At 33.9% G+C, this 71,715-nt stretch overlaps 2 protein-coding genes and 2 pseudogenes across 2 annotated transcripts; 3 read left to right on the top strand and 1 right to left on the bottom strand.

Annotated features, from left to right (window-relative positions):
* The first annotated feature begins 10,984 nt into the window (after positions 1 to 10,984).
* LOC143618079 (replication protein A 70 kDa DNA-binding subunit B-like) lies at positions 10,985 to 16,764 on the top strand (annotated as a pseudogene).
* Positions 16,765 to 19,234: 2,470 nt separating this feature from the next.
* Positions 19,235 to 21,565, top strand: LOC143618078 (uncharacterized). Its single transcript, XM_077090410.1, has 3 exons — positions 19,235 to 19,394; positions 19,940 to 20,629; positions 20,793 to 21,565. The coding sequence occupies exons 1-3, from the start codon at positions 19,235 to 19,237 to the stop codon at positions 21,563 to 21,565; spliced, it is 1,623 nt and encodes a 540-aa protein (XP_076946525.1).
* Positions 21,566 to 29,790: 8,225 nt separating this feature from the next.
* Positions 29,791 to 30,507, top strand: LOC143618076 (large ribosomal subunit protein eL36y-like). Its single transcript, XM_077090409.1, has 3 exons — positions 29,791 to 29,965; positions 30,048 to 30,247; positions 30,329 to 30,507. Exons 1-3 carry the CDS (start codon positions 29,864 to 29,866, stop codon positions 30,357 to 30,359), a joined length of 333 nt encoding a protein of 110 aa, XP_076946524.1. The 5' UTR covers positions 29,791 to 29,863; the 3' UTR covers positions 30,360 to 30,507.
* A 1,914-nt stretch (positions 30,508 to 32,421) lies between these two features.
* LOC143618077 (protein transport protein SEC13 homolog A pseudogene) lies at positions 32,422 to 35,361 on the bottom strand (annotated as a pseudogene).
* Positions 35,362 to 71,715: the final 36,354 nt, after the last annotated feature.

The raw sequence follows: 71,715 nt of genomic DNA, 5'->3' as shown, positions 1-71,715 counted from the left end.
CTTCTTTAATCGGATTTTTGGGTTGTAAAATCATAAACAACCCGATAGAAGGGTACTGGTTTTGCTATTAGGATTAAAGGTACACACGAACTGAACACACACGTGAAATCAATAAACGAACACGAGGATTTAACGTGGTTCGGTCTAAACTGACCTACGTCCACAGGCTGCAACCAGGATACTTTTATTATTGCTCTTTGCCTCACTCGTGATGAGAAATTACAAGTACAAGACTATATATATATATATATATAGGATGAGTATCATTACAGAACTGTTAAATTATTTAAGAACTTGAAGGAACCATTGAAACCTAACGTTTTTTATAAAATTTTTTATATGTTAATGTTATTTGAGTGTAGTTTCATCATTTTGTATATCTATATTGACAATTAAAAAATTTGAAAATTAGTTTTTATACATATCTATGTTTTGTTTTACACCTATGTAAATCTGGTAGTACATAAATTTTACACATATGTAAACTTGTAATTAATATATGTAATCAAAATTTTTTATATAAAATATGATAAAACTACTCTTAAATAATGTTAGTATATAAAAAAGTTAAAAAATGTTTGATTTTTTAGAGTTCCTAAGAGTTCTTAACTTTTTTAGAGTTCTTAAATGATGCTAACCCTATATATATATATATATATATATATATATATATATATATATATATATATATATATATATAACCATACTAGGGTTTATAACTTACTACCCAAGAATACTAATAATGGACTTTAATTAAATAAACGGGTCAGGCTGCCATCGATCTTCAATTTAAAAAATTAGCCACTAAAGATGTCTTCTAACCCAGGCCCAATTAAGCCTCCATAAACCTAACAATCTCCCACTTGGAGGCTTGATAATCTTCAAACTACTTACCGACGATCGCTTGTACCTCTTGTAATCTTCCTCGTCTTCCTGGTTGCATTTGCCTTCTCATCAGTTAACCTGAACGCCCGTGAAGCTCTCCCAAGCTCCAACACATCAGTCATGACTACAACTGCCACCAGACTCGTTCTCTGTCCCTACCGACTCCCACTTACACAAACTGCCGAGTCCTGGAATACCATGAGAACAAATAACACTCTCCATATTAAGCAGGTGATCTTTTGGAGAGACTTTAACCGCAAAAATACTGGTTCTCTTAACCCACTGTCTGGTAACTCTGGCTAAAGCTTTGACTGACTGACTGACTGCAGTGCTCCCACTGCCACGAAAACCTCTGACTGGTTTTTCTAAACCTCTTCTAGCATGTTCAACCTGAATTTGACCTGTGGCTCTTGATTTATCTCCTGCAAAACAAACCTTCTTCTGCCCACTAGACTCTATGAACCGGACTTTGGTCTTCTTCGAACTGGGGCCGGTCACTCCCTCAGACGATAAACTAACCATATACAATGAGCCCCTCTTTCTTCCTCGAGCGATGACAAGATTTCCATTCACAACTTTCCACTGCTCATTCCCAAATCTAACCTCATGTCCCTGTTCATCCAACCACTCGACAAAAATCAACTTTTTCGTTAAGCTTGGAATCACTCTGACATCCTTTAAGGTCCATGAATCGGCTGAAGTAACTAAATTCATGTCACCCATGCCCGTAACATCAAGAACATCACTGTTCGCCAGTCTAACCCTACCAAAATCACATTCCTTCAAATTCTGCAATGTTTCACTGTTGTGGGTAGCATAAAATGAAGCACCATAATCCATGACCCAGGAATCAACATTATCCTCAACACTAAGAACTAAAAACTCATCCTCTGAGTGTTCTTCTGCTGTGTTGACTTCTTTGTTTTCATTCTTATCATTCGGACACTGATTTCTAAAGTGTTCCGCTTCATTGCAGTTCTGACATACCACATCCTTCCGAGTCCTATACTGACTCCTTTTCCTAGTCCCGCTTCCACTGCCTCTGTTATTTTTCCTTCCTCTGTCAAAATACATTAAATCACTTGATGATTCACCGGAATTTCTTCGTCTAACGTCTTCACCTAAATATAAGATCCTAAATCCCATCAAAAGTGAACTCACTGGTAGTACTAGTAATCGTTGTAACAGTCCCTGGCCAGCTATCAGGCAAGGATGATAACAGTAGTAGAGCCTGAACCTCATCCTTGAATTTGATACTAACTGACCCAAGTCTTGACAAAATCGAGTTTAATTTGTTGATGTGCACTGCAACTGAACTTCCTTCTTTCATCTTCGTGTTCACCAGTTCACGAATTAGGAAAACCTTATTAGCTGCTGAAGGCTTTTCATACATATTAGACAAAGGATTCATTATCCCACGTGCTGTGGTTTTCTTCAAGATGCTGTACGCAACATCCTTTGATAACTACAATCTAATAACTGCCTTGGCTTTCTTATCCAAAGTCTCCCACTCATCCGGTTTTATCTTCTCTGGTCTTTCACCCAATACCATGTCCAAATCCTTTTGAACTAGCAAACCCTCCATTTGCATTTTCCATCAACCAAAGTCTTTACCATCAAACTTCTCAATCTGAAATTTCCCGTTCTCAGCTATTAACTCAAACTAAGAATTACAAACTTTGGATCTCGGTAACGCAATCGGAAAAATAATCCCGGACAAACAAAATGACCCCGATAACCACAACAAACCACTTGGCTGAACTGCCCAATAAACGCCAAAACCCAATAATCAAAACTGGAACTTTAAAGTAGAGACGATAAAACCTGACAACACGGTTGGCACTGGTTCTCGGTCTCTGAAATTGGTCTCTATGATTCAACTGTTCTTGGCTTGTACTTTACAAATTAGGATCTCAACCATTTATTATTATTATTATTATTATTATTATTATTATTATTATTTCTTGTCTAATCTGCCAAAAAATAGTATTCCAGCCCCACAAAACAAAAAAAAGTGATCTTGACTTGCCACTCTTTGTTAACGGCCCAACAAATAAAAAAAAGAAATCCACTAACAATTTATTCTTGGTCAAAGTTCCTAGTCACAAAAAAGTTGAAAGCTAACCTAAAAAAAAAGCTTCTTCTAGCACGATGTGAACAACCTGCAACTGCGGTGGTCGGACCTAGCGGCGGACTAGCGCGTTGCGACAACAAGCTAGTGTGCGGCGAGAATCGGACCGCGACGGCGGAACCCTAGCGTCTGCTAGTTGTGACGCAGCGGCGTAAGAAGCGGTTCAACGTGTTCTCCGTGCGATCCTGAACCTAAGCTCTTGATACCACTTGTTAGGATTAAACGCACACACAAACCGAACACACACGCGAAAGCAATAAACGAACACGAGGATTTAATGTGGTTCGGTCTAAACTGACCTACGTCCACAGGCTGCAACCAGGATACTTTTATTATTGCTCTCTGCCTCACTCGTGATGTGGAATTACAAATACAAGGCTAAATATATATAGAAAACCATACCAGGGTTTACAACTTACTACCCAAGAAAACTAATAATGGACTTTAATTAAATAAACGGGTCAGGGTACTATCAATCTTCAATTTAATTAATCTGCCACTAAAGATGTCTTCTAACCCAGGTCCAATTAAGCCTCCATAAACCCAACATTTGTAGCCATAAGACTCTCTAAACAATCAAGTCACGCAAATATATGTACACTAATGCATACAAGTAGCATAAGCATAAGGTTGTATCATGTATGCATAATAGTAAAAAAAAAAGATCTAAACAAATAATGTAAGTAAGAGGCACCAAAATGACCTCTAGAATGAAAGTTAAGCTTTCTTTTATCAAGAGTACTAGGTTAGTCTTAAGGCTATGAGACATGATTTTACTTTCCACCCACGTGAAAACTGTTGCATAAATGTCCATACAAAAACACATAGGGGTGTGGTTCCATTTTCCACTCAAGTGAAAACAATCACGTCATTTTTATTTTTTTGAAATAGAAATAATGCTACAGGGTTTAAACAAATCTCTATATATAATAAATGAAAACAGGTTCTGACACGTGTCACCACCACATGCATTTGGGACACGTGTCAGCCCCATGTTTAATATGATATTGTGTTCATCATATGTGCTTCCACGTCGCCCAAACCATTGAACCGGTTTTTTTTTCCAACTTTTCATCCGCCCAAAACAAAAACCCTATCCTCATATCTCTCTTCTCCTTCATTCATTTCATCCGCCGTTTCTCTCTTTCTCTCTTCTCCACACCAGATCCAGAAACATCACTATATTTCAGATCTTTAGATCTTCACTATATTTCAGATATTGTGACAAATCACGTACTTCAGTTGTTGTTGTGTTCATTAATTCCCGTTTTTTTCTCTCCGCCGCCGTGAAGCCTCACTGTTCAAGGTGACTTTTAATGTGTTTATATATTGCTTATTTTCTCTAAATATTTTATTCTTATGTTCTAATCCTGAAATTAATTTCTAATCCGTTTATACCTTTTCAAATATTTAGGGAAAATTTAAGGTCAGTTTATCTAAAGCCTTCGTAAATCGGCTTTGTTGAAGGTGAGTGCAATTAATTTTTTTATGTTAGGTTGTATTAAATTTTTATATTTTTTAAATTTTTCATTAATAAATAATTCTATGTTGTCTATTCAGATTCATATTCTCAACATTGAAGATAAAGAGGTACTGTTATCCTGTTCAAATATTATATTTAATTTCATTATTTAATTTTCATTTTTCTATATTTCTCAATTCTATTTTACTTTCCAAAATTGTGTATTATGTTTTGCAAGTACACATCGGCTTTGCTGGAATCAATATTATGTTTTGCAAGGTATGTGTTATTGATTTTTTAATTATTATAGTTCTTTATATTCTGAAAAATATTTTGGATTGATATAGGACTCAACTGTAACATCCTGAATTTTATAATAATAAATAAAAGAAGTCAATGATTTGAAACGAGCGTTAATATTTTATTAATATTAAATATAGAAAGAATTATGGACTTGGGTAATTACATGGATTGAGATGATGGGATGGGCCTTAGGTCCATGGGCTTTAAGGGATATAAATACCCCTTAAACCATCCTAAAACCCTAACTCCTCATTCCATCTTCCATAATCTCTACACACACCCAAAACACACACACTAGCCGAGTATCGGCCGAGAGGAAGAAAGAGAAGAAGGAGCGAGATTCAAGGTTAGATATAGATAAATTCGAGGTTTAAGGTTCATAAGCAAGCTAACCAAGATCAAACAAACACAAAAAGGTATGCTCTTGATCCTAAAGTTTACGTTTTTATAAACGCTTAGCCTTGAAACTTAGAACGAGAATAGATCGGGGATAAACGAAACATAAAGTTGTAAACTTGATGCAAAAACGAACTTAATGGACCTGCGGTTATGTACGGCACGATTAAAATAAACCCTAGATCTAGTATTGAACGTTTTTAGCTTTAAAGATCAAACTTTATGATTCGTTCGAGTCAGGTCTTGTCTGAATATGGCCGTGGGAACATTTACGGGATGGATAACATCATATTAAAGGTCTACATGATGAAACGAAATGGACAGTGGGTTAACATCAGAACTGGTAGCTACAGCACGATAACTTCGCTACCTGCAAGTTCGCGTGATGTTAACTTCGCTATATGTAAGTTCGCATAATGTTAACTTCGCAGCATACAAGTTCGCATGATGTTAACTTCGCTACCTGCAAGTTCGCGTGATGTTAACTTTGCTATATGCAAGTTCGCAGCATACAAGTTCGCCACTGATAAGTTCGCTCCAGTTAAGTTCGTCTGCAGCTAAGTTCGCTTAACTTAAGTTTGCGTAAGTGAAGTTCGCTTAACATGTATGTTCGCTTACATTTATGTCCGCTCATAAATGCAAGGTGACGAATCAGATAGCGAATCAGGCTTAGTTATTTATAAAGGATGAGTTAATGAATTAGAGAAATAACTTAAAATTCTAGTGAAAAATGAATTTCGCTTAACATTTTAGAGAAATAGCTTAACCTCAGCCAGGGGCTCTGCCCCTTGGACCCCTCTAGGGGCTGCCGCCCCTAGAACCCTGCTTCCAGGGGCGCTGCCCCCGGACCCCCGTTCGTTGTGAGTTATATAAAGATAGAAAAGCGATAGGAGTAGTAATAGTTAATTGACACATGTAAATATTATACAGTTAGCAGAGCTCAGTTAAAGAAGGGATTAACTATAAGCAGAGAAAGAGACAGGATCCATGTGAGTTTCTAGTCCCATTCCTTGTTATGTTTTTCGGGACTGTGTGCATACTCAATGTGATTAGTTAATACACTTACCTTAGGTGGTAAGTGTATGCCATATATGATATATGTGATAGATATGAATGACTGATTGTCGGTACGCGAACGATCTTCGGATATTGCTCGTACTGTCAGGTTGTAAATAAAGATATGAATGTTATAAATGGATGATGTATGATCGTTATGAATGAATGCTTGTCGGGGCGTGAACGATCTTCGGATATTGCACGGACCGACAAGGAGTACGATAAATGAATGAGGTGAAGAACGCCTAGAGTGTTCTTATGCTATAATGTAATTATTGTATATGTGAAGTATGTGTATACAGGTACACGAATGGTATGTGAGTTCTACGTTCGACATAGTAAGTTAGGATGGCAAATCCCTCTAGCTTCTGTTGGACATAGACTTGGCAGGTGATGGCGTAGTTAAGGACTGCGGGCCTTATACGTGATATAGGTGATAGATGCAAACGTAGATAGGGACGGTGGGCCTTATACGTGTTACAGATAATAGAGGAGAACGTAGTTAAGGACTGTGGACCTTATACGTACTTCAGATAGGGGCAGCATAGGAAAGGACTGCGGACCTTATACGTGCTGTAATTGTATTATGGTAGCATAGGGGAGGACTGTGGACCTCGTACGTGCTATGAATTAGGTTGCAACATAGGGAAGGACTGTGGACCTTGTACGTGTTGTTAATTTAGGATGGTACAGGGAAGGACTGCGGACCTTGTACGTACCATGAAAGGGTGAGCATAGGTAAGGACTGCGGACCTTTTTCGTGTTCACGACCTTGAGTATAGGTATAGACGGCGGACTATGAAAGTACTCTCGGTAGACTGATTATAGATATGTATGTATGTATGGTAGTAGGGTAACGGATTAAGTATGGATATGTATCTTCGGATATATATGTATGTATGATATACGTATGTATTGTATGTCATCTGATTAACTAGAACTCACTCAATGTAGCTGACTTTTAGTATGCACGCAGGTGATCAGGCTGAAGAGTTAGCATGAGGATGGCACGTGGCATGGTCTGAACGACTGACATCTGAAGATGAAAGAAATGACGTTTTAAAAGTACCGTCTTATTCTATGGTTTTAAAGAAAAGATTAATATTTTGTACCGAATGATTAAAGTTAACGTTTCCGCGAAAGTTTTAATTAACTCTAAATTGTAAGAACTGTGTTTATGAGTAAATCCAACGCTAAAGTAGGGCTGCCGGGTTCGGGGCCTTACATCAACATTGAAGATTAAAGATGACGATGAACAGGTACTGTTTTGCTGTTTAAATATTATATATACTTTAATAATTTAATTTTTAATTTTAGATATTTATTAATTCAAATTACTTTCCAAATTTGTTTTCAATGTTTTGCAAATACACATCAATTTAGCTGAATTCTGGATTGATATAGGACTTCAGTATCATGTTTTTAATTTCAATTTCTTCAAACAGTAAGTGATCTTCTTCATAGTATGTGTTATGAAAGTTTAATTTATTATATTTATTTTGGAAATATTAGTTACATATTTTAAACTGAATAGTTTTGAATATCTTTACAAATTACATTATGTTTCTTCAATCAAGAATCAGATTAATAAATTTCTCATATGATTTATAGTGTGAAGGTATAATCAAATTTACATTTCTCTTTAAAATATGTATTTGTTTAGTTTAATTTATAATAAAAGATTTACATATTACATATTTAAAAAACAAAAACATAAAATTTTAAATTAATTAAATTTATACATTATCATGTGTCGAGACATTCCAAAAAGTTTCATTTGTGTTTAAAAACTAAATATTTAGAGCAACATTTATTGTTTAAAAATGTTATTATTTTTTTGTTTGATCATGTTATGATATATTCTTATTTTTTAAATTCTAAATGTTCCTGAAAAATGTAATTTTTAAAGAATAAAGAATTTGATTAAAATTTTTAAGTATGCAATCTTTCCAATTTCCCAAAACTTTGAACAGTGTTTAAAAAGGTTATTTTTCAAGTTCTAAAAGTTTCTGAAAAGTTATATTCACCTTACATAAAATAAGTTCCAAAAATTGTGTAACAATTCAGAATTTGATTAAATGTTTTTTGTATTCACTCTTTCCAAAAATTTTAGTAGTGTTTAAAAATGTTACAGTATTAATATTTGTTTTATCCTGATGTGATGTATTGTTATTTTTTAAATTCTAAAACTTCCAGAATAATAATATTCAACTTACTTAAATATTTTTACCAAATTTTTTATTCAGTTTTCATAATTTTGTATACATTTAACTAACTAACAAAGATAAAAATTGGTTTTTTTATGACTAATTTATATAGAAACAAAAATATATTTTTAGTTTTCTAATTTCTTTAATATACTCTAAAGTATGTTCTTATTTTTCCATATACATTTTTCATTGTTATTAATTTATAATTAAAGATTTACATATCAAATATTCATAAAATTATACCTTTAATTTTGAGGATTAATAAACTTTGAAATGTTAAAGTGTTCAGTATTTTCAAAAAATTGTCAAAATTCTTTACAAAGCTTAATACATTATGTTTGTTTCCTTTTTTATATATGGTTTTTTTTCAACTTTAAAAAAAAGGTACAAAGCTAAACTGTAACTTTACCTAAATATGTTGATCAACTTTTCATTTCAATCTATAAACAATCCATATTTGTCAACTATAAGGACAAGTAAAAGTTTTCAAAATTGTGAGCATGTGTTGGACTACTTATAGAGATTATAAGTGAAAGAAAACATGGAAATATTTTAATTTTGACAAAAAAAGATGTAAACTTTTACTTTAAAAAGTGTTCACTCTTTTCAAAAAACTGTTAATATTCTTTAGAAATCTTAATACAATCTTTTTGTTTCTTTTTTCATTTATGGTTTTCTTTAAACTTTACAAAAATGTAGAAATGTAATATTGACCTTACCTAAGTAGGTTTATCAACTTTTCATTTCAATCTATAAAACACTATATGAAAAAAGCCGAATTTTGTTAAACATTTTGAGTATTTCAGATTCTAAAAGTATATGTTTGTTGTTATTATAACCTGTAATGAAAGATTTACATATCATATATTTTAAAAATACAAACTTTATTTTTGACAAAAAGTATCTTTTAAACTGTTCACTCTTTTTAAAAAACTGTAAATATTCTTTACAAATTTGAATATAATCTTTTTGTTTCCTTTTTGATGTATTGTTTTCTCTCAACTTTTAAAAAGACAGATCTACTTTTGATCAATTTTTCATTTCAATCTATAAACACTATTACAAGATATATTTTTCAAAAATGTTTCTCAATTTAGTTACCAATTTATGTAACCAAGAAAGAATATTTTTCTGCTATTTTTCATATAGTCTAAAATAGATTTTAGGTGAAAGAATATTAAAACTTTCAAAATTGTGAGCATGTGTTGGACTACTTATAAAGATTATAGGTGAAAGAAAAGAAAAAAAAACTTTTAAACTATATGAAACCAAACTACGATATTGAATAAGATTGACACATTTTCAAATTCCAATTTAGATTGAGACTAATTAAATATGAGTATGCATTTAACATTTTTCATTAAAAGCATACATTTGTTGTTATTAATATACATTTTCCATCTATAAGATCAAATTAACATTTTAAAATTTTTAACAAAATACTAAATATATATTTCAACTACTTATAGAAATTAAATAGGAATGAAAACAAAAATAATATTTTAGGCTCTAAGAAATAAAATAGAAATTTGATCAATATTGACACTGTTTAAAATTTCAATCAAGAATCGGGCTAATTAAATTGTCATATTCATTTTCCATTTTCGTTTAAAAGTATATATTTGTTGTTATTAATTAACAATCAAAGATTTACAAATAATGAAAATTTATAAAATACAAACCATAATTTAGATTTTTAAGTAAACTTTTACTTTTAAAGTGTTCACTAATTCCAAGAAATTGTAAATATTTTTTGGATATTTTTATGCATTATGTTTTTTTTTTTCCTTTTTATGTATTGTTTTATTTCAACTTTAAAATAAGTTAGAAAGTTAATCTTGACCTTACTTAAATATGTTGATAAACTTTTCAAATATAATTAAGATCGAATTAACATTTTTAAAATTGTAACAAAATACAAAATATATATTTCAACTACTTATAGAGATTAAATAGCAATGAAAACAAAAATATATTTTAGGCTATAAGAAATAAAACATAAATTTGATCAACATTGACACTGTTTTAAATTCCAATCAAGAATCGGGCTAATTAAATTGTCATATACATTTTCCATTTTCGTTTAAAAGTATATATTTGTTATTAATTTACAATCACAGATTTACAATAATGAAAATTTAAAAAATACAAACCATAATTTAGATTTTTAAGTTAACTATTACTTTTAAAGTGTTTAGTTTTTTCAAAAAATTGTAAATATTCTTTGGATATTTTAATGCATTCTGTTTTTATCCGTTTTATGTATTGTTTTATTTCAACTTTAAAAAAAGTTAGAAAGTTTATATTGACTCAATCTATTGACTCAATCTATAAACACTATTAGAATATATATTTTTCAAAAATGTTTTTCAATTTAGTTACCAATTTCTTTAACCAAGAAAGAATATTTTTCTTCTATTTTTCATGTAGCCTAAAATAGATTGTTGTTTTCTTCTATAAGTACTCTCCCACATGCTCACAATTTTGCACGCTCACATTCACTTTGTCTTACTTTCTGTATTCAATCTTTCTTGTGAAGTCATGGAGCACGAGTATATTCTAACACTTTATGTTGTAATACATTATTTATTTATAACAGCTTATAATTATTAAATTTTTTGTGACACGTGCATCATATTTTGTTACAGAAACATCACATATTTGAAGGATTTGGATTTGGCTCGTCGTGATTACACTGTCAAAGTTCGTGTAATCCTTTTATGGAAGCAGCCTTTGTATAATAATCCAGATCAATTTTACTCAATTGAAATGATTGTTGTGGATGAACAGGTATATCTTCATCCATGAAATTTATACATTTTGTTTTAAATTATGTTTTATTTTTCATATCTTTTTAACCTATACATTTTACTTACAGGGAACCACAATGCAAGCTAATGTTCTTAGAAGATGGTTTCCCAAATTTGAAAGTCTTCTTAATGAATCAGGTTATTTTTACTATTATCTTATATATATAGTCAACAATATTACTTTTACTTTGCAAAATTGATATCATATGTTGATTTCTTATTTGTTATTATATTAGATTTGAATTTATATTATGAATTTTTAGTAAATATTGATAAGATTTACTATATTTGTCTTGATTGTTTATACTAACTTTTTGAATAGTTGTTTACACTCTATTTGTCTTCATTGTATTTGTATTATATTTGAACATATATTTTTAAAATTAGTATGTATAATTAACCAATTTTAGGAATATTTGTCAAATTGTACTTGAATTATAATTATTTGTATTTCGTAGATTTTCATTTTTACAGTATTGAGTATAACCTATTTTAATATTTACTAAAATTTTAAGTTATGATTAAAATCAATAAATAATTGTTATTTATGATTAATGAATCAGCTTATTTGTAATATTATCTTATTTTTATACTTAATATTACTTTTACTTTGCACAATTGGTATCATATGTTCATTTGTTATTTGTTTTTAGATTATATTTGAAGTTTTATTAAAATCACAAAATAATTGTTTGATTAAATCTTATTTACATTTCTTTAATTTTACTTTTGTAGACTGCTATTTCATTGTGAGGCATACAATTGGTTTGAATGACTCAAAGTACAAATATGTGAACAACCAAAACAAGCTGGGGATTTTTGTTGACAGTGATGTGTTCCCATGTTTTGATTTCTCTGGTCCAGTATATGGATTATGTTTCACAGATTTTAAGGATATCATTGAAAAAACTGTTCCTGATAATCAAGCTTTAGGTAAAGAGATCCTATATTGTACAATTATTATTTTTATATGTACTTTAACTTTGTATGTATTAATTTACAAATTATTTTTTCAGATGTTATTGGTTTTGTTGCTGATGTTAAAGATCTGAAGAAATTTAAGACATCAAAGGGTAAAGACACAAAGAAAGTCAATGTCATTCTTCAAGATCTTGAGTATGTATTCATTCTCAATATTTTATAATTATAAATTTAGTTTGTAACCACTTTTCTTGAAATCTTTTATTTAATTCTGTTTTGAAAGGATAAATTCAATTTACCTGTCTTTGTGGGATTCTCATATATGCTAATTCTGTTTTAGAACACTGGCAAAACAGAAATGAAAATGGTGTTATTGTTGTTGTACTCCAGTTTGGCACATTGAAGTACTTTGGACGTTTCGGTTATGTGAACAACTATTTTAATGTTTCAAAGCTATTTGTGAATTCTTACATTGCTGAAATTACTTCATTTCGAAACAGGTTTTATACTTTCATTATTAAAGATTGATATTACAATATATTTTTTTCAGCAAAGGTTTTATTTTATTCACTATTTTTTTCATTTTTTATCAGCCTTCTTCGATACTCTGCTGGTTCATCATGTTCCACCCAATCATCTAGGTTATCTGGAATGTTTTTATCCCTCTATGATGAATATGTCGCAAGGAGCGAATTTGTCAACATAGATGAGTTAACTCTGAATGGGGTAAACTTTATTTGTGTTTTTTTATTTAATATTTTTCTTATGTTATAATAGAGTTAATATAAATATAGGTGAAGTCTGTGGTTATTGTTGGTACTGTTTGGATGATACAAGAAGAATTGCCATGGTATTATTTTGCTTGTAAAAGTTGTCACGAGAAGGTTACTAAAATGAGTGATAGTGATGAACCTACTGTGGGTGTTTTGGTTGATCAAGAAGATGTTTTTAAATGTAAAACAGAGACTTGTAATAATACTATGATTGAAGTTATTGAAAGGTTTTATTATATTTCAATTTTATTATCATCATTTTTCTTATAAACATAGTAGCTTACATGATTCATTACTTATGCAGGCTGAAAATCCCACTGGTGGTTCAGGATTCCACTGGAAGTGTGTCTTTGACGGTTTTTGACAGAGAAGCTTCAAAAATTCTCAACACTACTGCTAAAGCTTTAGTTGAGAAACATGCTGCTGTAAGATATCATTGTGACTTTGTAAATATTCTGCCTTATTTTTTTAATTTAAATAACTATTTGATGTTAATACGTTTGTAAAATGTTACTTATAACAGGGTGGAGATAAAGTTTTGTATCCTGATGAGTTGGAGGTTCTTGTGGGGAAAACGTTTGCTTTTCGGATTGATATTAGCCAGTTTAATCAGAATAACAACTTATGGGTTTTTGGTGTTTCAAAAGTCATTGATGATGCTGATATTATCTTTGAGCTTCTAAAGAAGTCAAACAATGCTGAGGTAATACATTTACATTTAAATTTTGTGAACATACCTTTTTTCACTAACAAACTTTGATGGTAATTTTTTAAAATTATAGGTTGATGATTCTGCATGTTTGACCAACTGTTTAAATAATAGTCAGTCTCAAGACACAGTGAACCTGAATGTATGACCTTTATATAATTAAAATTATTTCAATTATTTACAGTATTATATATATTTCAACCTTATATAAATTTATTTTTTAATTTGTGAAGTTGATATTTTATTTGTAAATACATATCAGGTTGATAATCTTGGTGGTATTGACTCAAGTAAAGCTCTCAAATCAATGGTAATTTACATCAATTTAACTTTCATTTATATATTTTTGAATAGAATATGTAACATTTACTTACAATTTATAAATTGATAGGCTGTTGTTGAAATTATGGATGATAATGTCATTACTCCAGCTGGAAACAAAAGTAATGACAAACTAATTGAGAAGCCTGATGTTTGTGAGACTGCAACTTTTAAGAGGAAATCAAAAAATCCATGTTTCAAGAAAAATTTGATGAACACTTACGATGTTGTTGAACTTGGGGACATGCTACCACCAAACCTGTTTCTGATGGCAAACCTGCCCTGCTAATCCCCATGCTCGATAAATGAAGTGTTTATGTTTATGTTTTTAATGTTCCTCTATGTTATTTTCAAGTCTTTTTAATTATTGTTGTTATTTAAGAACTATTATCTAATCTTGAAATCATTCCAAGGTTTATGGTTTTATTGTTGTATTTCCTGTTGTGTACTATTTAGGTTAAGATATTTTTAAAATGTATCACTATGTTATGGTTTTTAAATTAATTTATGTTTGTTTTATGTTTAGATTTAAAAGTATTACATGTTTTTATGCTACCAAAAACTTCATTTTGTTATAAATTTTCGCCTTATTTATTCATTTAAAAGGGTTAACTGCTTTTTTGTCATTCAATCTAAATTTCTTAATGAAAACTATAATGTGATATTTTCAAATGTTATATAAAGTCTTTCATAATAGGATAACAATATCATGTTTTGTTCAGTTAATTTTTTAAATACCATGTTATACATTACATTTTCATTTTCATACAACTATTAATTTTAATTATTATAAATCATTTTTTACAGATCAAAACCAAAAATCTGTTGAAGCAAAGGTTATGAGAAAGAAAAGGAAATTCGAAATGGCTGTTAAAAAAAACCCAACAATTTCATGCACAATGCAATTTCCAAGGTTATTTTCGTAACATATTTATTTATTATATGTTATAAATATATAGAAGTTTATTAACAACAGTTATAATTATTTTTGTCATACAGATTCACAGATACTAAGCCCACAATCTAACACAACAAATAATATAATATTTTTTTAATTTATATCTACTTATGTAATTACAACTTATATTATTTACATATAGTTTTTAAAGAAAGAAGACAAAACATAAAAGAAAAGATGTACTCACCAAATTTAAGCCAAAATTTTCAAGGTAATATATCTACATTTATTGTTCTTTATAATACATCCATCAAAACAATACACATTCATGATTTTGCAGCATCTTTGGAAGACATCAATTTCAGTTTCAACCATCCAATAACACAACCAAATATGCACCATGGAAAGGAAAATTATGTTTCTAATCAATCAGTTACAAATCTTCATAACATTATTGCCTCTTCAGATTATAATATTACACAACCACTTTCAGATATTTCCAACGGTATATTTTAACACCTATACTTATCTTTTATACTTGTCCTTTAGACGATGATACATATTTTTATTTATATGTTACTACTTACTTATAATTGTGTCATCTATATATTATAGTGTCTATTAGCAATGATGATAACAGCAGTCCACAATTATCTCGGCTCATCATAAAACAATATCTTAATTCCAAAAAAGCAACGGGTCAATCTTCTTACGCTAAGAATGTTAAAGCATCTTTATCAAAATAAAAAAACAAAATAAATCTAATACATCTACATCAGATGTAATAGAACAAGATCAAGATGATGATGTAGAATTAATGAATCAAATTTTCTCTAGTAAATCTAAAGGTAACAAATTTTCTTTATTTTATTATATTATATTAAAATCTCAAAATTTTAGTATCTTATAATGAAGTATTAATAAATGTAATAAATAGTTTTTGTCAGATTATTTAGATCATGGAGATCAAATCATGTATGTGAAAGATGTAATACAAAATTGTGGAAGGATGAAGCATTACGAAGTAGACAAAGAAAGAATAAATCAAGCTTTAGTTTATGTTGTGGATACAGCAAAGTTCATCTTCCAACTTTTAAAGAACCTCCATCCAATTATAAACGTCTTTTTAGTGGTTTGGATTCAAAAATCAAACATTTTGTGAAAAACATTCGTCGATACAATTCAATGTTTGCGTTTACATCAATGGGTGAAAAAGTTGATTCCTTCATCAACCGAGGTAAAGGTCCTTTTATATTTAGATTGAGCGGTGAAAATTACCATTCCATTGGAAGTCTTCTACCAACAGATGGGTCAAAGGCAAAATTTTAACAGTTATATATATATATATATATATATATATATATATATATATATATGATACTGAAAATGAGGTTGCAAACAGACAAGAATGTTTAGGGTATGTTTTCTACTTAGTTAACAAAATTATAATTTATATTATTTATAGTGTTCATAATAGGTAACTATTTTTTGCATTACATAAATTTGTTTACAGTAAACACAACAAGGCGTCTACAGAAACATCTAAAGCTTTAGATGTCGAGATTATTCAAGAGTTGAAAAACATGTTAGATGCAAACAATGAGTTGGTGAAAACTTACAGAATGGCCTGTGACTGTTTTCAAAGCAATCCTCATGCTGATCTAAAGTTGCGCCTTATTGAAAAAAGAAATAAAGATGGAAGAACATATAACTTGCCAACTACTTCTGAGGCTGCTGCTTTAGTTGTTGGAGACATTGGCACGTCACTTGAACCTAGAGATATTATTGTCAAGGCCAAAGACGGTTTTCTACAACGTATTAGTGAATTACATCCTTCTTATGTGCCACTTCAGTATCCAATAATTTTTTTTTATGGTGATGATTGTTAGAGAATTGACATTCCTCATCGTGATGTTTCTGCTTCAAACACCACTAAAACACGCTTATGCACTATGAGAGAGTTTTTCTGTTACATGATCCAAGACTGATTGAATCATTTTTCATTGATTCTACAATCTAGACGGCCTTTTCAACAATTTTTAGTTGATGCGTATACAATGATCGAAAGTGAAACTCTTTTTCGTACGTAATCAGAAAAAGAAATTAAGATGTGAGACTTATGAGAATCTACGTGTTGTTCAAAATCAAGGCAACAACGATCTGTCTACAGTTGGTCAGCATGTTATACTACCTTCTTCCTTTACTGGTGGTGCACGTTACATGTTGCAAAACTATTTAGATGCCATGTCTCTTTGTAAGTGGTATGGTTATCCAGATTTTTTCATTACAATTACATGTAACCCAAAATGGCCAGAAGTTAAAATATTTTTAGAAGACACAACGCTTAATGCCGAAGACAGACCTGATATGTTATGTAGATTATTCAAAATCAAATTGGATTCTATCATTAAAGACATAAAGGATAATTCACTACTTGGAAAGGTCCAAGCAGGTATTTTTTTCTCCTTATTTCTACCAATCATCAACAATCATATATATATATGCTATCAAATCATCTTAAGGAAAATAATTATACATATGAAACATATTATCGTACATCACATAATTATAAATATTTAACATATCATCCTACATAATATTATTTTACATACTAAACATCCATTTAAAATATTGAGCCTTATAAACATAAGGCAAACAGTTAACCAAAAAAAGAAAAATTGTCTTGACTTAACCATAAGCATACCATTACATATAAAAAACTTTTAAACACCACCACCTGCATTCACCACCAGCCACCACCTATACCCAAAATAAAACCTACAACTCAAAACATTATAACTTAAATGCTTCATTGTTGTTCTAATTTTCCCAATAAATCTAAAACTACTATAATAATAAGTATTTTCAAGCGTTACTATTAAACCTGAACTAACTTATTGAAGTGTTTTATATATTTGAACCTAAAACTATACTAATAAACAATCTAAAACACCTGTTATTTTACTATAAAACCATAACTAAGTTATGGAACCCTTTTATATCTTTCAACCTAAAACAGTAATAATAAGCAAACAAAAATTCCTCCTAATATTTGTTATTTAATATTGATATAATAACACTAATATATTACAACTATTTAGTTACAAAATATAATTTTCATATGCATATGTTTTTTAATATTGATATTATAACACTAATATATTACAACTATTTAGTTACAAAATTTAATTTTCATATGCAAAACATATAACACAATTCCCCTATTGTAGTACGTGTTAAATGTTAAGGGGGTGTTTGGGATTCCTTATTTTCATTAACTTATAAGTTATAAACTTTTTGAAAAGTTAATAAGGTATATAAGGTGTTTGGCAAACAATAAGTACTTATGGATTTTAACTTATGGAATAGACAAAATAAAGGGGTTTTGAAAAGTTAGGAATATGTAACTTATTAACTTAATGTGTTTGATTTTCCTATTACACCCCTTTAATCCTTAAACCCATTACCCTTCTTTTAAAAAAGAGTGTCCTTTTTAGTCATTTTGGTTTCTCCAAACATATAAGCTAATCCAAACACTTTTTTAAAAACTTCTTTTAAAAAATTCATAAGTTTATAACTCCTTTAACAAAAAGTCCTTTTCAACTTAAATAAGCTATCCCAAACACACCCTAAATATCATAACTTCATCAATGCATAAAATGACTACTAAACAAGAAATTCAAAAAATCTAAACTACAAAGTTAAGTAAAAAGTTTCTTATAGAATATTTGATATTTAAAATATTTACCTCAATAAAAGCATTCATCATCACTTGTAATGTCTTCATCCACTTCCGAGACATAACCATCACTACCTTCAGATTCTTGATCATCAATCAAACCACCAGCAACAAGTTCGTTTCTAATTTCTTCTTCTTCATCAAGCCTCTTTGAAAGAGCAAGTTTGAAACTGACAAGAGTTGATTCATTTGTTCCTACAAAAGTAGGTTGTATGGCAACCATCTTCTCAAAGAATTCAACCCCTTGCATCGCTAGAACTTCATCTTCTGACAAGTTTGTTATTTCTTCATTATCGTATTGAAGTAAGATGTTCTTATTATTTTCAAAGAAACTCCAGTGAATCACTTGTGGTGGATGTTCTGGTTCTACTTGATGAAGAACGAATCTTTGATGAAGATTTTTCATCAAATTTAATGGATTTAGAAAGTCCTCTCCGGGACAAATCCCGAGCTTAAACATCTTTCTCAGTACATCTTCGTGTAAATTCAACACACCTCTGATTGTTGATACCTAATAACCCTTATGTTGTTCATTTTGAGTACAAAGCAATCTTCTAAATGTCTAAATCTCAATGAAACTAGAACTGCCATTTTTTTGTAAAGAAAAGTTTTGAAGAAAGATGAAAAGATGTGTTGTTCATCTTCCTTTTCATCTACCTGGTCAACAGCAGGTTATTTATGAGTCATTTAATGATCTTGATGATATCTTAGATAAACCTTCTGTTACTTCCTCAATGTTTTCAGAGTGGTTCAAATGCAATCAAAATTATACAGATGCACGTACTTTAACTTACGTTGAATTTCCTACAAAAGTTTGTTTGGAAAGCCGACAAACGTTATTGGAAACCAAGGAAAAAAGGTTTTTCCATTGGCAGAATTCATGCAGTTTCTCCTTCTCTTGGTGAAGCTTATTATTTAAGAATTTTGTTTAACAAGGTAAAAGGTCCAACAACATTTTCTTAAATTCGAACAGTCAACTCTGTCGAATATCCAACATTTAGAGATGCATGTTATGCATATGGCCTTTTGGATGATGACAATGAATATGTTGAAGCAATTGTAGAAGCAAGTTTTACTGGCATTGGTTATTACTTAAGAAGTTTATTTTGCACATTTCTAATGTCCGAGAGCATGTCTTGACCTGAATTTGTCTAGGAAACAACGTGGACTTACTTGTGATGATATTTTATACAAACAACGCATTGTTTTAAAGCATCCAGGTATTAAAATTCATATAATGATACAAATTGATGTTTTATTATCTCTATTTAAAAGAATATATTTAATTTATTTTTTGTATAACACATTTTATTTTAAATGTACAGGTTTAGAACTTAATAAAGAACAACTCAAAAACCTTACATTGTTTGAGATAGAAAAGTTTCTATTAAGAAATAATTCGACTCTAAAAAAGTTTTCTACCATGCCTTTTCCTAATAAAGATTCCATCTCTTTTGCAAATAATCTTTTACTTAGTGAAGAACTAGCTTATGACAAGGCTATGTTAGCTCAAGAGTTTGAACAACTGTTTTCTTCATTTACTGACGAGCAGCATTCTGTATATGAAGAAATCATTGAAGCGGTTGATAAGAATAAAGGTGGGGTATTTTTTGCTTATGGTTATGGTGGCACTGGAAAAACTTATCTTTGGAAGACCTTATGTGCATCTATAAGATCTCAAGGAAAAATTGTTTTAAGTGTTGCTTCAAGTGGAATCGCATCACTTTTGTTATCCGGAGGTAGGACTGCACACTCCAGGTTTCACATTCCAATTAATTTGGTTGAGGATTCTTTTTGTTACATAAAGCCAGATAGCGATCTTGCATGTTTATTAAGAGAAACCTCACTAATTATATGGGATGAAGCACCGATGGTACACAAGCATGGGTTTGAATCTTTGGATAGATCATTAAAAGTTATTTTAACATCCGCATCAGGAGCTTCAAATTTACCATTTGGTGGAAAGGTGATTGTTTTTGGAGGAGACTTTAGACAAATATTACCGGTTGTCCCAGGTGAAAGTAGACAACAAATTGTAAACTCATGTTTAACTTCTTCTTACATTTGGAGAAATTGCAAAGTCCTTAAGTTGACAAAAAATCTGAGGTTAAGTACCTCAAACCATTCAAAATGAAATTGAGCAAACATAAATGTTTGCACAATGGCTTTTGGATATAGGAGAAGGTAATGTTGGTGGTACCAATGATGGTGAAGCACAAATAGAAATACCAGAAGATCTTCTTATCAGACATTCATGTGATTCAGTTTCTGAGTTATTAGACTTTGTGTATTCATTCGTTTTACAAAATTTCAAAAAACCAAATTATTTTCATGAAAGAACAATACTTGCTCCAAAAAATGATATTGTTCAAGAAATTAATGATCGTTTGCTGTCAATATTTCCTGGAGAAGAATGGGAATATCTAAGTTCTGATAGTGTATGTCCTACCGACATGATTAATGAGAATTTGGATGAAAGTTTATGCTCTCCCGACATTCTTAATGGAATTAAAGCATCAGGTTTGCCAAACCACAAGTTGGTGTTAAAGGTAGGAGTTCCTATTATGCTTCTAAGAAATATTGATCAAAAAAGTGGAATGTGTAACAGTACACGGTTAAAGGTGGTATCATTGGGAAAACGTATTATACAAGTGGAGATTATATCAGATAGTAATATTGGAGATAGGCATTATATTCCAAGAATTACTTTGATACCTACCGACAAAAATCTTCACATTAAGCTACAAAGAAGACAATATCCGCTTGCTTTATATTTCGCAATGACCATAAACAAAAGTCAAGGGCAATCACTATCAAGAGTTGGATTATATTTGAAAAAGCCCGTTTTTACACATGGTCAATTGTATGTCGCATTATCAAGAGTTACAAGACGAGACGGGCTTAAAGTTCTAATTCTAGATAGTGATGGTAATACTTCAAATGAAACATAAAATGTTTTATATAAATAAGTATTTCGAAGTTTGTAACTACTTTTCAAAAGTTTATCAATATTCATGTATTTAAACAATTATAGTAAACTATTTTGCATCTCATAATTTTTACATATAATCCACAATCATAATGATTGAATTCATGCAATATAATAAAAAGCCTTTACTTTAGGCCATATAATAAAAAGTAGTCCATCATAATAATACTAACTTACAAACATCCTAAATTACATAAAGTCTTACATAAAGCTAGACATATCCAAACTTCAAACATTACTTCAAATATTTTGTTTCAAAAACTTTCATCCACCATACTTAAAAAGTCAAAGTCAGGATTACCAAACATAAAACATAAAAAAACAAATTGTCTTAATTGTTCACCACATTACTTATGATTATCTTCCCTTCCCTTTTGTTATAAGCAAACAAACATTTGTCACCAACATTCAAGTCAAAAGTGGTTAACATACCTTTGAAGTCGTGGACTCGGTATCTCGGTTTGTTGTGTGGAGTTTCCACACGAAGTTCACTTTGAAACTCCACACCATCGTTGTTTCTGATAATCACCTTCCTTGTTGTATTCAACTTCGATTTTCTTGCAAACCGATTTGGTAAACGCTGCAAAAAAATGAAAAGATTATATTTTATGAATCATATATTTAGAGTTAAAAATTAAAACTATCACCAATTGTTAGAGAATTACCAAACGATCAACAATTGTTTTATGGAATTATAGATCATGATCATCAACCACATTAACCGCATCATCATTTTCTTCATCACCATTTGTACCATCATCAACCTCAACATGAACCTCATTAATCCCACCAACATTTTCTTCATCACCATGGTTACCAACATCAACATCAACATCAACAAAATGTTGCTCTTCCACATCAACATTATGTTTAGATTCATGATTCATTCCCACCGAACTTACTTCAACATCAGCATTATTCTTATCAATATTATCATCAGATTCATCTTCAATTGATTCAAGATCAACATCTATAATTTCTCTAACATTATTCGGATATTTAAATGGTTTCAACCTATATTCCATACCATCTGCCTTGAAAACTGCCAACTTGAAAACATCTTTACCATCATAATCAAATACCAGATAGTCTCCCCTTTTAAGTTTTAAAGCTTCAGCTACTTTCAGCCAACCCCTCCTAAAATAAAACTTTAGTCCAATGTTAAGGATTTTGACTATACAATCATTCATGTCATCAGCACGTATGGTAAAATATCTGATAGAGATATTTTCAAGGTCTTCAAATCGGTGAACAAACAAAGTTGGCACCACCTTTATATTCAAAAACATGAAAAACTAATTTAAATTTTCCGTACCCTAACTATTACTTTAAACTCACAATTAGAATACATACCGTATAATCAATGTCAAGATGGAACAGCGCTTGGTAGAATGAATTGCCATCAGCAGTAACACGAGTTTCATTGAAATGCTGAATTGTGAAACATGAATTTCCATCATGCTTAAACACCAACAAATCGTCATAAGCTAACTTCAAATCTGAAGCAAGGTTTTCCCATCCTTTAGTTATCCTATAAGCATTCTTCACATATTTTATTGAAACTGTCCATCTGGATCCACTTTTTGTTCTAATAGTAGTAGAACCAAGTGGATAATTGAATTTTGAAAATAATTCATCGTAGCTTAACGGTAGCTTCTGAAATAAATACAAATTCAAAACCCTTTTACATTAATATACTTATTATGTACTGATACTATTTAAAAACTACAAGGCTTACCATAGAAGTTACATTAGGCTTTTTTATAATCTTAATAAACTTTGGACCCATCTCACCTGTGAATAATTGTAACAGTCAATTTTGTATTACAGTTTATGTTATCATTCAAACATATCAATATATAAACACTAACACAATATCAAAATAATACAAACATTATTTCATTCTGATTATATTTCTTTTCAAAAGCCTTAATTTTATTTATCAAAATACGTATACATAATTTTTCAATAAATTTTGTTTTGCAATCTACATAAACATAAAGAAAACATATATTCAAACATTAAACTTCAAAGATTATTTTAATCATCACCGTCTTTTTTCAAAACTTTCACAGTTTCACTTACTTTAACCTTAATCAACAGAATACTTAGTATGTGAAAAGTAACTCACCAAATTTTGAAGATCTTAACAAGACGATAAATGATTCTTTGAAATCGGCCGTAAATAATTTCTATGTGGAAGATGTAAGAGTGAAGATGGAAGATGAAAAGTTGTTAAGATAAAGAGTTTAGGTTAAATAAGGTTTTATTGGAAGGAGTATTATATCGTTGATTTTTATTCATTTATTTTTCATAATAAAGTGGAATATCATATTCTTTTCTTTTTTTTAACAATTTTAATCATCCTTATAATTAGTAATTCCAAAAATAATATGACGTTTTTGTTAAAAAAAATTCAAGTCTTTTTAATTTTTTGATATACATTCTTATTTTTTTTCTCACAATCTTATAAAAAAAATATATATCTCTAAATTTGATAGGAAATTTAAAAATAATCATATAAATAACATAAATAAAGTTATTATGTATACTTTAACCCCTTCAAATTTTAAGTTTAATATTTATACAAAAGTTAAGCGTATCTATTATCATGCAATTTTGTAAATGATAATATGTATGAAACTTTTTAGTCACCTAATTCAAACGCCAAAATGGATTATTCGATACAAACATCTCGCTTTCTATATAAATGTCTTTAGAAATTAGGAAATGAAAACTATCACTATATTTGTTAACAAAATATATTTTTAATTGAATTTTAGGGTTATATGTGAAATTGATTTTTATAAATTTTACTCATCTTATTATATACTGTTATTAATTTATTTAAGAAAAAAAAAATTCTCAACCCGTGTAGCACACGGGCATATAAGCTAGTTATAAATATAGTTTAAAAGTATATGCATAATAATAAAACTTTTAACTTTTAATCAAGTTTGAAGTTTTAATAAACGAGTCATGTTTCAATTAAGAATCTAGATTCACATCTAATTACAACATCATCGAAGCAATGTTGCAAAAGTCGTTAGGCGGACCCTAAGCGTACTAGGAGTACTCGGACATGATAAATATAAAAAAAAATAATTTTGGATGATATATATATATGTAGAATATCACTAGTTTACTAACATTAATAACAAAATCTGTGAAAATCAATATAAATAAGAGAAATATATTTTTAAATAATAAATATTCTAAGAATTGCTAATCATTAATTAAAAAATGATATTTGTTCTTTAATAATATAAAAATGTGAATTATGTTTTATTTTTAGGTCAAAATCGACTCAAATCCACGACTAAATGTGATTCTAGCTGAGACTGACCATATTTGATCGATTCCTAGTAACTAGGCAAAGTTAAAAAAAACTCCTCTCGATAACATACCTTGTAGTGAGTACTCGGCCTTATAAATCTACCTTTACAACATTGCATTGAAGTAACAAAGTGTGAAGGTCGTCAAGGAAAAAATCGGTATATAATCTAGAGAATGACAAGGACGTTTTCGAATTGGATGATCGATTGGTGTTGTCTTCCCAGTTGCAAGCATCCGTGGAGCAAGTCACCAGCGTTAAGTCTAGTCTCACATGTGTTGTATAGTTGCGATAGTTGACGGTTAAGGGTGTCTCCGGTCTACCATGGTAGATATAGATGGTTTACAATTTAGGTTTATAAACCAATTGGAGAAAACTTAGTAGTATTTTTATGATTGATTATATAAGAAACTGGGTAATTAGGTTTATTAAAACATTTAAGTGAATACAAAATTGGGCAAACTTATATAAATCCAATCTATACGCAACTAGAAGAAGGGTGGGAGTGTTAATAGGTTTTCTTTAAAAAAGTTTTTGACTGCTAACCTTGTTGGTGAACTCTTTTTAGAACACAAGATTTTAACTATGCATGTAAGTAAAGAGTTTGAATGGTAGAGATAAACAAAATTAGTTTAAAGAAGTTAAGTGAATATTAACTAACTAGTTTGAGGCGCGTGTAATACACGGGTAGCTAATTAAAATATAACATATAATTAAGTGAAGTAGAATACATAACAAAGTTAGCATATATCATTAATTGACTCACATTTTACATTAAAATTATAGGAAATGAAGTTACTCGCGTACTTACAAGTTGTCTCTAATACCAACAATAAGAACAATTTTCTATAAAAGCAGATCTTTAGAATATCATCACAAGATAAACATCATAAGAAAAACGACTCAATTTTAATTTGACTTTTCTAAACTATATTTGAATTCCATACAAACCATTTTGACCATTGCCCCCTTCCTTTGGGTTGTAACTGTGTCATTCATTGCTCCCCTTTCTTTAGGTTATACCTACATAACTGATTACATATTATAATAAAATAAAATGCATGAAGTTCATTTAAAAAATACAATATATTAACTTGTACTCTTCTTATTACTAAAAGTACATTTTACATTATATTATCATAAAGAGGATGAAGATAAATATTAATCTAAACTCATGTATTATATTCATTAATCAAATTTTCTAGACTATAACAACCATTAGCTTTAAATTGACATAGTTGACTTCACAAGAGGAATGGGACAATAGCATCACTAATCTTGTAATTGCATATGAACCATACCTAGTGATTCATAAAATTGAATCAAATTTTAAAAATTATTGCGAAGTGAATTAGCATGTTAAAAAGGAATACTGCAAAGAGAATCAAAATCAAATAAATTAATTTGAAGCTTTTGTTACTTAGTTGCAGCTTGCAGACCATACATCATAAGTTCATAACTATCAAATAAAGTGTCAACCACAGCAAATAAGACCCTTGTATGATTATGAACTTATAACGCAAGATCTTAAAATGTTGGTTTTGAAAGCATGTTCACTAAGTAGAACTTAACCGGAAGTATATTTCTTTTACATGCAATTTACCCATTATAAAATACAAATCAGTCTTTAAAATTATCTTACCTCCGTGGATACCGTTGGATCACTGCATCATCAAGATCAAAAGGTCGGTTTGTTACACCAAGAATGAGAATCATTTGACTATTTTCTGGCCTCAATCCATCCCATGCTGCCATAAACTCATTTCTCATTCGTCTCGTAGCTTCATGTTCGGATCCACCACCATGTGCACCTAGTAAACTGTCAGCATGTTTAAATACTCAACAAAGATTTAACTGAATTGTGAATAATAGTAGTTGAAAAAAATCTAGAAGCATACAAATCATATCATCTGAATTCCTTTTAAAAATATTAAGGTTCATAATGTTTTCAACATTAAACCACTGCATAAGTCAACATACACGATTACCTGTGCCAATTTGCTTGCAAATGAGAAGAGTGCCTTTATAAGCTTTCAGCATCACCAAACCACTGCATAAGCCAACAACAAAATCAATTAATTAATCAAATATCAAGGTTCAAAACTTTATATACAATGCAAATTTGTATTGTGTCATAATAGTTAATTCTAATATATAGTTTAGTGATTATTACAACTAACAGGAAAAATTGGGATGAAAAGTTGTAATCTTGTAAAAAATCTGAATTTGATAAACACTGAGGTTGACTTCTAAATGTCAAAGTGCATAACTTTATATTCAATGAAGAATTATATTCTAAATTGAATTTTAGAGGTTGAAAACCAAGTGAACAGATATATTTGTCAAGTGGAGTCTCAGTCAAATAAGTTAAGAAAAGGAAAACCTATTATGCTTGGAAAAATCTGGAGCTCAACATAATCAAGTGGTGCAACAGGATCAATTCTTCTTTCCATCTTCAACAACCTGTATCAATAAAATTCATAATTCAGCGTCCAATCAATTTCAATTCCTGAAAAACTTCTACATAAACTCACTTTCAATAACAATGCAAAACATCATACAACCAAATTCTTCAAATAAATAGTAACATCATACAACCAAATTCTTCAATTCAATAGTAAATTCAGCAGTTCAATACTAACATCTCACTCCATATTTGCATAGAGATCATCACCTACATCCATTCTAAACTAACATATAACAAATTATCAACGATCATTAATAATAATAATAATTATAATAATCTTGTGAGCAGCCATCATTATAAAGTTACCTTTAAAGTGAGACGTAGGTTTACATAGTATATTTAGATGGATTAAAGTGCCGATAATAATCAAATCAAGATATATAATAATAATAATAATAATAATAATAATAATAATAATAATAATAATAATAATAATAATAATTTTAAACATTGACCTGTAAATAATTAAATAATATTATTAATAATTATAATAATAATAATAGTGTCTTTTAATTTGACCGGTAAACGTTTACATAATAATAATAATAATAATAATATCAAATATACATGATCTATAAACAGCTAATTAATACACAAATCTCAAATTGAACATATTAAACCTAAACCTTCAATCAATCTAATATCAAAATTCAATCAAAAGAGTTAATAATAATAATATTATTACCCGGTGAAGATGAGAGAAAGAGATTTAGGGGTTTTGAGGTCCACCGTTGCGTCGTATATGTATATATATAGTAGATATAGTGGAGAGGGGCCATAGTAGTGGTGGTGGTGGCGACTGTGGAGAGGGTCTATTTCGTTGCCGGCACCTGGGGTGGTGGTGGAGGCCATGGAGAGGGCCGATGAAAAGGCATACGTGATGGAGTTGGGAGATATTTGGGATTTAGGGTTTAATTGGATAAAAGATAAGAGATTTAAATAACAAAATAAAGTGAGTGGGTAATGACTCATGTAGTATCCATATTTAAGAAAATGGGTTAAAAAATATGAGAATAGATGAAAGTGTGACAAGTAGCATGTAGAAGTAGTTATTTATTAGAGTAGTAAGATTCACTCTATGTAGCGATCGTATGTTATAAACAGTTCACTAATTCAAGGTAGTGATCCCCTTGTTCGTTTCACTAATCTCAATAAACAGTAATCACATCTCTAAAAAATCACCAAACAAATATTTTGAACCCCTCACAAACTAATCATTATTACGATGGTAGCAATACCCTCGTAACAACACAAGAATGAATAAGTTGATCTAACATTCTACCTCCCTCGGGCCTCGGTTAAAGAAAATAAATTTATAGACATAATATTGTTCAAACTTTCGGCCAGTGAGAGATGCACAAATAGGGTATTTTTAGGAACCAGGTATAGTCAACAACAATCAACTCCGGGTCAGGTAATAACCGGTTCTTGTATAGCCGGGCATTTAACCGGGTTTTCCGTGTTTTAGGTCGGGTTTTGTTCGGATATTTCCAGTTTCGGTTCCAGCTCCGTGAAGAAATCCCATAACAGACCGTACCCATGGGTCAGATACGGGTAGAAATGGGTATTTTGTGCGCCTCTACCTCTACAGTTTAGTTTCTGGTGATCCATATTCATAATATAGAGAACGGGCCAAGTATTATTAAGAGTCCAACAACACAAAAGCTACTATATAAACACACTTGGTTTAGGGTTGCAGCCGTCAATCATCGCTACCGCCTGGAAGAAGAAGACATTCTATTCTAGGGTTTGTTCTATCATTCATTCTCGCTTATTATTCAATTGATGCCTGATTCAATGTCAAGTTATTATTGTATCCGTTTCTTTAGCTGATAAACGTTTACTTATCGTTTCATACTTCATGTACTGCAGCATATGGCGTAATTGTGTTATCAGATTCATTTTGCTGAGCTTTTTATTGTAAATTTAGGGTTTTTATGTTTCTAGGCCATATTAAATCCTAAATCATATTATTCGCAAAGCTAGATATTGCTATTGCTGAGTTTATGTATCTTTTTGCTCAAAATCAATTTGATCTAGGTTTAAAAAAAAGTTATTCTTTTTTGTCTAATTAAGTGTTAGAAAGCTGTTTAGCGCATGCTGAATAACACAGTTTTGTTATTACTGTTGGCTTTATTGTTTAATATAAGTAAGTGAGCTTATGCATTGGTCATGGAAGTTTGGTAGTACAAACATAATCATAGTGGTCCATCAAGTATTCGTGCGCAAAATAATGCACACAGTAATGTGTATGTGTCTTTATATGTATTCTAATTTTATATAAATGAAAACTCTAGGCCAAGTGCAACAACAGACTAACAAAAGGCAATGTGTTTGAACATGTGTTTATACTTCTTTGCTTTTAGACAACATTGTACTATATAAATTGGATGTTTAATGTTTTTTCTTGTAAAATATATGTTGATTTATACTGAAGTGCGTTCTCTTTTCAGTATGAAATGGCTCCAAAACAGCCGAACACGGGACTCTTTGTGGGTCTAAACAAAGGACATGTTGTGACCAAGAAGGAGTTGGCGCCATGCCCATGTGACAGGAAAGGGGTAAGTCATTATTCATGTATATATTATCAGACTCATAGAAATTTGATACTCAACTGTATTATTGTTATTTCGTTTACTACAGAAAACAAGTAAGAGAGTACACTTTGTGAGGAACCTTATCAGAGAGGTAGCTGGATTTGCTCCATATGAGAAGAGAATCACTGAGCTTCTTAAGGTCGGCAAAGACAAACGTGCTCTTAAAGTTGCCAAGCGGAAGTTGGGCACTCACAAGAGGGCAAAGAAGAAGAGAGAGGAGATGTCTAGCGTTCTTCGCAAGATGAGGTAATTCTTTTATTATTTTTATATACATATTTCGTACGTTTGTGATGCCTATTTGTGTGTGTTTGTTTTTTTGTCTTGCAGGTCTGGTGGAGGTGCTGAGAAGAAAAAGTAGGCTTTTGTTGTTTACAAGTTAAAGATCTATTGGGTTTTTTGTTTGACAAGTTTTAGGGATTTTGGCCTTTTGTTGAACCTTGTTTTACTGTTTTTGGATTTTGACTCGTTCGGGTCAAGTTTGTTTGATGAAGATTTATGCCCCATCATGTTGTGTGTTACATAAAAACCTAAATCAATGCGTGTTTGGTAACTGGTTGAGAACTGAACCCTAGTACCGAAATATGGTGTGCATTTTATAAACCCAACAACCATGTGCTTGTTTCCATTTGAATTGGTAACAAGAGCTGCTGCAGCTAAAAGAGTTGTTAACGAAATGCGTAGTGAGCATAAAGCGTAATAAACATGCTTAAACCTGCAGCATAAAAATTTATTAAGCATATATAATGTTTTGGCAGGTAAAGTATGTTTGTTACGTTTTGTGTTGACAATTTGCATCATCCTTGCCCTGGCCTGATATTCCACAGTTACCCTTACTGGGTTGCACAGTGTGTTTGGGCAATGTGTTAGTCAAGGTAGAGATTTCTTTCCACTTTATGCTCTATCTTGATTTGGTTTAGGTTAGAACCAAATCTGTAATCGACGTTTCGGCTATCGAATTTTTATTACCATTTTTTTATACCGGGGCTTTAGCCTACAGACATGGATGTATTCAACTTTATTTACTAAATCTAATTATGACTTCAGGGGAAAGTTCAAATGAAAACTCTATACTTTTGTAAAAACTATGAAAACTTCATTCTAACTGTTTCATTCCATGATTTTCTCCTCATTTCTTTCTGTCTAATTAGTTTATACTCTTCTATCCTATTCTTTCTCTGCATGCATCGATCACCTTAATACATCTCCAGCCACATTGTGACTCCTTGTTGATGTTGGACAACCACAAGCTATCGACAACATTCCCAATCAGACCGAAGTTCCTTCATCCAAATTTCGGTACCAATCAAACCTTACACTATTTATATACGTTATTGTACAATTTTATGGCTTGTTTTTTACATTTATACTAAGCTCAAACACACTATTACCTAAACTCATCACTAATTTGCTTTTTCTCTTTTTATTTGGATTTCAGTGACTAGTGAGTGATGCATCTCTTCATGCTTTATAGAAAGTAAGTTTTGTGAAGTTTAAAAGTATATGGTATGACTTTTCTTTTTCTTACAAAGCAACCATGGTAGTTAGAAACATACATAAATTACATATATGTCACATGTTGTTTGCAATAAACATACTTGTTATATGTAACAGATGACAAGTCTACATATATGTAATATGACGAATATGCGCGCAAGACCATTGTTCAAATATAATGTCTCATTAACATAAACAAGGGACGAGCTTCACTTACATAATAAGAAACTAAATATGAAGTTCATATGTTCACAACCGTAGTTGTTCAGTTAAATAGTGTACCCACTTTTAAGTAGATTAACATTTTGATCACCATTGGCATCATTATGATGTCGGATTTAAGGTAGGCGATCCATGTTTCTGATGACATTTTGGTGTTGCCAAGATAAAGATAATAAACATTAGCCCTGTTTCTGATGCTCCAAGTCTTGTCTGAAGCAGGGATGCGAGCTACTCTAAGGGAGGTATCGGCGTCTAATATGTTTTTGAGACAAACGTCGAGAAATATAACTAGATGATGTTTGTACAATACATTTTGAATCTTATTGAGATCATAGAAGAGTTCAATTGCACATATTTGGGATTTGTGTAGATATTTTCGTACTTGATACCTCTCGTCTAGTATACAAATTACTGACTAGGCACTCGTACAATTATTATTATACATAAACGAGCTGAGTCAGAGCTTGTAAAATTGTTGACGAGTTGAGCTCAAATTTCAAACAAAGAATCGGATAGTGCTCTCTTAAATTAAATGAGCCGAGTTCGATATCATCCATCTATCAATCTACCTAAACGTTTGTTAACCTTAACCATATCACTAGAGACCACATCACCTCATATTTCACAAACAATGGAGCAAGAACCAAACAAACCTTAAGAAAACACAAAAATACAAGAAAACGATAAAATACAAGAACGATAAAAAGTATTAATTATATTCTCTAGGTAGTAACATCCAAGCTAAAACCGAGTTCAAAATGGTTCGAATCAAAATTCAATCTAAACGGTTCCATAAAAGTATGGAAAAAACACGAACACAAGCATGAACAAAAGCTAATCAACAGTGCTAACCTGTTGCCATTCTCCATCAACAGCTTCTTTCCACAAAGTGACATTATTACCCCCAGCAGCAACCGCCAACAGATTCCCGGTTAATGACCAAGATACCCTCCAAACCGGGACCTTAAAATCACACAAAACCTTACCGTTCCAGTTATCACCTTCTTTACCCACGGTCCATATCACAACCGTGCCATCCTCAGAACCACTTGCAATTGTTGACTTTGGAAGACCCAGATTCGGGGCCCACGCAACCGCACGAACCCAATCACAGTGCATTTGCAAGGCAGGAAAACAGTCCATTTTCCATATCCCGTTAGATAACTTCCATACTTTTACAGTATTATCGCACCCACCAGAAGCCAGCTTTTGAACGGGTTCAAACGCACCCGATCCAACCAAAGCCCCGGGAGCCATTGATGGGGCCCACGTAACCGTGTGGTGTCCCACCCACCATCCGACCTGTAGGTATGAACCGAAATGTTCCCATCGGAAGAGCCACATGCCAAACAAAGACCAAGCTCGTGTGGGGCCCACGCAATAGAGTTGACCGAAGATTTATGATCAGTGAACGTCTGAAACTGGGTTTGGGTTAGTTTCTTTCCAAACTATAACAGTTGCATCGTAAGAACACGATGCTAAAAATGACCCGAATTTGGGGTGGGCCCACGCGACCTGCCAGACTGGACCGTTGTGACCAGTCAAATGCTGGGAAGTAGAGTTGTTGCTTACACCGATTATTTTGATGGTGGCGTCATAGGATGCAGACGCTACTCGTTTTCCATAATAATCCATGCATACGTCATGGACGGTGTCGGTGTGACCGGTTTCAATCTTTTGTGCAGGCATTTTTGCTTCTTTATGTTATTAGATAACTGAATTCCTGCAGTCCCAGAAAAATATTTATTGTAGCAGAAACTGAATTAATTCTTTTTTTTCAATATGCCAATGGAAATGTAAGACACAAAGTATGTACACGTGGAAAATCTAACTGTTCACTCAATCAATCCAAACATTGGTTCTAAATTACTAATCTTGATGTAATTTACAATGATATTATGTTCTTAGTTCCTGCCTAGAAACACAGAAATTTCACAGGTTCAGCCCAGTTGCCTTAAAGAAATCATAAATTTATAATGTACTTGCTGCCATCTTATGTTAGCCTAAAATAATATGCATTTTTACTCACCTAGTACTATAGGGGCGTGCATGAGTCGGTTTTGGCCCAAAACTGTGACCATATCCGAACTATCGGTTAATCGAAGAATGATAAACGATCAGTTATAGTTAATCGGTTTACATGTTGATTCGGTTAACTGTGAACTAGAATTGGTCATGAAATGCAAACAACAGTGTTTAATAAAATCATCATTTAGAGAATGTTGATCTTAACTTCTTAACCTAGTAAACTACTGCTTTAAAATCATGTTTTTTTAATAAAAGCAATAGTCATACATGCATATTATTATAGGGGTGTGCACAACCAAATAAACCGAACTAGAAACTGATGGGTCGGTTTTCACATTTTTTTAAAAAATCGAAATTAATGGGTCGTTTTGATTATTCTAATTTCCATAGCTGCCATAACCGAACTGTCCCATGAGTCTTTTTTTGATAAAAAAATCATATAAACTTAATGTCAGTAAATATGGTATTCAAAAATCATCTCTTTGTTACGTAATTTTCTTTGTTTTCACTATTACATGTTAAAATCTTGTACGACTGAGAGCTGTCAACTCAAACATTAAGTATCTATCTTAAGGGTGATCGAAGCTTGTGATAGAAAGAGTGCTTGATATTATAGCGCTTGAAATGGCCAATAAGGATTTTATCAAACTTTTATTGCTGTATTTATAAAGCATTGCTATTTCGGTTACAAGAGTATAATAATATGAAAAGATAAACAATGCTTTATACGAACAACATTAAAAGTTTGGATGAAACCCTTATTGTCCATTCTCAGCCACTCCAAAATCAAGTTATATTTCGGTTGCAAGCTTCGATCATCCTAAAGATAGATACTTAGTGAGGGTCCACAATTATCATTCATCTGATGTTAACATGTAAAAATGAAAACAAAGAAAATGACGTAACAGAGACTCATGAGTGATACTTGAATACCATCTTCACTGACCATAAGTTTAAATGATATCAATTTAATAAAAAAAAAACTCATGAGTCGATTCCATTATCACAATTATGAAAAATACTAACAACCAAAAACGACCCTCTAATTTTGGTTTAATAAAAAAGTCAAAACTGACTCATCGGATTTTGATTAGGTTCAGTTAACTTGATATGGGTCGGTTAATTCGACTTTATGCACACCCCTACTATAAATTGAAGAAACAAAAGTACTTATCTGATACATTTACAATTGTGTTAGATATTCTAACTATTTTGTTATTAAAAATGTTTGTCACCTCAACATACCTCATGCTACAAGCTATGTAGCACGAAAGTGATACATGTATGGGGAACAACAAAACTCAAAAATCCAAGAAACGGGTACGAAAAAAAAATATATTAAACAAAGTCCAAAATAAATATATATTGATGTAAAGTGTAAACTCCAAAAACACTACATCAACTATAGATAATTAATTATCAATATCAAAGCATTTTCAAATTCCGGTTCATCTAGCGAGAGATCGGCAACCTCCAAAACCCAACATCTTCCATTGAATCAAAAGCATCTCCACCCACATCTCACATCTTTACATCATCATTCAGATTTATTGACAAAAGTCGGAGATTATTGTGGATGTATACCAAGCAAATGTGCTCTAACCCTTGAATATAATCCTTGTTTGGTTTGGTTTCACTGCATAGGTTGCACTTAAATTTCCAAGTTCCTCCTACTGCACTTGCTTTTCGATTTTAGTCACATAGTCCCACAATGGAGGTTATTCTACTGTAAATCATGAACATTGTGTTTCTTGAGAAGCTTGGGATGAGCTTGGTACAGTGCCCGTATCCGTATCCGTACCTGTACCCGGTTGTACCCGTACCGAAAATCAATTAAAACGCGTACCAATACCTGTACTGATTTTTTCGGTATGATGCGGGTACGAATACATGTATTGTTACAGGTATTTCTGTACGGTACCCATTTTTATATCGTTTTGTTTTTTTATTTCCAAATCTCCGACAAACTTGAAACCGGTACCAGTACAAGTAACAAACAACCTCAATTAGTCCGAGTACCGGTACGTGACGAGTACCAAATTAGTACAAGTACCAAATTGGTTGCCAATTTAATGATCCGATAGTATTGAAGAACCTTAATCCGGTCGTAGACTTTAAATGATATATTTGTTTGTTCGACTCTTGGATGTTATATTATTTAATACTGAAAAAGCCTATGATACTTTTTCAATAATAATATGGTTGGAGAATTTAAATCCTATCTTGAAAATGACATCTTCGTGAAATAGAGAAAGCCTCCCCGTTTGCAACTGAGGTCTTCTCTCTAATCCCGCTGGAGAGGGAGACCTCGTATTATACCAGCATCTTTTTCGGTTCTTCGGTCATCCATAGGTGTATATTCCCATTCTGCTTGGATCCGGTATCATAAGTCATATCGTTTATACTTTTTCGGGAGTTGTCAACTAACTAGTGTTTTCTTGTTCATGCTGCTAGCGTTTTTTGTTCCTACAGCTAGTGTGTTAGGAATCCTGCAGCTAGTGTTTTTATGGGTTGAAAGTAATAGTATTTTATATATTAAATATGAAGAATCCCAATTAAACCCATACATATTCCATACAGGTACGAAATACCAAACGTACCCGTACTGCACCTGTACCCAAACCCGATTGTACATGTATTGTAATTCAACAAAAAAATGAGTACTGATACCCGTACCGAATAGGCTAAATCGGTACAGGTATGGGTACGCGTACGGTACGAGTCCAGGTACGAGTATTTGGACAAAATGTTCATCCCTGTTAGAAGCCATAATCGATGATGATTAATTAATACAAATGATGAATATCGATGGTGATTGATGAATTGAGAAGTGAACAGTGAAGACCGTTGATCGATGATAAGTTGACACATGAAAAACCGAATACGTATGGACGTGTGTCGTATGGTTGTTTTTGGAACTTTAAAGGGAACCCTGAACATAAATAGAAACGTCCCCGAAACGTCCAGGATTTGTTCCCACCAACCCGGAAACGTTTTTGATCCGTCCCCATTAACCAAACCATGGCGTTTCCGTCCCCAAAGCGTCCCCGGAACGGGTACTCCTTCTAAACTGTCGTCCCTCGTGCTACATAGGCTACAAGCACCTTCTGTTTACTCTACTGGTTTTACTCTTTGACAATTTTCTTGCAAATTTAGCTCTTAGAAAAGTCGAAAGAATTTATGTGTTATATAGTTTCTACCAATAAACTTACTGATAACAATATTCATGTGTTAATAACGTATGCGACATAAATTCTTACCGTTTTTCTTAACCCTATAAACTTACTGATAACAATATTTCAAGGGTGCAAATTTATTTAATTAGTTAGCAACATTGGTAGAAAGAATTTGTGTTATATAGTGTCGGACAGTCCACACTCATTATTCATGTGTTAGTAACGTATTCGACACTTGATTGACACCAATTAAATTCAGTTAACATTTTCGAGCAATGACCAATTAGGGCACTTTGTGAATGTATGGACATAAACAACTATTGAATCCCAAAACATGTTTTTACCAGTCCGACAAGTGCACTTTGTGAATATAAAGATATAAACAGCTTGTTCCTTCATATCACAATTGTTGTTATTCCAAACTAATGGTTTCGATTTTAGATACAACTAGGTCGTTGAAGTCATATATCTGACTACGAATCAACTGAGAAAGCCTAATTCAGAAAAATAACCAATCTGCTACTAAAAACATAAGTAAATGAATGATGTCCATACAAATTATTGATAAAATTAGGGCACGTTGTGAATGTATGGACATAAACAACTTCTTTTTTCAGATCACAATTGTTCTTATTCTAAATTAGAGTTTCGATTTTAGATATAACTAGGTAACTAATTACGAATCAACTCATCTGCTTAATTCAGGAAATAACTTATTTGCTACTAAACAAAGCCTAAGTGAAGAAATGAGAGTACAAATTTAAAGATATAATCACTTTGTGAATATAAGGGGATGTAAACAGCTTGTTCCTTCTTCAGATCACAATTGTTCTTAATCTAGATTAATGGTTCTTATTACATATATAACCTACTATGTAGCACGGGGATGGCAATTTAGAGAGAGTACCCGTCCCAGGGACGTTTCCTAAACGTTTCTGGTTAATGGGGACGTGTCCAAAACGTTTACGGGTTGATGGGGACGGATCCTAGACGATTCTATTTAATTTTAGAGTTTTAACCCTTTCAAGTTCCAAAAACAACCGTACGACATACGTCCATACATATTCGGTCTTTCATGCGTCAATTTATCATCGATCAACGGTCTTCACTTTTCACCTCTCAATTCATCATCCATCATTGATATATTGAATACTTTGACTTTTAGTAATTCCCTCTTATTACTCTAGTTAGATATCATATGGCGGTTGTGAATAAATCACACAATACATTAACGCTACATTGAAGCAACACAATAACGAGAGTAGCGATATAGCTATTACTTGAAATCCAATAGGAAGAATAAGATTGAAGGTATTTGTGATGATTCCAAAAGTAATTATAACCCAATAGCATACATTGAGTTGAAAATTAGGTAAACAAGGATTCAGTAGCTAGCGATAAGCAAACTCAACGTTGTTTTGATTTTATAGATGAGCAACACATCCAAAAAGGATTGTCCCAAATTCAAAAATTAGAATGCTAGAGGAAGATCCATGGTAGCTCGTAAGAATTCACTGGTTTATCACTAAATCTAATAAATAATAATTTTTTCTTCAATTCTTGTACTAAGGAAGATCCATAGTGCCGAGTTAAGTTTGGTTTCAAAATGATTAGGGTTATCTTTGCCAGAAGACCAATAGATTTAGATAAAAAGGTATTCATTAAGTTTACTTATGGAAATAAAAACCGCTATAGTCATCTGTGATTGTACTTTTGATAGAAACCCATAACCCCGGTAATGATATATATATCCATCGATTTAGACAACCTCGATATAGGCATAGGCTAATTATCTGGAAATAATGCTTAGATCGTGGGCTCAGAAAGGCTAGTATATTTACCACTTGCCACAGGTGAAACTCTAGCAATCCATGGTGATTATTATGTTACCAAATTGATGATTGTTACAAAGACACACAAACTATTGCATGAAGAATAACCTACGCCTCGAGATATACCTACAGTTCAAGATGATCAAGAAGTTTTCTCCATAGATTTACCTGGATAATTCTCATCATGAAAGATTGAGTTTAGACTTTATCTTGTACAAAATGACGCACCGATATCTAGAAATCTTTACAAACACCTCCTGGAATTGTACAAACATACCACTAGAATTCGATGCCCATTATCGAGAATTGATGATCTATTTTATCAGTTGAAAGGTGGACTTGATCCATACCCTAAGATCGACTTACCAACTTGATGTCAACAGAAGAAGACTTTCTAAAGACATTTTTGAAACACGATAGGGCCGTTGTAAGTTTATAAGTCATACTGGTCGGATTGACAAATGTTCTTGAATGTCATAAACAGAATATGGAAATCCTACCTGAATGATATAAGCATATTTATTCACAAAACAAGAAAATTCATGATCATTTTATACTAAATTGACGATAGATAAAGGATAAAAAAGGAATAAAAAAATTGTATGTAGAAATTCTCTAAGTATGATTTCTGGATTTGGTAAATTCATTGTTATGGACACATAATCAGTAAGAAAGGTATACATATAAGTGTATTAAAGATTGATGCAATTGAGGATTGGGAAACACCAAGGTCTCCTACCACAGTGCGACAATTTTCAGGCCTTGCTGGGAATATTGGAGATGCATAGTCAAGATTAGTTCGACCTTTGACGATATTAACTTAAAATGATAAGAAATATGCCGAAAATAAAAATATAAGAGGAAGCTTCTCAATTACTGAGCAAAAAATTGTGTAAGGTACCTATCTTGCCCCTCCCAGAAGGAACAAATAGATTTTTAATAATTGTGATATTTCACGCTTAGGTCTTGTATACATGCTTATGTAGAAATACAAAAGACAATAGCTATGCATCATGATAACTCATGATGCAGAAGAAGCATTATACAACTCACATTTTGGAGCTAGGAGTTGTTGTACTCTCAAGACCTGAAGATACCCTATTTATTGAATGAAGTGTACGAACTACACCAACCATAATAGTTTTCTATATATTATAGATGAAATAGAACTCAATACGGGGCAACCCATTGAAGTAGAACTACTCCATTATTACAATTGCAATATTTTTTTTACCACGTAGGTAAAATGAATACTGTAGCTGATGCTTGAGTAGAAAAGAAAATCCTATACATATGCGTACATTGGAATTAATGATACAAACGAGCCTTGCAACTCAGATTTGAAGCGTACAAGGAGAAATACAGAAGGAAAACCTAAAACTGATTAAATTGAGTTTAGATATCCTGATATAAAAATTTATGTGTATTAGTAGTAGATGAACGCATAAGTCTATATACTCAATTCATCTAAATTCTATCAAAACCTCCAAAACCTTAATAGTAACCCAATAATTAAAAAAGGATAAATCATAGTGTAGAGCAATGAATGTTTAACATGCTCAAGAGTTAAGACAAAATATCGAACTTATGCAAGAACTAGAAATTCCTCAATAAAAAAATGAGAGTCCATCATTATAAATTTCATAAACGAATTACCACAAACTCCTAAGTAAGCACGACACTCTCCGGGTAATTGTAAATTGATTCGTTCATTCTCTACCCATTAGGAAAAAGATAAGATGGAGAAAATGATTAATTCCTAATGGAAAGAATACTAGTATAATATTGTAAGGTAAATTGACAATCACGGTTCTAGATCGTAATTGTGAATTTACAGGTGCATTTGAACTCTAATATAACTTTTTTAAATCAAAGTTTTGGTAATCTTTTCACAAGTCTTTTGAATACTCGTCTACCATTTCCTAAGTTTACCTATATCCAATATTAAGGTGGACCTGTCTGACGCCTTATATGGAAAGAAAATATCTATCACTACCTTATAAGGCTAAAGTTAGAGAAAAGAAGTTGTCAAAACAAAAAAAATAATAAAATAATAATAAAAAAATTGATCTAAGTCAAAGACACTATTTTATTATTAGTCTCACTTTGTAAATGGGTAATTAGTCTTGGCAAGGGAGGAAAATTGAGTCTTCATTATATTGGATTTTTTTTGAAATCACCAATCGAGCTGATCTAATTGTGTGTAGGCTCGAATTACCTCCAACAGTTAGTAGAATAATTGACACACTCAACGTATGTAATCTAAAGAAATGCCTACCCGACGAATCACTGATCATTCCTAATAACAAAAGTCAGTGTGGACATCGTGTTTCAATTCATAGAAGAACCTGCATAAGTTATGAATAAGAACATTCATAAGCATAGGTGAAATTTAATTAAGTTAGTCAAAGTCAAGTGGAATTCAAGACTTGGTCTTGAGTTCACTTGAGAATGTCTATAGCAGATGAAAAGAATATACCTTCATCTATCTCTGGTAGGATCAGACTCGATTACTATCTTCTAAATTTCGGGACGAAATTTTTTAAAGGAGGAGAGAATGTGACACCCGGCTAGTTTAAGCCTAATCCGGTACTAATGTAGTCCATACTTACGTAAATAAAATAATATAATATATAAGTGATATTATTTTAGTCTAAAAACTCCTAAAATATTTGAGATATATTTAATTAAATTTGAAAAATTCAAATTTTGGTGTGTAATGAACACTGTGCGAACGACCGTTGGTGACGACTTAAAAACTGACAGAAGTCCAAACGTGTCAGGAACAACTCGTAAAATTATAATTTTTATGAAAATATTAGTGATAATATATAAAGTTATTTTTAGAAATTTTGAATTGCGTTATTTAGAAAATAAGCGAACAAAAGCTAGTGTAGGACACCGTATGAGCCGAAACCAGCTATCTCCAAAAAATAGTTATTAGGCTTGTATTATCAAGAAATCAACATCGATCAAACCTGGCAAAAATTACTAGAAACGGGATTCGATTGATTTTCTAAAACTCGCAATACGTTGAACCGGATATTAAGACTTTGTTTAAAACCCATAAAAACACCCCAACCCTTTCACCTCCCCACCCTCCCCCAGCCGGCCACCTCACCTATCCCACCTCCAACCTTCTCCAATCCTAAACTAACAAGAAGCTTCCTATAATGATTATAATCTACTTGATAAATTAATGTGTAGTAATCACCAACACAATCCATCTTTCAAATCTATACTACACATTACAAGCCTACTCTTTCTCTTCTTCCCCATAAAACCCACGGCACCACCACCATCCTCATTCACCACTACCACTTCAAATTATACCCATAAATGTTCAAGAACACACACTCAAAAATGGGAGATTAAGCATATAGGAAACAAGAATCAAGTTAGGAAGCTAGGAAAAACATCAAAACACCCACACACAAGATCTTTCTTTTCATTATCTCCCTAGTTTCTTTAAAATCCAAGTTAAGATATATAGTTGATTTTTGGTTATGAGAGAGCTTAACACGAATCAATTCATATTCAAATACGAATAAGGTACTAGCTCTTGATATGTATGAGGTGATAGATAAACTAGATTGAACGAAGTGTGTGTGTGTGAGTAGTGATTTGGGCAGATTAGCGACTCACAAAGAATAAGCATCAACACTTGTTAATTTAGGAAGCATGACATGTTGGATTCCAGTGGAGATCAGTCAACATTTAAACAATTAAACCCGGTTTTAATTAATGTTTCATAATTATTAATCATATTAATAAATTGAAAAAACGCAGCGGAATATAAATATAGTCATCATCACTTTTAGAAACCGGACAGGATCCGATTACAAACAATACGAGTACGAGTCAAACCAAAATAAACATATAATTGCAAACAAAAAATATATATAAATTTACTTTGGTTAATGGTTAATAAATAACTGGTTCAGATACCGAGGTTCAACGAACCAAAGCTAGTACACGTACTGAACAACGAACGCGGAATACTAGCACAATAGCTGCTGACTTGGTGGCGGCTGGATCCGGCGAAAGCTTTGTGGTGTGCCACTTGGAGGAAATCACAAAAGGGGCCTTGTTTCTCTGTTCTTTTCTTGTGCTGCACGAGAGACAGAGGAAGAAAGAGTTATCATCTATATTTATGATTATGTTATTATTATTATAACTATAACCATAATATAAAACTCTCAAAGCTCTTCCCGACCCCAAAGCCCAAATTGCTCCACACGTTTAAAAGCCCGTATAATATATATATATATACATATTATTTATTTATAACTTTTATAAATAATTAACATAAACATGATTATATATTTAATTATACTGGATAATTATATATGATCATAATCTGTTTTATTAATCGTTCGTACATACCGGTTAATCTCGCCAAGTGGATTTTATGTTCGTTGCCCAATGTGTAATTCTTACTGGTAATAACCGGGTCGGCCGTGTTGAATTAACCGAATCGGTCCATAATTCCAACATGAACAACCTATATATAGAAGATGAAGTCCATTCGTTACATAACTCGTAAAGAATGGACTCATTCATCTTCATTCACTACATAACTTAAGTAGCATAGCGAATGACTCATTTGCTATACCTCATTCGTCAACATTCCATGACGAATGGTAACATATAAATAACGATTGGTACCTTCTTTAAACATCCTTAACGAATGGAAAATAACAATAAGGTATAGGTTCATTCGTTAAACATCAACGAATGAACTCTTAAACGAACGAATGGGACTGGTGTAATTACCAATATTCTCTTTATATTAATATCAATAAACTACAATTAATTACATAGACCGAGATGACCAAAACGGTGCACTAAAAACTCCCCCTTGTCTCGTGCTCTTTGTCTTTAATTTAGCTGAACCATTTCGTCTTCCAATCCGCACAGTTATGAACTCCAAACGCGTGATAAACACAAACAACAAACTGGAGTTGCATAGCATGCTCATAATCTTTAACTTTAGCAAAAAGAATCTTGTTCTTAAACGATGAGTCATTATCCGTGTATTATAAATTAACGAGCCACATCGGATCAAAGTTATATAAACTGATGCATGTCTAATGAGTGTTTCTTTCTACGAGACTCACAACTAAGCTTTAAACATTAAAACAGAAATTCCTAATAACACCACAAACAACCGGCAAGTGTACTGATCGCAAGTAGCATAGACCTAAGAAGTCCGAGTATCGAACACAAGGACACGTGAAAACGCCTATGATCACTAAATCCTAGACAAAACCTTCCTAAGAATAATATTATTAAATGGTTTTTAATAATTAACTACCTAACCTAAATTACTTTAACTAAATTAATTAACAGGACTAACGGAACTGACAGACAAAACTTTCTTAAATTGTAGACTTAACTGACTTTGACTGACAATGGAGAAAACGTCTACCTAGGTAAGAATTAAATTGACGATCTAACAAGTTAATGGTTTGAATGACTTCACGAAACTGATATCTAAAGATGACACAACTAACGTTCGTTCAAGAAAGCACGATCACCTCTCGGTCTCACTAACAAACCCTAACTACCCTCAATTGAATATTAAAACAAAACAGGATAAACGAATGCTTAGGTAATCTAATGTTGAGTCTCCTCTATGACTCATCGACACACGACCCTAATGGAAATGAATACTACACAACCAAATATAGAGGAACAATTTAGATTAACACAAACTAGATCAACTAATCGCTCACAAACTCAAACCCGACAAGAACCGAACCCGCTTTCGCGCAATTCTAATCCTAACAAGGAAAGGCTATGATACTACTTTACTTCTTATCACCTCTCAGTCTCTAAGAAGGTGTTTACCCACTGAAAATATCAAATAACAATCTCAACAAAACCCTACAGTTGTACCTACCGCAAACAAACTCTAAACACAAAGTAAAGACTTGAACATACAACTATCAATCAAAACTAATTCAATTAATCGAAGTATGAGATTAGGAGATAGTATCAATAATATGGCAGCTATTGAACACAACGTATTTGTCATTAAACTAAATTTTCAATAGCAATTCAAGTCATATTAACCATACAATCCATTCAACACATTAAAACCGAACAATAATCATCACACCTAGGTAGAACTAAACAAATTAGCCAATCATGAGTGTTGGACAACATCTATACTCATAATAAACATTATATTATTCACCAAAAACATAATCAAAATCATCCAACAATTAATTATGATCGTACACAATTCAATTCTCAATTCAATAGTCACACAATTTACTTTTAAGATTAAAATCAAGATAGTTATGAACAATGAAAAAGAAAACAAAGTATATAAATGTTAAACTCTCATATGAGGCTGAAAAATATGATGGGAAACGATCCCGAGCTGCTGTCCTGACTTCTCCTTGGCTGACTTCATCTTCCCAAGCTCTCAAAACCATCAAAAAAATATTTTTCTTCTTGGTTTGTTGCTGGTGATCGGACAAAATATATGGGGTTTTTAATTTATTGGATTTGTTCTGTTGCTTGCGATCCGCTGCTAGTGTAACATCCCGATTTTCTAGTTCGGTTAATAAAATAAAATATGAGTTATATTGAGTCGGGCTAGTGTTGGGTTAAATGGATATGGGTTATGGACTTAGGTTATGAAGGAAGGAAAGACCATGGGCTTAAACCCATGATCCATAATTATATAAACATTAATTACCAAGTAATTCTCATTTGACACACATTCCATACACCTCCCAAAACACATACTTAGCTCTGTCTCATATTTCACTCTCTCTCACTCTCTCTCTCTCTAGCCGAAATCACTAAGGAAAACTGATCCCGATCCGAGGTAATGATAGTATGATATGAGCTTAAACCCGTTAGATATGGACACGAAACGAAGAGCCGACACCTTGAACCGCTAAAGTCACGAGATCCGGATTGAATCGGGTATAAACCGATCAAAATATGAGCTTATGGGTCACCGTAGCTCAGATCTGGATCGAACGGGACAAAAAACAGTGTAAACTGGGGTAAAGGTGGTGCCGGTATTTAAGGATGTCAAAGAATGTTTCTGACATTCTCTGACAAAACCTAACCCTAATTCTTTACGGGAGAACAACGAATGAGCTTCAATTCGTTATGTGGTTCGTTACGGAAGAACCCTCGTTCGTTAGGCAAGTTCGATAAGGAAGAATAATGAACTAGTTGAGCAATTCGCTATGATTGCCAGTTCTCTATGAAAGACAACTTCGCTATAAAGTTAAATTCGCTAAGATGGTCCATAAGTGGAGATTCGTTATGATATAACGAATCAGGACTCCATTTGTTATAGAATTTTAATTCGCTAAAGAACTGAATAACGAATCAGATAACTGGATAACGAACTAAGTTTAACATAATGACAAAACAGTCCCTGGACTTAGAAAAGAATGAGATAATTAGAAAGTAACCCTTGGACTTTGATAATTTATGAAAGATACAAGGATAACGAGTAACGGATTCTAAAACAAATGGACGCGAAACGAAGAGCCGACACCTTGAACCGCTAAAGTCACGAGATCCGGATAGAATCGGGTATAAACCGATCAAAATATGAGCTTAGGGGTCACCGTAGTTCAGATCTAGATCGAACGGGATAAAAAACGGTGTAAACTGGGGTAAACCGCGTTTTTCCGGCCACCGCCCGGTTTTCCGGCATGGCAGCGCCGGAAAAGCGGCGCGGGTATTTAATAATGTCAAAGAATGTTTCTGACATTCTCTGACAAAACCAAACCCTAATTCGTTATGGGAGAACAACGAATGAGCTTCAATTCATTATGTGGTTTGTTACGGAAGAACCCTCGTTCGTTAGGCTAGTTCGATAAGGAAGAATAACGAACTAGTTGAGCAATTCGCTATGATTGCCAGTTCCCTTTGAAAGACAACTTTGCTATAAAGTTAAATTCGTTAAGATGGTCCATAAGTGGTGATTCTTTATGATATAACGAATCAGGACTCCATTTGTTATAGAATCCTAATTCGTTAAAGAACTGAATAACGAATAAGATAACTGGATAACGAACTAAGTTTAACATAATGAAAAAACAGTCCCTGGACTTAGAAAAGAATGAGATAATTAGAAAGTAACCCTTGGACTTTGATAATTTTTGAAAGATACCTTTAAAGGATAACGAGTTACGATTTACTAACCGATAATGATCCAATGAAGTAAAACCGGCTTAGATACGTGAGATTAAATTAAGTAGATGATAAGAAGAGCTAGAACCATATTACTATATGTATGATTATAAAGTTAGTCGTGCTCAGCTCAAGAAAGGATTAACTATAAAAGGTGAACGTTATCGCGTTCAGGTGAGTTTCTAGCCCCACTTCCTTGTTATGTTTTCGGGGCTGTATGTGTACTCGATGTGATAGTTAATACACTTACCTTAAGTGGTAAGTGTATGCCTTGTATTATTTATGTATGTTGATTGTTTGACGATGCATGAACGATCTTCGGATATTGCATCTACCTTCAACAGATAGTTAAAGGCATGATTGATGTGTATATATGGTAAGTGAAAGATGTACATATGTTATGATGATAGTGCATGAACGATCTTCGGATATTGCATGTCCTGCCAGGTGATAGTCAAAGATATGACTATAGATATATATGATATATAAATGATGTATGTATGTTATAATGATGGTACGTGAACGATCTTCGGATATCGCACGTAATATTAAGAAAGGTATGTAAAGACATGTATGGTACAATGTACTAAATGTAGGGAACCGACCCTAATAATGTTGGTGAACGTCGGGAACCGACACTAATAAAGTCGGCGAATGTAGGGAACAGACCCTAATAACGTCGGCGAATGCAGGGAACCGACCCTAATAATTTCGGCGAAGGTTATAGGGCGAAATGCTCTTTAAACGTATGTTTATGAATGAATGTATGTATGTAAGTATGAAAGAAAGAATGAAAGTATATGTGTATGTAAGTATGTAAGTAAAAATGGAGGTATCTACCTTCGGGTGAATATGTAAGTATGTTAATGTATTGTATGTCGTCTGATTAAGTAGAACTCACTCAGCGTAGCTGACTTTTAGTATGCACGCAGGTTAACAGATTGAGACAGCTGGTTTGAGCAAGACACAGTGCAAGATTGAAGAGGTTGGAATATGAAGATTTGTCATGATGTTTGATACTATGTTTTAGAGTTAAGTGACATTTTAGTACCTATGGTTCCAACTACGCAATTTTAGTACCTATTCTTTATTTTGTGCAAATCGCTACCTCAGTTTTAATAAACTTGCAGCTTTAGTACTTTTTTTCTAACCCCGTCTATTTTTTTCCGTTAAGTTAGGGATAATTTGGTAACTTTGTTATTTTCTTTGTGTTTTTTTCTTTTCTTCTAAACGCATATATCTTGTACACACGAAATCCACAATTCATAACATCAAAATCCAAATCTTAAATCCCCAAACCCTTTCTCCATATCATCATAGGGTTTGAATTTTTACGATATTTGGGGATTTTGGATTTTAATTTTGTTGTTATGATTTGGGGATTTAGGGTTTACAATATATAAGCGTTAAAAAGAAAAGAAAAAAACAAAGAAAATAACGAAGTTATCAAATTATTCCTAACTTAACGGATAAAATAGACGGGGTTAGAAAAAAGTACTAAAAATGCAAGTTTTTTAAAACTGAGGTAGCAGTTTGCACAAAATAAAGAATAGGTACTAAAGTTGCGTAGTTGGCCAAACCACAGGTACTAAAATGGCACTTAACTCCTATGTTTTAATTATGTTTTAAAAAGACAATTTACGAATATTTGTAATGAATGGTTGACTTTTATATTATTCCGCGAAAGTTTTAATTAACTCTGATATTTAGAACTGTGTTTATGAGTAAATCCAATGACCAAATGTAGGGCACCGGGATCGGGGCCTTACAAGTTGGTATCAGAGCAAAGTTCGAGAGATTTAAGCATGCTACATTCTTAGACTCGAATAGAGAATGGGATTAAAGTAAGAAAAGAAAGAAGATGCCAGTACGAGAATGCCATGCGTCACTCAAGCAAACCAAGTAAAGGTAAAATATGTGATTAAAATCACATTTAAAGTAGAATGATAAATGAATGTTTGCGTAATTGCTAAATAAAGAATGTATGAATGCTAGCTTAATTGTTAGGGATAGGAGTATGTGATGATATGAACTGTTTGATTGTCTAACTATTAGAAGTAGAATTAGCACCATTAGACTCATAAGCGGAAGTGTATAGGACACGGAAAGTAACGTGCGCAACTAATCACATCTGGCCACTGTTATTACCTGTTAGCCTTACTATCCTTGTACTAAATGGTTCCTTAAGTGATCACGTTTGTGTTTCCTTATATAATACGATGGCTAGAGCTAAGAAAGTTGCTGGATGAGGAGGACATACGGGACGTCGTGGTAGGCCACGCGTTTTCCGAGAACCGTCAGTAGAATCAGATACTAACGCGGAGGGAGAAGGAAGTGCAGCCGGTGGAAATCCGAATAACAACGAAGGGCATCAACTTGACCCTGCTGTTCAAGCTGCCATTGCTCAGGCGGTAGCAGCTGCTGCGAAGAATTAAAATCCTGAAAGTCCCCTGGAAGTCCTGCAAAGACTGCTGAAAAGTCAGGGGAAAAGAGTAAGAAGGATGATAAGAAGGAGAATGAGGAATCAAGTGTGGTTAAGTCGGTGAAGGTTGATGACGAGAATAGAGGCCGAGGTGGGTGCAACTCCAAGTCATTTAAAGGTTGTGACCCGCCGAAGCTGACTGGTTTGGGGGACGCAATCACTACTCTCCAATGGATAACTACTATGGACAAGATTATCCGCATTAGCGAGTGCCGTCCCGACCAAGCTGTGGGTTTTTCCACCCAATCATTTCTTGATGAAGCCATGTACTGGTGGGAAACTATTGAACAGAGGAAGACCGGGGAGGAGATCAAAGCTATGCGGTGGGATGATCTGAAGGAGTTGGTAATGAAGTGGTTTTGTGCTGATGCGGAGGTTGAGAGGGTTAAAATGAGGTTCTTGAGCCTAAAGGCGGGCGAGATGACACACCGCGAATACACCACTGAATTCAACCGCCTGTCTAGGTTGATGCTAGACATGGTGAACACTGAAGCCAAGCGGATCAAGTGTTACCTTAGAGGACTACCGCAGAAAGTTCTAGTCTTGGTCAAGGCTGGTAGACCAGGTACTTTTGATTCTGAAGTAGGGCTCACAGAAATGGTCTACAATGACTTGTCGGCAGATGACGTGGTGGCGTAACAGAAGAAGGATAAGAAGTGGGTCGCTCCTGCTAAATGACCTGGTACTCAGATGTGGAACCCTAAAAACAAGCAGCCGAGAGTGTGGGAGAAGAGGTCATGTAGGACGTGCGGAAAGATGCACGCTGGAGAGTGCAAGTGGGGCAATGGATTTGATGTGTGCCTTAAGTGTGGGAAGTCCCAGGGTGGGGAATGTAGTTCAAGGTCAAACGCCTGTTACAGATGTGGTAAGATGGGGCACTTTGCTCAAGATTGCCATGCAAAGCCCGCGTGTTATAAGTGCGGACAGACAGGTCACTTGGCGAGGACTTGTACGAGAGGTGAAGCTGGAGGGAGTGAGAAGAAAGATGTTGATTAAGGGAGACCAAGGACTAGGGCCTATATGCTGACCCAAGAACAGGCGAGACAGATTCCTGATGTTGTGACCGGTACGTTCTTAGTAAACGGTATTTCTTCTTCAGTATTATTTGACTCGGGTGCGAATAGAAGTTTTGTACCTACGACATTTAGTAAACTAGCTAGAATGAAATGTTGTCGGGTGTCTGAAACATTCATAGTAGAAAGCGCTAGTGACACATCGGTGAAAATAATGGAAATGATTAAGGACTGTAAGATAGAATTAGAGGTACATGAGTTCCCTGTTACTTTGTATGTTATGACCTTAGGAGGGTTCGATGTAGTTTTGGGAATGGATTGGTTGTCTGATCATGAAGCTCAGATAGTGTGTAAGAGTAGGAAAATAAAGCTAAAGTCCTTGGAAGGTAGTGCAGTGATGGTTTATGGTGATAAGGAAAGTTCAGGGCTTAACGTCATTTTGATGATAAAGGCCGAAGGGTTATTACGACGAGGGTGTGGTGCCTACCTGGCGTATGTTTTCCACACTACGGCCGAGACGAAAGAAATGAAAGATGTTCCCATCGTGTGCGAATACCCAGAAGTATTTCTTGAGGATCTTCCGGGGTTGCCACCGGAGCGAGAGACGGAATTCCAGATAGATTTAGTACCAGGAACCCAGCCCGTCTGTGAAAGCACCTTACCGTATTATGCCATCCGAGATGAAAGAATTGATGTCCCAACTGCAAGAACTCCTCGACAGAGGTTTCATAAGACCAAGTGTTTCCCCGTGGGGCGCACCATTGTTATTCATGAAGAAGAATGATGGAAGTTTGAGAATGTGCATAGACTATCGCGAGTTGAACAAGCTTACGGTAAAGAATAGATATCCTTTGCCAAGGATTGATGATCTATTTGACCAACTGCAAGGTTCAAGTTGGTTCTCACAAATAGAACTCAGATCTGGCTATCATTAGCTGAAGGTGAAAGTGGCAGACATCCCTAAGATAGTGTTTGGACGCGGTATGGACACTACGAGTTCCTCGTGATGTCATTCGGTCTAACAAATGCTTCTGCAACATTTATGGATATGATAAATAGGGTGTGTTGGCCGATGTTGGATAAGTCAGTTATCGTCTTTATCGATGATATATTGATTTATTCAAAAAGCGAGTCTGATCATGCCGAGCATCTGAGAGAAGTATTGGAGACTCTGAAGAAAGAGAAGTTGTCTGCTAAGTTTTTGAAGTGCGCGTTATGGTTGCGAGAAGTGCAATTTCTAGGTCATGTGATTAATCCTGAAGGGATTACCATGGACCCAGCTAAGATTGAGGCGATAACAAATTGGAAGACTCCGCAAAATCTGACTGATATACGAAGCTTCTTAGGGTTAGCTGGCTACTATAGGAGATTCATCGAAGGTTTCTCCAAGATAGCCGCACCGTTGACAGGTATGACCCGAAAGTCGATAGTATTCAGTTGGGGTAAGTTTCAAGAAAAAGCTTTAGAAAAATTATAGAAGAGACTCACGCAAGCTCCAATACTTTCTTTACCTGATGGTGACGAGGATCTGGATGTTTGTACTGATGCTTCACATCGTGGGTTAGGTTGCGTGTTGATGCAACGAGGAAAAGTGATGGCTTACGCGTCTAGACAGTTGAAGGTCCATGAGAGTACTTATCCGACGCTTGATTTAGTGCTACCAGCAGTAGTGCATGCTCTTAAGATATGGAGACACTATCTGTATGGTACTAAGTGTACCATTTACACTGATCATAAAAGCTTGAAGTAGTTCTTCTAACAGAAAGAGCTGAACATGAGGCAGAGATGATGGTTAGAACTGATAAAGGATTATGACTGCGACATTAAGTACTACCCAGGTAAAGCTAATGTGGTCGCCGATGCGCTAAGCCTTAAGAATGAGGAAGTCATTGCAACAATAAAGTCCTACCAGTTGATCATGAATACAAGTCTTTTTGAAGAAATCGTCAAAGTGCAAGCATAGGTGGTGGTAGATGAAGGGCTAGAAAAGAAGGAAAGAATCTTCGGTCAACATAGCGACTTGATGGAAAACACGCATGGTGTTAAGACCGGGTTTGACCGTATGTGGATCCCACGCCATGGAGATCTTAGAGGTCGAATCTTAGATGAAGCTCATAAGTCAAGGTATTCAATTCATCCAGGAACTACTAAGATGTACCGGGATTTGAAAAGAGATTACTGGTGGCCAGGAATGAAAATTGATGTAGTAGATAATTTCAGTAAGTGCTTGACTTGTTAACAAGTCAAAGCAGAGAACCAGAAGCCTTATGGGAAGATGCAACCGCTAGAGATATCTGAATGGAAATGGGAACACATCACCATGGATTTCATAACTAAGCTACCTCGTACAGCTAAGCAGCATGATACCATCTGGGTGATTGTGGACCGTTTGACCAAGAGTGCTCACTTTCTGCCCATACGAGAGGCCATCTCGTCAGAAACGTTAGCAAGCTTGTTCGTCAAAGAAGTTGTAACCAAGCATGGAGTACCGTTATCGATCTTGTCTGATAGAGATACTCGGTTTACTTTGAGATTTTGGAAGAAGTTCCATGAAGCTATGGGAACGAGATTGAACATCAGTACGGCGTATCATCCTCAAACAGATTGACAGTCTTAAAAGACGATCCAAACCCTTGAGGATATGCTACGTGCTTGTGTTTTAGATTTTGGTGGAAGTTGGGATGATCATCTGCATCTGGCAGAGTTCTCCTATAACAACAGCTACCATTCAAGTATTCGTATGCCACCGTTCGAGATGTTAAATGGAAGACGTTGTAGAACTCCAGTATGTTGGGGAGAGATTGGTCAGAAAGAGATTGGAAGTTTAGAAGTTGTGCAAGAGGCTTCTTCAAAGTTCAATCAGATCAAGGCAAGGATGAAAGCTGCTCAAGACAGACCGAAGTCGTATGTTGATAAGCGACGACGACCGATTGTGTTTTAAAATGTTGACAATGTGATGCTTAAGGTCACGCCTTGGAAAGGAATTACCTGTTTCAGGAAGAGAGGGAAGTTGAGTCCGAGGTACATTGGACTGTTTAAGATTATTGATCGTGTAGGTGAAGTGGCTTATAAGCTGGATCTGCCCGAAGAGTTAGAAGGAATTCATTCGACCTTCCATGTTTCTCATCTGAGAAAATGTCTGGCTAATGACACGACACATGTGCTATTAATGGACATTGAGGTTGATGAACAGTTGAACTACATTGAGCAACCAATCGAGATAGTTTACCGCAAGGAAAAGCAACTTCGTCGTAAAGTTATCCCATTAGTGAAAGTGATATGGAAGCATCGCAAGGGATCAGACGCTACATGGGAAGCTGAGGATGAGATGCGCAAGTTTTATCCGAATTTGTTTATGTAATGGTTAGGTTTCGGGGATAAAACCTTTTTAAGGAGGGAAGAATTGTAACATCCCGATTTTCTAGTTCGGTTAATAAAATAAAATATGAGTTATATATTGAGTCGGGCAAGTGTTGGGTTAAATGGATATGGGTTATGGACTTGGGTTATGAAGGAAGGAAAGACCATGGGCTTAAGCCCATGATCCATAATTATATAAACATTAATTAACAAGTAATTCTCATTTGACACACATTCCATACACTTCCCAAAACACACACTTAGCTCTCTCTAATATTGCTCTCTCTCTCTATCTCTTTCTAGCCGAAATCACCAAGGAAAACCGATCTCGATCCGACGTAATGATAGTATGATGTTGTATGAGCTTAAACCCATTGGATATGGTCACGAAACGACGAGCCGACACATTGAACCGCTAAAGTCACGAGATCCAGATAGAATATGGTATAAACCGATCAAAAGATGAGCTTCGGGGACACCAATCAAAAGATAAGCTGGATCTACCCGAAGAGATAGAAGGAATTCATTCGACCTTCCATGTTTCTCATCTGAGTAAATGTCTGGCTGATGACATGACACACGTGCCATTAATGGACATTGTGGTTGATGAACAGTTGAACTACATTGAGCAACCAATCGAGATAGTTGACCGCAAGGAAAAGCAACTTCGTCGTAAAGTTATCCCATTAGTGAAAGTGATATGGAAGCATCGCAAGGGATCAGACGCTACATGGGAAGCTGAGGATGAGATGCGCAAGTTTTATCCAAATTTGATTATGTAATGGTTAGGTTTCGGGGACAAAACCTTTTTAAGGAGGGAAGAATTGTACCATCCCGATTTTCTAATTCGGTTAATAAAATAAAATATGAGTTATATATAGGGTCGGGCTAGTGTTGGGTTAAATGGATATGGGTTATGGAATTGGGTTATGAAGGAAGGAAAGACCATGGGCTTAAGCCCATGATCCATAATTATATAAACATTAATTAACAAGTAATTCTCATTTGACACACATTCCATACACTTCCCAAAACACACACTTAGCTCTCTCTAATATTGCTCTCTCTCTCTCTTTGTAGCTGAAATCACCAAGGAAAACCGATCTTGATCCGACGTAATGATAGTATGATGTTGTATGAGCTTAAACCCGTTGGATATGGCCACGAAATGACGAGCCAACACATTGAACCGCTAAAGTCACGAGATCCGGATAGAATCGGGTATAAACCCATCAAAAGATGAGCTTCGGGGACACCAATCAAAAGATAAGCTGGATCTGCCCGAAGAGATAGAAGGAATTCATTCGACCTTCCATCTTTCTCATCTGAGTAAATGTCTGGCTGATGACATGACACACGTGCCATTAATGGACATTGTGGTTGATGAACAGTTGAACTACATTGAGCAACCAATCGAGATAGTTGACCGCAAGGAAAAGCAACTTCGTCGTAAATTTATCCCATTAGTGAAAGTGATATGGAAGCATCGCAAGGGATCGGACGCTACATGGGAAGCTGAGGATGAGATGCGCAAGTTTTATCCGGATTTGTTTATGTAATGGTTAGGTTTAGGGGACAAAACCTCTTTAAGGAGGGAAGAATTGTAACATCCCGATTTTCTAGTTCGGTAAATAAATTAAAATATGAGTTATATATTGAGTCGGGCTAGTGTTGGGTTAAATGGATATGGGTTATGGAATTGGGTTATGAAGGAAGGAAAAACCATGGGCTTAAGCCCATGATCCATAATAATATAAACATTAATTATCAAGTAATTCTCATTTGACACACATTCCATACACCTCCCAAAACACACACTTAGCTCTCTCTCATATTGCTCTCTCTCTAGCCTAAATCACCCGGGAAAACCGATCATGATCCGAGGTATTGATAGTATGATGTTGTATGAGCTTAAACCTGTTAGATATGGTCACGAAATGACGAGCCGACACCTTGAACCATTAAAGTCACGAGATCCGGATATAATCGGGTATAAACCGATCAAAAGATGAGCTTAGGGGACACCCTAGCTCAGATCTAGATTGATCGGGACGAAAAACGGGGTAAAATGGGGTAAACAGCGTTTTTCCGGCCACCGCCCAGTTTTTTGACATGGCGGCGCCGGAAAGGCGACACGGGTATTTAAGGATGTCAGAGAATGTTTCTGACATTCTCTGACAAAACCTAGCCCTAATTCATTATGGGAGAATAACGAATGAGCTTCAATTCATTATGTGGTTCGTTACGGAAGAACCCTCGTTCCTTAGGCTAGTTCGTTAAGGAAGAATAACGAACTAGTTGAGCAATTCACTATGATTGCCAGTTCGCTATGAAAGACCACTTAGCTATAAAGTTCAATTCGTTAAGATGGTCAATAAGTGGTGATTCGTTATGATATAACGAATCAGGACTCCATTTGTTATAGAATTCTAATTCGTTAAAGAACTGAATAACGAATCAGATAACTGGATAATGAACTAAGTTTAACATAGTGACAGAATAGTCCCTGGACTTAGAAAAGAATGAGATAATTACAAAGTAACCCTTGGACTTTGATAATTTATGAAAGATACCTTTAAAGGATAACGAGTAACGATTTACTAACCGGTAATGATCCAATAAAGTAAAACCGGCTTAGATACGTGAGATTAAATTAAGTAGATGATAAGAAGAGCTATAACCGTATTTAGTATATGTATGATTAAACAGTTAGTCGCGCTCAGATCAAGAAAGGATTAACTATAAACGGTGAACATAATCGCGTTCAGGTGAGTTTCTAGCCCAACTTCCTAGTTATGTTTTCGGGGCTGTGTGCATACTCGATGTGATTGTTAATACACTTACCTTAAGTGGTAAGTGTATGCCCTGTATGATTTGTGTAGGATGATTGTTTGACGATGCATGAACGATCTTCGGATATTGCATGTACCATCAAGTGATAGTTAAAGGCATGATTAATGTGTATATATGGTAAGTGAAAGATGTATGTATGTTATGATGATAGCGCATGAACGATCTTCGGATATTGCATGTACTGCCAGGTGATAGTCAAAGATATGACTATAGATATATATGATATATAAATGATGTATGTATGTTATGATGATGGTACGTGAACAATCTACGGATATCGCACGTAATATTAAGAAAGGTATGTAAAGACAAGTATGGTACAATGTACTAAATGTAGGGAACCGACCCTAATAAAGTCGGAGAATGTAGGGAACCGACCTTAATAAAGTCAGCGAATGTAGGGAACTAACCCTAATAATGTCGGCGAATGCAGGGAACCGATCCAAATAATATCGGCGAAGGTTATAGGGCGAAATGCTCTTTAAACGTATGTGTATGAATGAAAGTCTGTGTGTAAGTATGAAAGAAAGAATGAAAGTACATGTGTATGTAAGTATGTAAGTAAAAATGGAGGTATGTACATTCGGGTGCATATGTAAGTATGTGAATGTATCATATGTCGTCTGATTAACTAGAACTCACTCAGCGTAGCTGACTTTTTGTATGCACGCAAGTTAACAGATTGTGAAAGCTGGTTTGAGCAGGACACATGACAAGATTGAAGAGGCTGGAATCTGAAGATTTGTTATGATGTTTGATACTATGTTTTTAATTATGTTTTAAAAAATACAAGTTACGAATATTTGTAATGAATGGTTGACTTTTATTTTGTGTTTTGCTCCTTGCTACTACTTCCGATCGGAAGTATTATGGGGCTAAGGTTTCTTTCTTTTTCTTCATGTTATTTGGTATAAAAATACATGAAAGGGTTTCCACAAGTGAGCTTGGGCCGGGCTTTTAACTTGGTTCTTCAAACATAGAGGATAAAGCCCTTTTCGTCTTGCATAAACCCGGTTATTTTCTCTTAAAAACCCGCAACCTACGAAAGATATTTAACTACGTAATATCATACTAAAACAAGTTAAGAAACATTAAATATTATATATAAAAGCGTCTAAAACAATGATAAATGATACGTAAAATAAGTGTGTTTTACAAGAAATCTACACAGGATCATAACCAAGTGAAAACAACAAACTCCGAGATTATTTAATATTATTAAAGAAATAGAAATAGCTCGACCTATTGACCGCGATTTTCGGTATATTTGTCCACTTTAAACACATCCACTAATCATTCAAGCCCCCCAATTGCATTAAGCATTTTAAGTTCAAGAGTCACGGCTACACCTACCCCTTCTCAGACAAACAGAGCTCGAAAAACTAGAGTCGAAACAGACTGGTTCGACAAATCACCGTAAGCTAAGGACTCGTTGACGGTACTAAGTAGATGCACTCGTTGAAATTTATGGATGAATGGTCACGTGGAGGCCGTACGAGCTATTCAAAAAGATTATTAGACTTTTTCCTAAAAATCCCTAATTTGATATTTATTGACTAAGAACCTCGAGCCCCGATAGCGATTACCTCAGAGTCACAATCCCCTTGGCAACGTGTAAACTCTCTGCCCCGTCTAGTATGTGCATCTTTGGCCTCTTTTACAATTTTTGGATGCTTTTTCGCATCGTTTTGTTTGTACTTTCTTTTATTTTTTTATACTTTTGCAAGATTTTTTTTAATGTTTTTTGCACCTAAATAAATATAACTATTTTCTAAGCTCGTAAAAAGATGGACATTGTGGTGGTGTGCTGGTTTGAGTGCATCTAAGTCTTACCATCTCACGTTTCTCAAATTATTAGGTATATTAAATATGCTAAAGAGGACTATCAAAGCTAGTTGAGCCTACCGACACATCACAAATCAGATATGCAAACCATCTCTTCTTGTATTATTATTATATTTTTCAAAAGTTCGGAGAGCTTGTTAACACAACGGTAATAATATCATTTACTACTTAACGTAGAAGAAGAAATAAATTTCAAGGGACATTTTTTCTTAAATGAAATTTTTTATTCAGTCGCCCCAGTCATTTTCAGTTTTCGGGTAAATGGCTATCTCATATGTCTATAGGTAGATAATAGGACCAAACATATATAAAAATACATGTCCCTCGAACTTAAGTAACCGACATAATTTTAAGCGAAAGAATTAAACAAAACACACAACAGACGCTCCAGTCACTTTCAGTTTTCAGGTAAATGGCTATCCCGTATGTCTACAAATAGATAATAGGACCAAACATATACAAGTATAATCGAACGACCGTATAACATTTCATTCGCCAGATGTGTATCAATCGAACTACCGTATAACATTTCATTCGCTGCCGCAACCTCGGGAGAACCAGTTCCAAAACCCCATCAGAGCTACCATGCGATGATCACTTAAGCTAGTGAGATTCTCTTCATCATCATGAGATGATTCCCAAACCTCATGATTATCAATAAACGGTACTGAAAAAGAATCAACAAAGTGACCATCATCCAATTAAACAAAACTATATCAGATGTTTCTGGATGATCATCATTTACGTCATTATTATAATTAGAAGCCCTTGGTGTGAAAAATAATTGATCTTCCAAGTAAGCATGGAGTAAAAGAGTTAAATAAACTCTCATAATCGAACATCCAATCAGGACCCTTGCTAGCAGGAGGTGTTGTGTAGCGTTTGAAATTAACATGGTACCATTCTTCAACACAAAATGAAGAGAAATTGAAAAATCGGTTCCTAGGCTATGCGTAGCCCAAAAAGCAACCCTCAATAGCCTTCTCCTTGAATTTTCCCGCATCTAGTTGTAACATTGTGCAAGGACATCCAAAATGCTATAAGAACTTTAAGTTAGGTTTGGGCATTTTTAGAAGCTCGTAACTTGTCTTTTGTGGCTTGTTAACCGTCAGAACAAGATTGAGCGTGCAGCAAGCAATGTTCAGAGCCTCATTTCAAAATGAAACAGGAAGCTTTGATAAAAGAAGTCCAATATAGTATGGAGCACTATATTCTCGATGGATTCCTTTCTGAATACAAAAGAAGTCCAATATAGTATTTTTGAACTCTATACCATTTTCACTCTGAATATGTCTCACCTTGTGTTTTTAAAGAGATTCGATCTTTGTGATTAAGTTCTGGACAAGAACCAGTGTCTGATTTTTAGAACTCATAAATAAAACCCTCGAATACCTCGAGTAGTCATCGTTGCCAACTAAACAGTACCAATCTCTAGTAATACGTGCACGATTCACAGGACCACACAAATCCATATGAAGTCGTTCTAGCGGAGTAACAGAGGAATTAAATATCTTCGTTGGGTGTGACTTCTTCTTCTGTTTTCCTTTCTTGCATGCGACACAGTGATCGGTCAACTTGAAATATTTTAGAGAAACCCCATCCACCAAATCATTCGCCATTAGATAGTTCATCTCTTTACATGAATGTGACACATACGTTTATGCCACATAATCGAGTCTATCTCAGTTGCCTTAGAGACAAAACACGTTTCAACTTATGTAGAGGTCGATACTTTAGTACTCATATTCTGTACATAAATGTCTTCTGGAACGACATACCCTGGTTTGAGTATTATGCACTCCTTGTCGGTAAACACGGTGGTGTATTTTTTATCACAAGTTTGAGAAACACTCAACAAATTGTGATCCACCTTGTCACAATAACTTATTTTTTCAATGGTAATACTACCGTTTGATACATTTCCTTCTTTCGTAATCATGCCCCAGAATTACCCGTAAACGCTACATAACCCTCTTGTATATTCTTCACAATGGTTAGTAGATTAAAATTTCTAGTTATGTTAAGAGAGCATCCACTATCCATGATCCAGTTTTCACCTGAGGATAAACTCTACAAATACAAGAAACATGATTAGTCCAAAAAGGCAGCCCAACCCTCAGTCATGGGCACCACTTTCATTTGAACAGAAGGTTTAATCTTAAGATAATCCAAATGTGGTTTAGACACTTGTGAATATGTCAAGGGTCTCTTAGACTTGCGTCTTAGATATGCATCCTGAACCACGATTGTGTTTACATTTTCCCAAATTGGTTGTGTTGAAATAAACAACTTGGGTTTTAATTTAACTAACACTTCATTAACATGAACCACCTTGCATGGATTCACATTATGAAACAAAATCTAAGTCTCATCAACCAGAGAGAATGGTTTCTTAAGAATTTCCTTTACCACTGGAACTGGTTTGGGTTGTTCCTTGGTCACTGAATTAACAATTTTTACTTTCCTAGCTCCACAATTTCTTACAACATGCCCTTATTTTCCACATAAGAAACATGCCCTCATATCCACGAACACACGTTGCGGTTTACAGAAGATTGTGATACAAGAGGCTGACACGAATCACTTGAACCTTTAACAGTATCATCATCATTAAACGTCACAGCGTTATCTTTTTGTAAAAACCCATGTTTGAACAGTTTGAAAAACATTGTAAAGTTTCGGTTCTAGTAGAACTAACAAACTTTACATGTGTAATAGTATTAATATGTAGTTTCAAAATTGGTCAAAGGATAAGATTGTTTAACGACTTGGATCCTGCGAAAGCTTGTTCATGATCATTCAGTTTCGATGTTACATTTTGATAGACGCTTTCAATCAGCTCTGGTTTGATCAAATTAAGCGGAATGTCTTTCTCATTAAAAACTTTTTTAAGACCATTTAATTTAAACACACGACCTCTATTTACATTAGCAGGAGTAGGATTGATGAAACACATCAAATCCTCATCAGAAATTCTTTGTTTTTCTGATCTCTTGGGTTAAGGCTTTGAAGATTTTAACTTGTTCATCTTAGATATAGTTGAACCATACACAGCTTCCTCAAACTCTTGAGGATCACACATAATGTGATTAGAACGTGAACGCGACGTTCCTTGTGTACAACCTCATGTTCAATTACATCATCAATGATAACCTCCTCAGTAAAAACTTTATTACTTTGAATCAAAGGTCCTTGAGTTGATGAAAAAATAGAAAAAAAAATTTCTTCACTTTGTTTAGGGATTTCTCCAATTTAATGATAGGTCCACTGTTCTTAAATGAAGACATATTTGGAGATTTGTCAGAAATATCAACTTCTTCATTTCCAGAAAATGAATTTTGTGAATATTAATCGTGAAATGGTGGAGGAACAAAAAGCCTAAACCATTTTTAGAACCCTTTTTTTATCAGATACTTCGATTATTTCATTTAACAAAAAGGATGAATTTTTAAATTTGTCTAGCTTACTCTTCAACACAAGAACTTCATTTTCAAGCTAAGTTATTTTTTTTCTTTGATTGAAGATTTCTTGGAAATGTTTATCATTGATAATCATTTTTCCTTAAAGTTCGGCTTTCAAGTAAGGATTACTATTTGACAACTCATCAATTTTAGTATTAGATTTCTTTGTAAACCTGATGATTTTCTTTAGTTATCTTTGATTAAAACAAGTTCTTTCAGCAGTGAATCATTTTGTGCATGAATCAAGTCATGTTTTGACTTGAGTTCCTCACAAAATATCACAAGACTTAGTTTCAGATATTTTAATGGAATGAGCTGAAACATTTTCCGTCAAAGTAGAGACAGAAATAGGACTAAACTCATCAAATCTTGGCCATACATGCAAAAGAAGTTGGATGCATGTTGCATGAAATATTAGAATCTGATTCAGACTCTGATTCGTTCTCGGTAGTAAACCCATCTCCTTGAGCATCTTGAAAATTCTCAGCTTGATCAAACATGGCAAGATTAGCTTGATTTCCATTACCCAACAGTCGTTGATTCCAATCAATCCCGTCAGCTATGAGCAATGCTTGTGGACCAGCAGCTTTGGAAGAATCTCCCATGGAAGCTTTTTCAGTTGAATCAGAATACTTCTTGGCCGAGCTTCTGTCTTGATTACGAGGTCCATTGTATTCCTTCTTCGGCTTATCACACTCTTGGAAAAGTGCCCAAATTCTTGGTAGTTATAACATCTTACCTTAAGCTTGTCAAAATCAACCCGCCTATTTAAAGTTGGTAAATCTTTCCAAGTTCTTTGCATGAACTTCTTTATTTTATGCACGATCATTGCCATATTCCACTCCAGGTCCATTAAATCGAAATCATCTGGATCAATCTGGTCATATTCTTCATCAGTAAGTTTATTCGTGGCAATTTTACCACTCACCAGATTCTCGTATGAACTCATGAAAGCACTTAGAAAAGCAAAGTGTTGTTAGGCTTCTTTCATGTTCACATTTGGTGGTTGAGTAAAAACATTACTATCACCAGTTGATCCACCATAATTTATATTTGAACCAGACGCCATGAAACAAACATATGGCATTGGTTCATTAAGTGAAGATGACACATCTAGAAAAGTTTAAGAGAGCAAATTGATGATTGGGGTTGTTGTACTACTTAATTGTAAAGATCCACCATACAAAGTTGGATCTTGGTTTTCTTTAGAAGACTTTTGACCCTTCATATCATACTCTCATTCTTTAGTTTTCTACATAAACACCATAGCAGTTAGATCTTCATTTTGGAAGAAACTGTTTTCTTTCAGCATGAGCTGAAAAGTTGAATAAGAACCCGGTAGAGCATTCTTGACAATGTCAATCTTATCTGTTTTAGATGGTTCCATTTCCAGCTTGTTCATCTCAGCAATGAGATGATTAGACCCGGTCAGCATTTCCTTAACTGTCAATCCCTTCAACAAATTAAAGTTTTTGAATTGGAACTTTAACATAACTTTAACTTAGCTATCATCTTGATTTGTTGGAATAAAGATGCACATATCTTAATACTTCCCACCCGGTGGAAAATATTATCTGGTAAAGCCATTATCAAAGTAAAATATGCTTTTGTTTTGATTTCTAATGCCTTTTTCTCTTCCTGAGTATAAGCATTAAAAGCTTTTGGTTCAAACCCAGTTGTTGCATCACCGATCAAAAGAGAAATATACACATTATCAAGACATCTCGAACAAGATGTACGGATCCTAAATGTGCTTGGAATCTTGGTTCCTACTTAGAAAAGTCACCGAATTTCATCAACCAATTACATTTATATTGTGAACCGATTTCAGCGTATAAGTGCATCATCATCATATTTTGAGATACTAAAGCATAAAATCCAGCCATTTAAAACCCTTTCCCCATTTGCACTCTCCACCGTGCATCTTACCACAAGTGTTACACAACCTATTCTCCAACACTTTCTGTTTTCTTATCTCTGGGGTTCCACATCTAATTACCAGGTCGCTTAGCAGGAGCGATCCATTTCTTTTCGTTCTTCTTTTCTATTACCACCACATCATCCGCCGTCAGATCATCATAAACCATATCTGCGAGTTCAATAACAGGGTCGAAAGTAGGAGGTTTATTAGTCCTGACTAATGTGCGGACATTCTGTGGAAGCCCCCTTACGTAACACTTGATTCTCTTGCCTTTGATATTCACCATGTCGGGCACAAACCTAGACATGCGGTTGAATTCAGTTATGTATTCGTGGTGTGTCATTTTGCCCGCCTTCAGATTCAGAAACTTCATCTCAGCCCTCTCAACCTCAGCATCAACACATAACCTCCTTATCACTAACTCCTTCCGGTCATCCCATCTCATCGCCTTAATCTCCTCTCGAGTCTTCCTCTTCTCCACAGTTTCCCAACAGTACATAGCTTCATCTACGAATGACTGGGTAGCGTATCCAACTGGTTGGTCAGGACGATACTCGCTAATTCGGAAAACCTTGTCCATGGAGGTTATCCATTAGAGAGTACGATTGCATCCCCCAAACCATTTAGTTTCGGTGGGTCGCAACCTTTGAGCAACTTATAGTTACACCCACCTCGGCCTCTCTTTCTCTCATCAACTTTCACAGATCGAACCTCACTCAAATCACCTTCCCCATCATCGGCTTTCTTACTATCATCCACTACCCTTTCAGAGGTCCTCACAAGACTTCCAGCAGACCTTTCAGGTTGTAGGTTCTTTACTGTAGTGGCTACAGCTTGAGCCATGGTGGCCTAAACAGCGGATCAAGTTGATACCCCTCATTGATGTTCGGATTCTGTCAAGCTGCACTTCCTTCTTCCATCGTGTTAGAAACTGACTCTACAGAAGGTTCTCGGGTAATGCGTGGCCTACCACGATGTCCTTGACCAACCACGTCCCTTGCATCAGCCATTTGTATTCTATAAGGAAACACAAACTTCATCACTCAAGGAACTATTTAGTACAAGAATAGTAAGACTAACAGATAATAACAATAGCCAGCTGGGATTAGCCAATCACGTTACTCTCCGTGTCCTATACACTTCCCTTTATTAGTCCACTTGTGCTGGATTCTACTTTTAACAGTTAGATAATCAAACATTCTACATAATTACATACTCCTATCTGTAGCAATTAAGCTAACTTCCTTACACATCCTTACATTACACATGAAATTAGTCAGGTACTTTCCTTTTACTTAGCTTGTTTGAGCGACACATGGATTTCCTGGAGTGATATCTTCTTTCTCTTCTTACTTAAGTCCCACTCTCTGTTCGAGTCCATGTATGTAGGATGCTTATTTCTCTCGAACTTATGCTCTGATACTAGCTTGTAAGGCCCTAAACCCTACATGGACCTTGGATTTACTCATAAACACAGTTCTATATATCATAGTTAATTAATTTTTTTTCGCGGAATAATAAACTTCAACCATATATATTACATAACATTTAAAACCTTGCCTTATCATTTTTCAAATTTGTCTTTCAAAATAGAACATATCAATAAATTTTTCTTTAGATTCCAGTATCTTCGTTCCAACGCCATATGTCCGTATCAAGAGAGCTGCCTCAACTTATTCACTGCGTGCATACTAAAAGTCAGTTACGCTGAGTGAGTTATACTTAATCAGGCAACATACAATACATTCACATACTTACATACATATATATATATATAATTTCATACCATATACTCTGTCTCATATATTATTAGGGTACGATCTCTTCTTTCTTAGATATTGTTAGGGTCTGGTCCTTTCTGTCTCAGATATTATTAGGGTCTGGTCCCTTCTTTCTATACAATCTTACATACTTTTCTATACATACACATTCCATATATACGTTTCTTTACATACTCATTCCATACATATTACACATTACCTTCCTTTACAATACGTGCAATATCCGAAGATCGTTCACACACCGACAAGCAATTATTCATACATCAATAAATATAACTATCACATCTATCATTATGGCTTACACTTACCGCTTAACGTAAGTGAATTAACATTCACCTTGAGTTTGCACACAGCCCCGAAAACATAACAAGGAATGGGGCTAGAAACTCATCTAGATTATGTTTCTCTCTGAGTTTATAGTAATACCCCTTTTTAGTTGTGCATGGCTAACTGGATAATAATTAGAAGTATCAATTAACTATTTATAACTATATCATACTTCAAATTTATTGTAACCCCTAACTACTGGTGTCCAGGGGTGGCGCCCCTAGCAGCGGGGTCTAGGGGCGGCAGGCCCTAGCAGGGTCCAAGGGGCAGAGCCCCTGGCTGGTGTGGAGCTACCAGGTCATCTTGGAATAATTTTATTTTCATTAACTGCATTTACACAAATTTCATTAGAATTCTTAAATTATTATTTTATTCGCTATCTCATTCGTATGATATTTGCTAACACATTCGTTATGCTGAACGACTTCATTCGTTATAACAAATTTTCTTAGTCGTTAAGAAATCTTCATTCTGGTTTAAGTATCATCTGTTATACCATCCGCTATCTCATTAGGTATGATGAATGGTTCCTTTCGTTATAGCGAATGGCTACATTCGTTACTTTATCAAGGCGGATGATGAATAATGAATGAGTAGTCCATTCATGACCTCTATCAGACGAATGAAGGGTTCATTCGTTATGCATGCATTCTCATTCATTATGATTGCCTAATGAATGACTTGCGATTCATTCAATCATGATGAATGAGATTCGATCTTTTCCAAAACTTTGACTCAGGGGTCAAGGTCAAAATTTATATGAACAACACAGTCAACAATCTCCATATTTTCAATTAACTTTCGAATCACGATCAAACAACACAAGTTTGGTATCATTGGTCTCGTATTAACAGCGCCAACTAACCCTGATCACTCAAACATCCAAACATTCTTGCTTAATGGGGTATTCGATTGATGTTCATATACAGTTCTTTATACCATCGGGTAATCTATCAAACATTAATTGATTGCACTGTGAATCATTTCGTTTGATTCGTTTTTACCATTTTTGTGTAGATCTAAGAATACTAAATGAACCGAGCATAAACGAACAAGTTTCCGTTATAAACTTACCTTTAATGAATTGGTTTCACGAACCCAGTCTAAGCTTGATGAAGGTTTTTGCTCGTTACGAAGTTCTAGCACCAACAAGCTTGGGTTTTCACCTTCGGATCTTGTCTCGGGATATAGGAGGGTGTTTGTGTGTGTGTGTGTTTTTTTTTTTGAAGGTGTAGGCTATGTTGCAGAGATAGATGAAAATGGAGAGAATTAGGGTTTAAGGGGTATTTATACTCCCTTAAGCCCATGGACCTAAGGCCCATTACAATCCCTTATCCATCTCTTAATATCCAATCCCACCCTCTTATAGTTCATTTATCTAAACTGATACACGACACGTTATTGAATAAACGAATATTCTTTTATTATTCTTATCGAAAGTAGGATGTTACATATTAGGCCAAAGAATACCACACCAAACGTCATACGAAGCATAACTTAAAACCGTCAAATGTGACTATTTTCCTTTGTGAATAGAAAATGGTTGCACTCCTACAATTATATTGCATAAAAGTCATGATGGTTCATGCAACGTATGACTCCAAGATTCAATGTTTATATTATGGTTTCAATTGAAAATTAAGTCATGGTGATACACGAATAATCGAGTTTCAACTCGTTTTCTTTATTTATATATTCATTTATTATTATGGTTCTGACTGAAAATTCAAAAAATCATGGTGATACATGAATAGTCGAGTTTCAATTCGTTCTATTTATTTATATATTGCTTTACTATTGTGGTTTAAATTAAATATTCAAAATGCCATGGTGATACATGATAGTCGAGTTTCATTTTGTTTTCTATATTTGTATATATTCATTTATTCTTATAGTTTAATTTAAGAATTCGCAAACTCATGGTGGTACATGAACACCCAATTTTCAGTTCGATTTCACTGTCTATATTATGTTTGTATTGGGATACGAAAATCCATGGTGATTCATGGATATTCTGATTTCAAATTTGATATGGTTTTCAAAAGATGTTTTAAAATTTAATTGAATAGTTATTGAAATGCGAAAACTTATGATGGTTCATGAACATTTCAATTGTGATTTCAAATTTTGTTTCATGCGATTTTATTTCTTTATTTATTTTTTAAGATTTATATCGATTGATTCTGATTTTAAAAAAATGTTTCAAGCAATGTTTCTGTTGGTTGCTAATACGAATTTCATATTTATGTTTCATGTCACGCAAATCCATCACGCTTCGTATCATGTGTAAGGCCCCGGTCCCGGTGCCTTACATTGGCGTTGGATTTACTCATAAACACAATCCAGAATATCATTGTTAAATTTAACTTTCGCGGAATAAATAAAACTTCAAAATTCATTACAAAACATTCAAATCTTGTCTTTAAAACATAACATAAAACATCATATTTAAAACATCCTTTCTTCCATCTTCAGAAGCCATCTTTTCAATCCATGCCATGTGCCATCCTCATGCTAGCTCATTAGGCATATTCCATGCGTGCATGTTAAAATTCAGCTACGCTGAGTGAGTTCTAGTTACTCGAGCAACACACAATACATCCACATACTTGCATACTAGACGGGTGTCCGCGCGATGCAGCGGGTGCTTGACCCTATTAATCACATAACAAATATGAGTGTTTATGGTTCGGTTAAAACCTTGAAATCCTTTAAACCGGTCATTGGTTTGACTTCTTTTTTCTTTTTCTTTTTCTTTTTTACTTTCTGTTAGTTGGTCGGTTTCAAATATTTTAAAACTTAGTGAACGATTGGTTCACGGTTTATACTGTCAACCGACCATATGACATCTGACCAGATTGTAAATGTTAAATGCATTTTAATCTTTTTTATTATTAATTATTAGATATGTTTAGTTATATATATATTAGATATAGTTAAAATGTAATTGAACATAAATCTTTTTATTACAAATAAATTGGCAATACAACTTTAAATTAACCTAATTGCAATATGATTTTTTTTGTGAAATTTGTTTTTATCATTTATGTGGAAAAAATTATCATTCTTTATTTATGATCCTCTCAAGTATCATATTATGTTGGTGTTTAGTTATAATTGATGGTACATTTAAATTAATAATTATTTTAAACTAAATTTATTATTAAAGTTTAAACTGTGAAACCAAACTGAAACCAAGCCGTTGGTAACGATTCGGTTTCAACTTTCAATGGTTGAGTTTGGTTTTGGACGATAAGAAATCAGTATTAACGGTTGGGCTCACAAGTTTAACTTAAAATCATTAAAACCGACACTAAACACCCATACATAACATATTAATTTATTTAAATTGGAAAATATTATAATAATATCATATTCATATTAAAGAGAATAAAATGTTCTTTTTTATGATGTAATTTTTTTATTCAAATATTAACGTATGAAAAGGCGTTAGTCGTTTAAAAACCATGGGTGAGAAGCTAGTTTAAAGTTTAAATTAAAACATAATATAGTTAAAGATGATGGACCAAACTTGTAAGTTGAATAGATTGTGCATGAAAGACAAGTTTACCCACACTAACATATGTACCTTATGCATTAGCAATTGTAAATCCCTTAAAATCAAGTGTCTTAATTTGCCCTTGTTTGGTGTATTATATATAGTATAGATATACGTATCCGAAGATACATATTCATACTTAACCTGTTACCATACATACATACATACATACTATCACTTACCTCAATCCACCGAGACTATTTTCATAGTTCGCCATCTTTACATATACTCAAAGTCATGAACACGTAAAAGGTCCATAGTCCTTACCTATGTTCACCATTCATGGTACGTACGAGGTCCGCGGTCCCTCCCTATACCATGCTACAATAACAACACGTACAAGGTCCGCATTCCTTCCCTATGTTGCCACCTATTCCATAACACGTACTATGTTCGCATTCCTCCCCTATTCTATTACATTTACACCACATATAAGTTCCGCAGTCCTTTTCTCTGCTAACTCCTATCTACAATATGTATAAGGCCAACAGTCCTTATCTACGTTGACATCTATCATCTATAATACGTATAAGGCCCACAGTCCTTAACTACGCTTTCACTGCCACGTCAATGTCCAACAGAAGTTAGAGGTATTTGCCATTCTAAATTACTATGTCAGACGTAGTGCCCGCATACTGTACATACACCTACTTACACGTACCACGTAAAGTAAGTTACAATGTAACATATGGACACACTTGGCATCCCTCACATTAGTCTTCTAACCATAACCTTCCCTGGCGATACGTGCAATATCAGAAGAGCATTCATGCACCGACAAGCATTCATTCATATCCTCATTATAATAACTGTCACATAAATCATATATGGAATTCACTTACCACTTAAGGTAACTGTATTACTAATCACATCGAGTATGCACACAGCCCCAAAAACATATCAGAGAAATGGTGCTAGAAACTCACATGTGAACGATTCCTTTCTGAATTTACCGTTATTCTTAAGCTATGCATGGCTAATTGTGTATCAATCATAGTATCAATTAACTACTTCTAGCTATACCATACTTCTAAGTTATTGTCACCCCTAGCTATGGGGGTCCGGGGGTAGCGCCCCTGGCAGCAAAATTCTAGGGGCTGTAGCCCCTAGCGGGGTCCAAGGGGCAGAGCCCCTGGCTGGGGTTAAGCTTGGAAAAATTTTATTTTCATTAATAAGTCTTTACTAAAAACCTCATTAGAAAACTAAAATTTAATTATTTAATCAATTCACATCTTCGTTTTAAACGTTACTTTTTTTATTATTAAGAGGTTCCTTGTCCTTGACATATTTACTGTACAAGTCCATAATCCTCGCTCACATACGTATACGTCATATATGTATGTTATATATATATATATATATATATATATGCATACATAGTTACATGTTTACATATACAGTATACACACATGTATACGCGACTCATGCATATATGGTACAGATACATACATACACACTATACATATACGGTACATATAAATAAATATACGGCTTTTTTCAATACATAAACACTTATACGGGTATTCATACACGCGTATACACTTATACGCATGTACATCCCCGCGTATATACATTTATACGCCTGTACATATAAGCATATACACTTATAAGCATGTACATATACGTATAAACACTTATACGCATGTATATATACACATATACACTTATACGGACAACATACAAGCGTATAACTTATACGGACAACATACACACGTATAACTTATACGGACAACATAATGCACATACACTTATATGAACATGAACTTATGCGTTGGCATACACTTATACGGCCATATTTACACGGCCGTATACTTATACACCCATACGCGCAGACCAGCTTTCTCTTAACGCGTTTTTGTGGTTTTTTTTCGATTCCGGCTCCGTCAGCTGCCGTTAACCACCATGGTTGATCGGGGTTTGATCGTTTATATTCTAGGTAGCTTCGGGGTATCTAGATCTGAGCTAAGGTGGCCCTTAAGCTCGTTTTTGGTTGATTAAACACTCGAATAAAGCTAGATCTTGATCCAAATGACCATACGGCATCCCGGGCCTGCGATATCGGGTTCTAGTATATTCGTACAGCTGAGATAAATCATTTCTTACCTTCAGTTGGTCTCGGATCGTTGAAAGGATTAGTTTAGAGAGTGTTTGGCTTAAGTGTGTGTTTTTGAAGGTGTTGGCTATG

The sequence above is a fragment of the Bidens hawaiensis genome, unplaced genomic scaffold, assembly GCF_021521415.1.
Source record: "Bidens hawaiensis isolate Kalapana, Puna unplaced genomic scaffold, B.hawaiensis_p1.1 tig00062956_1, whole genome shotgun sequence".
NCBI lineage: Eukaryota > Viridiplantae > Streptophyta > Magnoliopsida > Asterales > Asteraceae > Bidens > Bidens hawaiensis.
This window is presented reverse-complemented; position numbering and strand designations above follow the sequence as displayed.

Bases quoted from the DNA above. Each gene is read 5' to 3' on its own strand.
- LOC143618078 (XM_077090410.1), top strand. From the start codon at position 19,235: ATGAAAAGATGTGTTGTTCATCTTCCTTTTCATCTACCTGGTCAACAG. The intron at 19,395-19,939 runs GTACTTTAACTT...TTAAATGTACAG, and splicing joins TCAAAATTATACAGATGCAC to GTTTAGAACTTAATAAAGAA. The intron at 20,630-20,792 runs GTGAAAGTAGAC...TTTTGGATATAG, and splicing joins AATATTACCGGTTGTCCCAG to GAGAAGGTAATGTTGGTGGT.
- LOC143618076 (XM_077090409.1), top strand. From the start codon at position 29,864: ATGGCTCCAAAACAGCCGAACACGGGACTCTTTGTGGGTCTAAACAAA. The intron at 29,966-30,047 runs GTAAGTCATTAT...CGTTTACTACAG, and splicing joins GCCCATGTGACAGGAAAGGG to AAAACAAGTAAGAGAGTACA. The intron at 30,248-30,328 runs GTAATTCTTTTA...TTTGTCTTGCAG, and splicing joins AGCGTTCTTCGCAAGATGAG to GTCTGGTGGAGGTGCTGAGA.